This window comes from Lolium rigidum, chromosome 2 (genome assembly GCF_022539505.1).
Source record: "Lolium rigidum isolate FL_2022 chromosome 2, APGP_CSIRO_Lrig_0.1, whole genome shotgun sequence".
NCBI classification, from domain to species: domain Eukaryota; kingdom Viridiplantae; phylum Streptophyta; class Magnoliopsida; order Poales; family Poaceae; genus Lolium; species Lolium rigidum.
Genome location: NC_061509.1, coordinates 38,268,280 through 38,338,730, shown reverse-complemented (window position 1 = coordinate 38,338,730; position 70,451 = coordinate 38,268,280). Strand labels below are relative to the sequence as shown.

General features: G+C 44.1%; 2 protein-coding genes and 4 long non-coding RNA genes across 18 annotated transcripts; 3 read left to right on the top strand and 3 right to left on the bottom strand.

The window, feature by feature from the left end:
- Positions 1-12,879: 12,879 nt before the first annotated feature.
- LOC124691594 lies at positions 12,880-18,116 on the top strand. Of its 8 annotated transcripts, none has more exons than XR_006999012.1 (10): positions 12,882-13,202; positions 13,324-13,597; positions 13,708-14,168; positions 14,244-14,441; positions 16,367-16,508; positions 16,618-16,711; positions 16,806-16,933; positions 17,046-17,127; positions 17,211-17,519; positions 17,645-18,116. It is a non-coding gene; the product is annotated as an uncharacterized LOC124691594 (long non-coding RNA). The 8 variants fall into 8 exon arrangements; XR_006999008.1 differs by having other exon boundaries at positions 12,883-13,202; positions 13,324-13,458; positions 13,519-13,597; positions 13,708-14,441; XR_006999009.1 differs by having other exon boundaries at positions 12,883-13,202; positions 13,324-13,458; positions 13,519-13,597; positions 13,703-14,441.
- Positions 18,117-19,557: 1,441 nt separating this feature from the next.
- On the top strand, positions 19,558-22,005 carry LOC124686264. Of its 2 annotated transcripts, none has more exons than XR_006997770.1 (3): positions 19,558-19,691; positions 19,823-19,888; positions 21,864-22,005. It is a non-coding gene; the product is annotated as an uncharacterized LOC124686264 (long non-coding RNA). The 2 variants fall into 2 exon arrangements; XR_006997769.1 differs by having other exon boundaries at positions 21,807-22,005.
- Positions 22,006-27,016: 5,011 nt separating this feature from the next.
- On the top strand, positions 27,017-38,667 carry LOC124691593. 5 transcript variants are annotated; one of them, XR_006999002.1, is made up of 4 exons: positions 27,017-27,388; positions 27,682-28,213; positions 37,160-38,032; positions 38,126-38,667. It is a non-coding gene; the product is annotated as an uncharacterized LOC124691593 (long non-coding RNA). The 5 variants fall into 5 exon arrangements; XR_006999003.1 differs by lacking the exon at positions 27,682-28,213 and having other exon boundaries at positions 27,024-27,388; XR_006999005.1 differs by lacking the exons at positions 27,017-27,388; positions 27,682-28,213 and adding an exon at positions 27,491-27,636.
- Positions 38,668-47,274: 8,607 nt separating this feature from the next.
- On the bottom strand, positions 47,275-49,188 carry LOC124689536. Its single transcript, XM_047223053.1, has 2 exons — positions 48,006-49,188; positions 47,275-47,406 (listed from the first exon to the last, which is right to left on the bottom strand). Exons 1-2 carry the CDS (start codon positions 49,186-49,188, stop codon positions 47,393-47,395), a joined length of 1,197 nt encoding a protein of 398 aa, XP_047079009.1. The 3' UTR covers positions 47,275-47,392.
- A 225-nt stretch (positions 49,189-49,413) lies between these two features.
- On the bottom strand, positions 49,414-52,692 carry LOC124689535. Its single transcript, XM_047223052.1, has 2 exons — positions 51,414-52,692; positions 49,414-50,245 (listed from the first exon to the last, which is right to left on the bottom strand). The coding sequence occupies exons 1-2, from the start codon at positions 52,690-52,692 to the stop codon at positions 50,184-50,186; spliced, it is 1,341 nt and encodes a 446-aa protein (XP_047079008.1). The 3' UTR covers positions 49,414-50,183.
- A 5,378-nt stretch (positions 52,693-58,070) lies between these two features.
- On the bottom strand, positions 58,071-58,673 carry LOC124686263. Its single transcript, XR_006997768.1, has 2 exons — positions 58,431-58,673; positions 58,071-58,131 (listed from the first exon to the last, which is right to left on the bottom strand). It is a non-coding gene; the product is annotated as an uncharacterized LOC124686263 (long non-coding RNA).
- Positions 58,674-70,451: the final 11,778 nt, after the last annotated feature.

The following is a 70,451-nucleotide window of genomic DNA, read 5'->3' as shown; positions in this document are numbered from 1 at the left end:
CATGCGAGTCCCATTTAGCAGCAGCGGTATCACCGTTTGAGAGGCGGCAGGGGATCGAAAGAAAAAGGCAAGTGACCAAATATGAGGTGCCAAAAAAATCCAAGAAAAGAAAGTTTTATAGCACATAGAGGATGACATGCGGGTCCCAATTAGCAGCAGCGGTGTCAACGTTTCCAAGGCGGCAAGGGATCAAAAGAAAAAGGAAGTAGCCAGAAATCAGGGGTCAAAAAAAATCCAAGAATAGAAAGAATTTTGGTTCATAGAGGATGACATGCGGGACCCATGATCCTGCATCGTAAACGGGTCGATCGGAGAGCGTTGAACGAGATGGCGCGATCGAGAAAAAAAACAATGCCAGAGAGGCTGCCATTTGGGCCCTACATCCCTCGGCGGTGCGGATTTGCGTTGACTCGGCCGGCGAACCCGAGAATTCGAGATGCACCACGTCCCGGGCCACCATACGCAACGTTTTGGCCGGTTTCGTCGGGCTAGGTAGCCTAAAAAACGAGAAAAAAACGTTTCGACATGCACAACGGACAGACCCAAAATCGTCGGCCATGGTACACCAGCAACCACGGCGCGACTTCAACTTCGTCGGCCATGGCAACTTTTCTTGTAGTGTAAGGAGAAGACAACCATCTAGCTACTGCTATGGACCCATAGTCCAGGGGTGAACTACTCACTCATCACTCCGGAGGCGACCATGGCGGTGAAGAGTCCTCCGGGAGATGATTCCCCTCTCCGGCAGGGTGCCGGAGGCGATCTCTCGAATCCCCCAAGATGGGATTGGCGGCGGCGGCGTCTGCGGAAGGTTTTCCGTATCGTGGCTCTCGCATGCGGGGGTTTCGCGACAAAGACTATATGTAGGCGGAAGGGCAGGTCAGGGGGCCACACGGGGCCCCCACACGCTAGGGCCGCGCGGGCCCCCCTGGGCCACGCCGCCCTAGTGTGGCGGCGCCCTGTGGCCCCACTTCGTCTTCCCTTCGGTCTTCTGGAAGCTTCGTGTGAAAATAGGCCCCTGGGCGTTGATTTCGTCCAATTCCGAGAATATTTCCTTACTAGGATTTCTGAAACCAAAAACAGCAGAAAACATCAACTGGCTCTTCGGCATCACGTTAATAGGTTAGTGCCGGAAAATGCATAAATATGACATAAAGTATGCATAAAACATGTAGATATCATCAATAATGCGGCATGGAACATAAGAAATTATCGATACGTCGGAGACGTATCAATCATCACTGCTGACTTGAGGGGCAAGATGGAGCCTCCCACCTCGGAGAGGATCCTCTTCTCCTTCCGCGAGAGCAACTGGCTCGACGGACTCGCACGTGGCCTTCAGGAGGCACTTGCGCGCCTCTGTGGACAGAACGTGGTGCGCATCCTCGCTTCGCGCTTCACGCATCTCGTGAGGCGTGATGCCATGGGAGTGCCCATGGAGCTGCAGCCGCACCCGCAGTTGAGGCACCATGCTGAGCACCTGGACTTCATGCTCTACCAGACTCAGAAGGACCTCGACGCCACTCGCGCTTACGCGAACCAGACCCATGCTCACATCATCGAGCAGGGTGAGGCGATCAAGCTACTCAACAACGACCACAAGAGCCTTCGCCAGCAGCGTGCCAAGAAGGACACTACGATTGTGCGCCTTCGCGCCAAGATCGCGTCACTTGAGGCCAATGTCAAGGCCCAGGAGGATCAGATTAGAGAGCTGGAGGACAACGACGGAGGTATCGACATTCAGGGAGGAGGAGCCTTCCTGAGCGACGATGACGACTTTGAGGAGGACGAGTTCACCAAGGAGGAGGACTACGAGTTCCTGGAGGCAGGACCTGACGACTACATCCCTATCGACGTCGAGGATGAGGAGTAGTTGCACTAGTTTCACTTATGTAGGTGTGAGTTGTATCCCGTCCTTTGTATCGTAGCATGAGAATGGTTCTTAAAACCATGGAAGTATGTGTGTGTTAGTTTGTACTATGTGTTGAATGAATGAATGAATGTTATGTTTGTCATGAAAAGATTACAAGTTTCAAATGTTTTCAAACTTACTCAAAATAAACCATAGACATTTCCCTCTTATCTCATGATCTTCTCTATCTTCAGATGGCCCCTCCCAATCGCACCAACGATGCGATGATGCAGCTGCTGCAAACCCTGCTTGCCGACAGGGAGACAGAAAGAGCTGAACGCCAAGCCAACATCGCAGCCTTGCAGAACATTGCCAACCAAGGCCCTGGAAATCATGACCACCCCGGATCCAAGCTCAAGAACTTTCAGAACACCAATCCTCCGGTGTTTAGCAAGACTGAGGAACCCCTCGACGCCGACGACTGGCTCCAGACTATGGAGAACAACTTGGAAGTAGCCGGAGTGGAAGCCAACGAGAAGGTCTTGTTTGCAACCCACTATCTCGCCGGACCAGCCCGCGCTTGGTGGACAAGCACCCGTGCCATGAACGGAGGTCAGTTCATGACTTGGGAGGATTTCAAGCTCAAGTTCAGCAAGTACCATGTACCCCCGGGTCTTATCAAAAAGATGAGGGATGAGTTCCGTGAACTGAAGCAAGGTCGCATGACGGTGGTAAAATACCGCGACAAGTTCCTTACACTATCAAGGTACGCCCCTGATGAGACCGACACCGTCGAGAAGAGGAAGGAGAGGTTCCTGAACGGACTGCATGATGAGATGCAGACTGTCCTCGTCAACATCCCCTTCGCCGACCATAAAGCCCTTGTTGACTCTGCCATCCAGATAGAGGGCAAGCTGAACCAAGCCAATGAGAACCGCAAGCACCGTATGATGAACCAGAGTGGGTCTAGCAATGCCCAGAAGTATCGCCCCAGCTCAAGCGGAGGTTTCACTCCGAGAAACAACAACAAGCCCCCGATGCAGAACTCGCGCCCCGGTTATCAAAACCGGAGTGGAGGAAACTCCAAGCCAGGAGGCTACAACAACAACAACTACTACAACCGCGCTCCGCCCAGAGCTCCCAACAACAACAACAACACCAACACCGCTCCCAGAACCGGAAGCAACGCCATCCCCGTTGCGACCAAGGACAAGGCCACCATCACTTGTTATGAGTGTGGTGTAGTGGGACACTACTCCAACGAGTGTCCCAAGAGGCTCGCCAAGCTCGCCGGCAACACCGCTGCACCTGCTCAGCAGCAACGCCATGTCTCCACCGGCAAGAAGTTCGCCCCCAACAACCCCAATAACCGCAACGGCCGTCTCTACCACATGAACGCCGAAGAAGCCCAGGAAGCACCAGATGTTGTACTGGGTATGTTTTCTGTCAACCACATCCCTGCCGAGTGTTTGATTCGGAGCATCTCATTCTTTTGTCACCGAAGACTTTGCATCAACAAGTAAAATTCAACCCATCGGTTTGAAGCATGTTATGATAGTTCAAATTCCCGGATCAACCACCAAAGCCGAAAGTTTTGCAAAAATGTACCCATCAAAATCCATGATGTAGATTTCTATGCCAATCTAATCATTCTGGGAACCAAAGGTTTGGAAGTCGTACTAGGAATGGACTGGATGTCAAAACACAATGGATTGATACACTGTGCCAAGAAAGCCATCACCATGACTAGCAGCACCGGTGTCATAGTAGAACATGTCTCTGAAAGACTACCCAGAAAATTCACCTGCAATCAAAGTGTATCCAAGCCAACTCTGGATCAAATCAGGGTCGTTTGTCGCTACCCTGATGTGTTTCCGGATGATCTACCCGGTATGCTCCCGGACCGGGATATCGAGTTCATCATCGAGTTAATCCCCGGAACTGGACCTATAGCCCAGAGAGCCTACAGCATGAAGGAAACAGAGCTTGTGGAGCTGAAGAAACAGATAGATGATATGTTATCCAAGGGTCTGATTAGACCTAGTGCATCCCCCTGGAGATCCCCAGTTTTGTTTGTGGACAAGAAGGATGGTGCAAATCGTTTATGTACGAACTATCGTAAGCTTAACGATGTCACCATCAAAAACAAATACCCCCTACCCAAGATAGAAGACTTGTTTGATCAACTAACCGGAGCCAAAGTTTTCTCCAAGATAGATCTTAGAACTGGATATCATCAGCTGAAGATCCGAGCCACCGACATTCCAAAAACTGCCTTTGCCACCAGATATGGGTTGTATGAGTACAACGTCATGTCGTTTGGATTAACCAATGCCCCCGCTTATTTCATGAATCTCATGAATAAGATCTTCATGAACTTTTTGGACAAGTTTGTCGTTGTCTTCATCGATGACATCCTTGTATACTCTAAGTCCGAAGAGGAACATGAACAACATTTGGAGACTGTCCTAGAAACCCTTAGACACCACCAGTTGTATGCCAAGTTCAGCAAGTGTGAGTTTTGGTTGGAGGAAGTAGGATTCCTGGGACATATCTTGTCTGCAGGAGGAATTGCCGTAGATCCTGCCAAGATCAAAACTGTTATGGAATGGCAAGCCCCAACCACCCAAACCGAGGTCCGCGCTTTTCTTGGATTAGCCGGATATTACCGCAGATTTGTAGAAGGCTTTTCGAGCATCGCTCGACCAATGACCCAACTGTTGAAAAAGGACAAGAAGTTTGAGTGGACTGACAAATGTGAAGAGAGCTTTCAACAGCTCAAGAGTAGACTGACAACAGCCCCAATCCTGATCATGCCAGACATCGCTAAGCCGTTTGACGTATATTGCGACGCCTCCAAGACTGGTCTTGGATGTGTACTTATGCAAGAAGGCAAAGTTGTATCCTATCTTTCAAGACAACTGAAGCAACATGAACAGAACTACCCAACCCATGACCTCGAGCTTGCAGCCGTGGTCCTAGCCTTGAAAGTTTGGCGTCATTACCTCATGGGTAATCGATGCGAGATCTATTCCGATCATAAGAGCCTGAAATATATCTTCACCCAGAAGGAGCTGAACATGAGACAACGCCGATGGATCGAACTGATCAAGGATTACAACATGGAGATTCACTACCACCCCGGAAAGGCCAATGTGGTAGCAGATGCTTTGAGTCGACTGCCATGTCAGTTGAACTCCATGATCGCAACCGAGCAGCCCAGTTTGTATCAAGAGTTTGAACAGTTCAGACTTGAACTTGTTAGTGAAGGATTCCTAGCCAGCATAGAACTCCAACCCACCTTGGTTAGCCAGATCAAGGAAGCCCAGAAGGACAACGCTAGCATTGACGGAATCAAGAAACAGATAGCCGCAGGAAAAGCCCCCGGATTCACTGTTGATGAAGCCGGAGTTCTTTGGTACAAAGAACGCCTATGCGTACCATCGGACTCAGACTTGAAACAAGTTATCCTGCAAGAAGCCCATGACACCCTTTATTCAATCCACCCCGGAGGTACCAAGATGTATCAAGACCTGAAGGAGCAATTCTGGTGGCATGGAATGAAGAGAGAAATCGGCAGCTACATCGCCAAGTGTGACATCTGTCAGAGAGTCAAGGCAGAACATCAACGACCCGCGGGACTGCTACAACCACTGCAGATTCCAGAATGGAAGTGGGACTCCGTAGGAATGGACTTTATCACCGGACTGCCCAAGTCCAGCAAAGGCAATGATTCAATATGGGTAGTTGTCGATAGATTGACCAAAGTCGCCCATTTCATCGCCGTCAAGACCACATACCAAGGCCCAAAGTTAGCTGAACTGTACATTTCCAGAATAGTCGCCCTGCACGGAACCCCGAAGTCGATAGTGTCAGATAGAGGATCACAGTTCACCTCGAGATTCTGGCAGAAAGTGCATGAAGGACTAGGAACCCGTCTGAATTTCAGCACCGCCTATCAATCTCAGACCGACGGACAAACTGAGAGAGTCAACCAGATATTAGAGGACATGCTGAGAGCATGTGTACTGGAATATGGATCCAAGTGGGAAGAATGCTTACCTTACGCAGAATTCTCTTACAAAAACAGCTATCAAGCTAGCCTGCAGATGGCCCCCTTGGAAGCCTTGTACGGAAGGAAATGCCGTACCCCCCTGAACTGGTCGGAAGTTGGAGAAAGCCAAGTTTTTGGCCCAGATGTTCTTCGTGAAGCCGAAGAGAAAGTACACAAGATTCGCGAGTACCTCAAGATAGCGCAATCACGACAAAAGAGCTACGCCGACAAGAGACGTCGGGAGATGACCTTCGAGATCGGAGACTTCGTCTATCTCAAGGTATCCCCCTTGAAAGGAATGCAGAGGTTTCAACTGAAAGAAAAGCTCGCACCCCGATATGTCGGACCCTTCAAAGTTCTGAGTCGCCAAGGTGAAGTATCTTATCAACTGGAGTTGCCTGAAGAAATGTCGGCTGTGCACGACGTGTTTCGCATCTCACTCCTCCGGAAGTGCCTTGAAGTCCCTAAGAAGACCAAAGTGTTCAAGAACATCGATCACCGATCGGTGGATATCAACAAGGACCTGACTTACCGCGAAGTGCCGATTCGCATCCTGGAGGAATCTTACCGAACCACCCGCACCCGAAGCATCAAGTTTCTGAAGATACAATGGAGCAATCATACTGAAGATGAAGCCACCTGGGAACGTGAAGACTTCATGAAGAAGGAGTACCCAGATCTCTTTAGTACCTAACTTCCTTTTCGATCTCGGGACGGGATCTTTTGTAAGGGGGAAGGGTTTGTAACATCCCAAATTTCAATAAAAAGAAAGTTAGAAGAATTCCAGAGAGCAAAATTTCAAACCAACAAAAACTTTTTAATTTGCATATAGTGCCCTGCATAGGACTTGTGCATTTGATTGATATGCCATGATGATTGTTATTATGTGTATATGCTATACTCTAAAACCCTAATGTGATCATATGAAGATCACCAACCAAATAAATCCAAAAAGAGAAAGAAATCAAATAAAAGGAAAAACCCTAAAACCCTCACATATGGCTTATGCCATTTTTATAAATTTTGACCCTAGACCAATTTGGTCTTCACCATTAGTTGAACAATGCTACTAAACACTTTTTACAACTTTTGGAATCAAAGAAACACAAATCAAATAGATTTCAAATTCAAATTTGGCTCACATATGATAATGGTCAAATCTGCCAATTATAGTCTGATCACTACTTTGAGCCCCTGCAATTCAAATTTTTCAAACTAAACCTTGCTAACTCTTTGCACCTCATCCAAGACAACATCAAGGTGAACAGTTTTTGTAAAGATCACCATGCCAAATTCTTTCTAGATCAAATGCTATGCTCATCCAAAGTTGCAACATTTTATTAAGTGGAACAATCTCACACTTAGCCAAATTTGCAATTCTTTGAATTTAACAATTCCACCACCACCTCTCATCATCTCTGGTCAAATACAATTCAACTAAACACACACATTTCAACTGGGCAACCATTTGAATTAAATCAAATTTGGACAAATTTGCAAATTTCCAACTATGGAACTATTTGACACTATTTGAAATAGTGATCTACCTCAAACCCTACTGCCCTCTCTCACTCTAACCTGTCCCCTGGCTCCCTCTCTCACCAACACAAGCATAGTAACCCTAAGAAGAACCCTAGGGAGACCACCACATGGCCATTACACCACCATGCCGGCCATGTCGAGCTCCCCCTCTCCTCCTTCACTCACCACCCTGGCCCTGGTGTCAAACGTCGCCACCGTGCTCCTCTACCTCAACTAGCACTGACCACCTCGCCGTAGACGACGTAGCCTCGCCAGAGATCGCGCGCCACGATCGCCGCCAGATGCCACTCGCGTCGCGCGTGGACACGCACTGGACACGCGCCGTTCCACTCGCTCGCACTCGCCCTGGCCCCGCTTGCTAGACGTTGAGCACCGCCGTGACCCCACGACGCCGCCAGACACGCTCACGACCAGACCCTGGACCGCCGCCACCGGAGACGGAGAAGAAAAATCCCGTAGACGCCGCCCGACGACACGGAAGCAATGCGTTGCCCACAGACGCCGCCCGACCGTGCCGTTGCTACCTACAGCTTCGTCTAGACGAGGAGAACGCATCCGCACCGTTGCCTAGCCCAACACCTCGCCGGAATCACCGCGCCCATGTCGACCACCACACTGCCCAGCACCACCTGCTCGCCTCTATAAATAGAGCGTTCCCTGGAAGCAATGTAGCACACCATCTCGTTCCCCATCCTCCACTGCCTCTCCTCAACCCCTTAGCCACCTCGATCGTCGCCGGAGCAAGGCCAATCGCAAGCTCGGAGCCGCGGAAGCCCTGGAGCAATCACCGTTGATCCAGGCCACCTCGAGCTCCGCCACTGCTACCAGCTGCTTCGCCGTCGTCCACATCTACCTCGAGCACACTGCCAAACCTTGCTGGAGCCTCGGTGAGCCCTCCGACCCCCTAGGCTCGCCGCGCCAGTGGCTCGATCTCGTCGGAGAAGACGATGACCCTGAGCCGTTAGATCAGGATCTAATCCAACGCTCCACTTTAAAACATACCGATTCGGGTTTTAATAGCCGCTGACATGCGGGACCCACCCTGTCAGCAAGCCCAAGCGCACTGGATGTGTTACTGGGCCGATTTTCTTCATTTGAATTGGTTTCGGCCCAAACTAGTTTCCCGCCAGCTCATTTATTCAAATCCAATTTAATTCAAATCCATTTAAATTCAATACTGGCTCCAAATTTGAAATTCAATAGAATCTGTTTGGCTCGGCAAAATTTAACAAATTTTATATTTTTGGAAAGCTACTAAAAAGATCTACAATATGCCACTGGTCCCATCTCAAAATTAGTTGTCGAATTAATCTGATAAAAAGATGAAGGCAGGGACTTTTCCCTATTCAAATAATTCTCAAAAATCAACCAAAATAGATATTAAGTTAACTCCAACTCCAATAGCTCACATTTGACTTACACTAATTGTTTATGCAAGAAAATGGTGTGGTCACTTTGCATGATCATGCGCTAGATTAATTAATGGACAATATGGCTAGTTTATCTAAGTGATATTGTCCAAAACTATTATGCAAATCATATGAAGTATTGTACTTCATTTAAATCTTGTCCCAAATGAATTCATGTGATGTTTGGGGCCCTGGCCAAACTCTCTTATATGAATTACTTGGAGATTTAAATCATTTGTAGCATTATTAAATGGTATGAGGTGGTCTATCTCATTTAAATCATTTTCTCAAATGATGATGATGAATGTTTGACTTAGGTCAATATAAGTTCATGTATGATTGTTTGAGAAATTAAATCTTAAGAAGATTTCAATGAGAGGAAATTATTCATCAAGAACCCTATGGAAACTATCATTTACATATTAAATAAAAGGAAACTATTCCTCCTCAAGCAACACAACCAATGCACCCAAATTAGGTTAATTGTGTGCTTAGAATAGTTTGTGTGAATATATGTGATATATGGAATAGCCATTGAATTAGTTGAGTGATTATACTCGTATTTAAATTTAGACGCTAGCACCGGAGAATACCCGGAGGAAGAAGGTTGCTACCAAGAGGAGGAGGAGGAGAACTTTGAGAACTACCAAGGCAAGCTAATATTCTTGCAAAGTGCAAAGCCCTTTGGGGCAAGGCACCATAGTCTTACCTTTTCTTACCATAAGCCTATCTCAAGTTTCTACATTCCAAGTTTTACTTGTTGTTTTTCAAGAGTTACTTTTATAGTTAACTTTGGTCAAAGTGAAGGAAGTTACTAGAGTAGTAAAATTAGTCTCCATCAAGCAAAGCAAGATAGCACCCCTCATGATTTAGATCTCGTGCTAATAAATTAAAACTTGACTACTCTAGATGGGAACAATGTGAATTGAATTGAATTTTGAAACCTTGGAATGATGAAGCATTTCATTTAATGATTTTTGAAGGTGAATATGAACAAGAGAAGATGGTGATTTTTGATAAACATGATATTGGTTTGAATGCGATACCTTTCCAATATTGAGTACCCCCACAATACCTGATTATGAGTAGGGCTTAACTGGAAGTTTATGCATTTTAGTATGGGTTCCCTCTGAACACACATCATAGGGGTTACGCTTGAGGCTGCCTCCGTCGTTGAGAAAAGATGTGAATTGAGGTGAATTGTACGGCCAAGCCCTGTGCAGTTCCCAGGTTCACAGTTGGTCTTCACTGGGAGGCCAAGCACATGGGGAGAGGTGCTCATACTAGGATTTATAAGTGAAAGGTTATGGTTGATGATCCGCGTACTGTGTTACGATGATTCGGGGTAATCCCGATGGATGAAATCAAATGTTGTGGCACAAGTGTGCAACCTCTGCAGAGTGTCAATCTATTCGAATAGCCGCGTCCACGGTTACGGATGGTTGGAAATGCCATACAGTTTTCGATGTCAAATTCTTGAAAATGATGTTGAAATGAAATGGGTGATGTGAATGGTGAAGTGGTGAATTGAATTGAAATCACCACTTGAATGGTGGGAATGACACTAATGTTCCCACTTGAGTTAGTTAGCACATGAATAAGTTTTTCTCAAATATTTGTGAACTAAAATTGGCTTTATGCAAATAAACTAGAGCTTAGCAAACCTTACTAGAATTGTCTAGCACTTACACTAGTATTAGTTTGCGAGTACTTGAAGTACTCACGGCTTTGTCCCCTGGCTATTCAAATGGCCGAGTATGAAGATGAACAAGGAGATGACCAGCAGGACGCCTACGACAACTAGGAGTCTTCCGACGTCAAGCGTTGGCCTGTGGACTAGAGAGTCCTTGTATCTTACGCTTCCGCTATGAACTTGTGTTTGTTCGTTGATCAATAGATCAACTATTCGTGTAATATGGATCATGTGATTCCAATTTGTAAGACATTATGGTTTGTAATGAATGATGACTGTGATACTTAACTATTATGCCTCGCAACAACAATATTCCTGGGATTGCGATGTATGACATAATAGGCATTCGGACTTAAAAATCCGGGTGTTGACACCAACCCAGTTTGCCACTTTTCTCTAAATGCATGAAGAAAATTCAAGATGCAGGTGTTCATACTCAACTACAAATGTTCTTGAGCATTTTTGTGGGTGCAGAGAGAAAGTGCTCCATGATTCATGAACTTGTTGGATCGCAATTTATTTAATTCATGTGTACAATTTAATTTGTATTTTTAACTATTTGTCTGCAATAATTTGTACGTTTAAACGCTGTAAATTATTATTTAAACTATATAAATTGTTATATAATTTAGTTAAAAGAAAAAATAATTTTTTGGGGGGCCGTGTGCGATCCCCGTCCCTAAATTAATAAGCTCATGCTGGTGCGCCCCAGATGTGCCGGCGCACCTACCCGGCGCCCATTAGAAGCGCCCAGGTGAAGATGCTCTAAATAATATATGTCAAAACATCAAAAAAAAATCTGAATCTAGTTGTACATCGGAACATTCTATGTCTACACACAAAATTCGCAAAAGGTGACACTTTTTACGACTTGAGTAAAAAAGGCAAGTTTAGGTTCCTACATAGTTTCTTAAGAGATTTTTTTTTTGTTTTTTACACAGCCTACAAAACAAGTTATTTTTTCGCAAATTTTTGTGCCTACACAGTGCACATCACTATATCAGTATGTACATCTAGGATCTTGCTTCAGAATTTTGTAACGTTGAAAAATAGATACATTTGGACCTATGAGCTAAAACACCAAACGGAAGGAATATTACTGTCGCGCTGAATTGAACAATGTTGGCTGAGGGCTTGTTTGTTTGGGCTATGGCTGGCTGGCTATCCAAGGAAAACCGCTATGTAGAAAAACTGTGGTTCCAAGTTTCACTATTTAGAAAGTTGGCTGGTTGTGACCATATGAATTGTCTAAAATGCCCAAGAATTTCGAGAACATGTATTTGTGCTGACTTTTGCAAGCATGCAGACAAATAAGCATTACCTCCTTATTATTACTATTCTGTATAGAAATTGTCGAAATATTACCTATGCTTTTAGCAAACTAAATTAGTTCGCCAAAATGACCTCAAGAGGGTTAAATGTTTGAGGGCTCGAAAGGGTAAGAGGCCTCAAGACAAAATCAAAATACACAGAATGCTTGTAGTCTACGGGCACAAAATGACAGTGATATCTCCTCTGATGATTTCTAATTCTGGTTTGTAGAGTCGTGGCAGAAAACATTCACCGGCATGCTTTCTGATCTGGAAGGTAATAAGCCTCTATAAGAAAAGATTTGGAATCCCACTAAAATTAACCCTAACTATGAAGGATCGATGGAGTGGATCAACAATGATACCTCATATTTTGGACAAAGAAGACCAAAGATGTTATGTCCTCTCGTGATCATTGCCACTCTCACTACTTAAGTGCTAGCTGAGGCTGATGTTGTTCCTTGAAGTTCAGCTGCCTACCGATTTCAAAGATGATGGAGGAGCAGAAAGAAAAGCTATTGAAGATGGCCACAAGGTTGAGGTCGAGTCTCACAATGGAGCGATTCAGCAAGCTTGGAAGCAAGATTTACGATCCCCCATGCCCCAGATTTTATTATACCTTAGATGTATTGTGAGAATGATGGTTCCACAATAAATACAAGTACTACCCCCGTTAGCTTTCTAAAAACGACTTGTTTTTCGGAACGGAGGTAATTATATCTACTATATTAAACGGGAACCAACTCCTTTTTTCACAGAATTTTGGGACCTCTTTTGAATTATCACGGTGTAGATAGTTTCATTCCCGTAGGCTTTCTTTTAGGTGCAGTTTTGGTGCCCTGTGGTAATTTTGGGGGTTGCTTTGCGGTTCCTGGAGTGTTGCCGGCTTGCCGCGTATGCCGTTTGGTCAGTTCCCTGCTTTTCTGCTCTAACGTTGCGTTCTATTGGTAGATTTATGATGTGTCTTTTGCTATTCTGTGGTGGGCTGCTGATCAGATTCAGATTTTGTCTGGCAGTACTCGCCGCTTTGACCCTGACACCCCATATCATCAGTCTCGCCTGGCCGTGCTCAACCTTAATTCTTCCCGGAACGAGTCCTTCCGCGGCCGGTGGCGACCGCCGCTTCTATTGTCCTCTGCGACTCCGCCTAGATTCGATTTGGCTCCTCCTGTCCGTCTCCTTCCTCTCATGGATTAGTGGATCTTCCATTTTTCTGGACTGAAGCAGCTACCTCGACTTCAGTCCGCAGCCGCCTGGCGAGTTACGGTTCGAACCATCTACCTCAACCTCAGTCCGCAGCCTCCTCCGGAGGTCCTCCGGCTCGCTAGCACTACCTCCCCGCGTAAGCGCCGCGGCAGCACCATCGCCGTCCACCGCCACCGGCTGATTCCTGCCTGCCCGAGAGAGGATGGGGACGTTAGATCTCTTGATTCCATGCTCCATCTGATGTGTTGTTCCTGCAGCTGCAGGTGGCCTCACGAGGACGTTCGGATCCGTATGGATGTGGAAGGGGAAGAAGAGAGGGCGTGGGGGATCATCCGCGTGAGGAAGATGATATCCCTGCACTAGCTCGGCCTCGACACCGTTAAGGAATTGATGTATGCCCTTCTCGAGCGCCGATTCCTCTCTCTCCCTGCTTCACCTTTTCTCTCAAGCAGGAGAGGACGCCCCAAGGACGGAGACGGGCCGATTCCGCACGAGGACGACCATGCGCGCGTCACGCCGATGGCTTGACAGGTACGCCTGCCACATCCCTACATCCTATTCTTTTTCTCTTTGTTTCACTGTCTGATGGCAACGGCGTGGCTCTCGAACCGGCCGCGCGGTTGGCCGGGCGGGAAGACCAGAAGCGCTGGTTGTTGCTCGGGATCAGGGAGCACTGGCTTGCCACGGAGCCGCCCTGCTACCAACGACGAATCAGTGGGTAAGGTGGGGCGCACAGACGGATGAGGTCCCGGTGGCGGCGGCCCTCAGGCTTGGCGCTCGGTGAGCGGCTATTCCTCCCAATGGAGATCCAGTTGGAGCGGCCACCGCGGCCGTTGCTTCTCCATCGCAACTTCAACCAGGGGTCACCGCCATTTTATCCAGAAGAGAGAAGAGGAGAGGCGGGTGCCAGGAGCGCCGGTGGTGGCACCAGGTCGACCATGGCCGGTGTATCCATACTCCACACCAAGATTTTGGCTCCCACGGGTTACCAGCTCAGGTGCTCTCATAGCAGGTCAGCCACATAAGCTTCGGGGCGAATCCAGGGCGCGCGCACGTGAAGGCACGAGTCCGGTGATCACCTGTACGGAACTGCGGCTTCAAGGTGGACCATTCCTCTCCTGTCCTTTTTACTTCCCTTGATTAGATAATTTTGCCCGTATTTTTTTTCTTTTTTCAGTTCATTCAAGTCAAGCCATCACTGGTTCACCACATTGCACGGTGGGGGACTAGGCGTGTGGAAGAACTTGCAAGTTGCAGCCCATCATGGCGGTGATGTTCAAGGCCAAGTCAACATGCTTCTTGCTGTTGGAGTCTGTGGTGCAGGTCTCCTACGGTGCAGCTCCGCGCAGCGACAAATTCATTCAACATCCTCAAGGTTTTAATTTTCGACACTTGACTTCATTCAGTTACCTAGCCTACCAATTCGAATTGTTTGCAGCGTGTATACTCTTATGGGAAACACTGGTAGTTGAAGGCAACCAATTGTTTTAGTCCAGTTGTGCATATTCTGTATTCATCTACTACCTATTTATAATTTTGGCTTTCTCATCTTAAATCTCATCCAACAATTTTTCTGCAATTAAAGATGCGGTTTGGTGCAATGGATTGTAAGAGCTCATCGAACTCCTCGCATTTACAGATTGTTTTGAGCTACACTATTTTTGTCTTCTTATTCAAAGGTCAAAAATGTTTCTTATTTTAGCTTAGATTTGTCTTTTTCGATAATTTATCATGTAATATTTTGCAAGAGTTGCTCACTATGTATATGTTCTGGATCAGCCAAGGTAGTTATTCTGTAATGAATAAACTTTTGTTCGTCCAAGCCCTAATTTAAACGCAGCAATTAGTTCCATATTTAGTGGAAGAATATTTTTGAATGATCTGCACAACTGATGTTGATCAAGCAGTAGCAGAGTTAGCATCTTAAATTTTTTGTTTTGGAAATATGAAACACAAGCTCAGTATCTTTGGTTTTGTTCAACAAAATAGCTGAAGATTAATGTATGGCTATTTTCTAGCATATAAATCTAAGTGAGTTATTGCCATTTTGAGATAAGCATTTCCCAAAGGGTAAGATGCTAGGAGGTGCTACTTTACCTCATGCGTTGCTTCTCACAATAAATTTCTTGCGTTGCTCAATGGGTTTGCCACCTCATCAATAGAAATTTGCGTACCGTCCATTGTCTACTTTACAGAGAAATCATAGAGTGCTTGCCCTGCTTCGGTCAAAATTCACTTCCCGTCCATTACATAATTTTTTTTTGTAGAAACCAGAGTGCTTATTGTTGTCATACTTGCCTTTCTTCTGAACAGAATCTGTAGGCAAACAAAAATGTCATGGCTTTTCTTTTTACTCAGAATGGTGCATGCATGATAAATTATTTGTTACTCAAAATTTGTGGGCATTATATCCTGAACGCCAGGAAATAATGTGAATTCTGTATGAAATTCACATCGGCCATTTTTTTAATTGTATTTGCAACTTCATAAAATAATTAGTTATGCTATTTCATACATGTTAGAAAATGTCGATATGCCACACTCGACCTGTTCGTATTTAATTTGCTTGGCACTAATGTTTCCAATTCGATTGAAAAGATTTTTCCAGGGTGCAGCCCAATTTCGTTCTCACATATGCAAGTAATTGCTTAGATAAAAATTATCCTTCATGGCTCAAATAGAAATAACATATATTCATTGGTTCCTGATACTGTCCTTAGAAGCTAAGGACACAAATGTTTATTGTAACTTGAGAAGATGCATCTCTTGGCAATGTTATGCATTGCTTGAGATACAAACATCGCCACTTATTTGTCTCACGTTATCAACATTTAGTGAAAAATAAAGGCGAGAGAGATACTTCTACAATGGAGTTTTTTTTTTCCAATTGCTGAATCCGGTATATATTTTGTCAACTGTTCTCCAACTATTTAGTTTCATGTCAATCTGCAGTTGGATAGAACTGGTTCATAATAAGCTCGACAAGGTGCTTTCATAATAGATAGCTGCCCTTTCATTAGTTCAATGTATCTGCCACAAGGTGTACCCCATATATGAAGTTTCGTGAACTGTGTCAACTTCTAACAACACATCAATCTCAGCCTCTTAAGAAATTATCTAGGAGCCTTTTTTCGAGCGAGTATGATAGTCAACCTAAACCGAAAAATAATTAGAACTACTTTAGTCTGCCTTGAAAATACAATGTCTTCTTTTAAAAATATTCTTCCAAGTTTAGCCCTGAACTGGGCCAGTCGACTGTTTAGACTATGTTATTGATCGTTTTGATTTATATGATCCCAGAAAGAGCTACAGGTCAGTGGATCATCCTGGATTGTTCTGACGGAGGTGGTGCCACCGCCGGAGAACTTTCCTTTGTTTGCCTATACTGCTCTCCCATTTAGCATGTTGCCAGATCGAATCGATCAGAATATACTTCTATCTGGTGAGAATGTGTCCGCTTTGGTCCTTTGTTTATTTTATTGTGTCATCTGTATCCTTAACACCATGTGTTTTATGTTGTGATAATTTGATTGCTCTGTGTGGATTTGTAGACGTTGTTGGATTGGTGAACAAGGTCACTGATGTTTTGCCCCTTTCTGGTAATGCTAGGAGCTAGAAACGTCAAGTGTATATCACAGATGGCAGGTGCATGTCGCTGCTTCTTTTATATCTACTTTTCCGACAAGATACTTACCTCTTTTGATTGTTATCTGATTTACGTCTCTGTTTCTTCATGAAGCGAGCATGCTATTGCTACCCTTTGTGGGGACCAGGCTGATTTATTTGATGCTTATGGGTTGATTGAGGCATCGGATGAGGAGCCTATTATCGTTTTATTTGTTAGCATGACAGTTATTCACTGCTCAGGTAGTCAGGTGTTGCACTCTCTCTTTCTAACGCTATTTTTGGTTATCTTTTGCTTTTTTATCCTTTTCTTTTTTTGTGGTCTCTGCCAATGGTAGTATTTATTATTCTGCAGGTTTATTGGCCTTCAAGAATACACCTGTTACAAGATGGCATGTTAATGTGCCGATTCTAGAGATAGCTGATGTTCGGGAGAGGTTTGTTTATTAAGAAATCAGTTCCTGCTGCGTGTCAAGATTGTTGTTTGTTTGGTGACCTGTGTATTTTCCCTATATTACAGTTCGAAACATCTACCGTGGTGCATTGAGCTGCACAGTGCAAATTAAAGTCGCGCTGAGCAGACCATATCATCAATCTTGGAGATGGTGGAATTTGATCCGAATGAGTCCTACTGTGCATCTTTTTCTCCCCTACATTCTCTGGTTAAATCTGTTGTTAATTGTGTGTAGGGTGAGCGTTATAAGATATCCATTAGAATTACTGACCTTCTCACAACTAAGGGTTGTATTATATAAGCTGCAAATAATGTTGGAAGATGATTACTTTAGAGGATGGAGTATACGAACGCCCTTGGTGCCCCTCTGCCCAGGTATGTGCACCTGGTTGCCATGTCCTCTGTTTTTTGGTGATGTATATTGCTTACTTTATTTTACCTTTTTCCTGTTCTGTTTGTCAGAGACTAATTCTTCTTTTTGTTATGTCATTTTCTGCCAGGTATAGGCTTATTGTTGGAGTAGTTGACGCTGGTTCGACAGATCCCCACGCTGCCAAATTTACAGACCTTTATTTGTCTGGGCCACTTGGACAAACTCTCTTCCAAAAAGAGGCGTTGCTGCTTATGTCAAGTGTAAAAGGACTGGCTAATGTTGCGCCCAAGGATTTACTTGAGAAATCAGTGTTGTTGCAACCCTGGACGTGAATAACTAGATTCATTGCACAACCACCTCCAGGTAGAAATTGTTGAGCCGATTGTCTTTGCCAATGTTGTCTTGCGAGAGGGAGTGGATGGTTCAGCCGTAGGTTAGCACAATGTTGGCCTCCCTACTCCTGAAACCCCAAAGCAGGTTCCAGGTCCCATGCTGAGACACCAACTCCTCCACCGTCTATGGATCTCACGCTACAGACTGCAGGCAACAACTTCAGCTTCTGTTATTGATAATGAGAAAAAAATGCAATTTAAGTTTTTCCTCTGATTTTCACTGTATTTTCTGATGTTTGCACTATTACGACGATATTAATATATTGTTTTAGTTTAAAAAAATGTCTGAGAATGAAGAGAAAAATAATGTTCAAATTTTCTGACTAAAATGAAAATGATGTGACGTTTTTCTCTTTGGGAAATATTGATGTGAAAAGAGAATGAAAAAAAATAGGATCATGTATTTACTTTTCGCATCTACTAAATCCCCAGTTGATGATGAAAAACATGCAAGTACAATGTTACCGCAAAAAATTACCATCAACCAGCCGCGCGGCGTGCCGCCGCGCCTTTCATTGCTAGTACTACTATACTAAACCTGAACGATTTCGATTTTTCTCACTTTTTTGGGATTTTTTTGGGACTATTTCGTTGCCTGACACGTGTAATGGTGTGCATCCTCTCTGTTCTGTGTGTACTTGTGGGGGTACCTAGCTCTTCCTACCTATTTGAACTCCACTGGTTTCTCATGTGGTGGTTATTTCTGGGTGCGTCTAGCCCATTTTCTCGGTCAAAGCGGCAGAGAAGAATCGGGAACCTCCACCGCATGGACCTGCAAAACAAAACAAAAAAAAACAATTCCCCATCCCTGCCCCTGCGTCCTCCCGTGGCCGTCGCCGTTCTCTCCCCTCCCCGCAGCCATGGGTCACGCTTTCCTCCCCCTCCCCAACTTCGGTCTCCCTGTAGCCGTCCCACGCTGCGGCGACCTCCTCGCTGCCACCGAAGGCTCAATCCTCGCCGACCGCGTGCGCTGCCGCCAGGAGCCTCACGAACACGGTGGGCATGGCGGTGGTGGGGCGGTTGTTCATGGCCGACCCCGCATTGCGCTTTCACCGCGGGGCGTCCGTGTTCGCCCGTGTCGGCTCCCGCCGTGGCCTGGGTGTGCCGAAATTGCTGCCGCTGCCCCTCGGCCAACGGCCATAGGAGGCGCGGAGCCCTAGCGACTAGCGGTTGCCGGCGACAAACCAAGCAGCGGCCATCACCTTAGCGGAGGCGGAGCAGGCCGCAGGTGCTCCACCGTCCCATCCCGTCCTCTTCTTCCTCCTCCAGCACGGCGGTCCTCCGGCGAGGCACGACCGCGGCTCCATCTGCCGCATGTGCTCCGCCCGCCGCCCTCCACATCCAGCGTTGCCGCCTCCTCCTCTTCCACTTTCCCACAACAGCGATGCTTGGCCCGCCCGTACGCGCGTGCCCGTGAAGCCCTAGCCCCGCCCTGGGATTGGTTACCAGCGCTGCTCCGATGCGGCTGCTCCTCTATCTCTACTACTACCCCTCCCTGCCATGTTGTGCTCCTTCCTCTTTATCCCATGCAGATTCTTACTTTTTTGTGTCTACTTGTGTGAGCTCATGCCTCCTACCTGTTTGATGTTATGCTCATGAGAAGTAAAACGAATTTCTTCACTTTGTTAAATTCTGAGAGCTACGGCAATTGAAATTTGGCTGTCGAGTAGACTACGAGCACACCTGATTGTAGATTTTGTGTTGATTTTAATTTAGCGATTTCTGTCTTGCTAGGGAGCAGTGCATTGTTGGTTGCCGCATATGGTTGCTGCATTACCAAAGGTGAGCTGAAATCTGTGTAGACATGCCAAGTTTCTTGCTGAAACTTTTCATACTCTGCACCACTTTATAGTTTTTTTCTCGAAATATCATTAGCGGCTAATTGCTTTTATTTTGTTCAATTTGTACTGTAGAACGGTAAACATTCTGTGGAAAATGGAGGACGAATTTGACTTTCTCTTCATATCCCTTCGTATGGTGTGAGTCTCTTTTACATCGTTTGATTTATCGGGTGTTTGCTCTCTTCCTTTCAGATTATTAGGAATGGCTTTGCCAAAAACATGCAGACTTTCGTACCCCTGCCCCATTTCCTTGTTATGTTCAATTGGTGGTAATCATATCTGAAGAGTTACAGCGTATGTGCTTGGATAGGGCATCAATAAGTTCATACTCCAGTATTTATTTGATGTTTCAGTTTAGGTAGGGGTAACAATAAAAATTGATGATCATATGTCCTTCCAGCAAATACTATTAGTTAGTGGTGATTCCTTTTTTCTGGGATCAGTTAGAGTTTACTGTCTTGCTGCTATACTACTTGAGCGCAGACTTCTGCTTCTTCATAAGCGTGTGACGCTTCTCATGGTGATCAAATATTAAGGTGGAACCCATGTTTAAAAATATTGTGCAGGAAACATAGCATAAATTTATGTGATACATAAACCCAAATTTTCAGACAACGGCTGTTATGTTTTCTTGGGCTGTGTTTTGAAATCTTTAGGAGCATAGTACCTATTGATTGTTTTTTCCGAATGTTGTTAATCTGACAATAAATTAATTATGTTTAATGTTTATTCATAGCGTATTTTCAGACAATGCATGCTATATTTTATTTGGCCGCGTTTTGAAATCTTTGATAGCATGATACCTACTGACTTTTTTCTAGCTATACCTAATCGAACTGCAATTTAAGTATGTTTAATATTTTATTGCATCCCTTCCCAAAAAATCCTCATGTTGTATTTCAGTAAAGTACTTCTTTAACCCTCTCTTAAGAAATAGTCAATGGCGCTTCATTTTGAGGGGCAAATGGTCAACAGAAGCAAAACAGACAATTAGATGTGTTATACTTGGTGTTCAAAATTGCTTGGAAGTCAAGCAGTACTTTATCTCCTTTTCTCATTATCTTTTCAACTGCCCATGAATTACCTTCTAATTTCTATTAAAACGTGACATGAATGATTCAACAGAGACTTCAGATTCTTTGCTTGGTCATCAATCTCCTTTTCACATTATTTTTGCCACTGCACATGGTTATTTGTACATTCAGAACTTCTCAGCAGCTATTTTAATAGTTACCTACTACAGAGATTATTTTCTGGGTTACCTTATCTTTCAACCTGTAGACCATAAAAAAATTATGGTGATTCGTGTTATATATAGTTTGAAATACATCATCATGAATCTTCCAAGGTTGCCATTTCAATGCTCATTCAGTGATGCTATGTCGCTTTGTTCTTTAAGCTTAATGCCAAGATCTGCGAAAATATTGTTGCATTGTGTTTTTTGTTGTTGTGTGTGGTTACCCCGTGGGCCATTTCTGGAAATGATCAAGGGAGTGCATTAGTGCTGATTTGTCTAAATTTTTGGTATACTGATAGTGTTTGTTCATAAATTCTGTCTTGTGTGGTGACAACATAGTTATCTTTAGAGGATTTTAGTCGAACTTCATATTTTTTCACCTACAAGAAGACCAGACCTTGGGTGTTAAGAATGGAAATGTATGTCGCAACAAAAACTTCGTGTCTTTGTCAATTGAATTTTTATCTGTGTACTTGCCACATAGGCTCTTACTCTATAAAATATAATGAATTATAGTACAATGTTGTGGTTGTTCACGCCATGACGAGAAAGCTTTCATGGATGTGTGTCTTGGGGGATCACATGAGAGGATCTTTAATTGTGCATCATATGGAATTGCATTCAACAATTATTACAATATATGACCATGAACTGCCATCGTCTCAGTGCTTATCTATCAGTTATTAGTTAGTCAAACTGTAATGTCCCTAAACTATGGCAGCCTTGCTTTTAGAGTTACCAGAACATAAACTTACCTCTAATATTTATCTTTCTTTGATCCACTCTTTTTTTACACTATTACCTCCAAACTCTTTTCAGGTTTACTTGGCTTATTTTGTGTCTCCATATTATTAATGGTTTGTAAACACAGATCAGCCCATTACAAAGATGATCACTTCTACATTGGTTTTCAAGCCATGTCTGATGCTCTGCCTTCAAACATGAACAACCTTTTCACATAGATGGTCTTATCCTTGGAGAAGCCACATCTGAAGTTGTTGTCAATATTTTTGATGTCAAAAGCCAGGTAAGACAAAGCAAAAATACTATTCGGATTGGCATTCATGCCATGCTCCTATACTGCATCTGCTCATGTTTCATATTTATGTTTGTAGTCAAATGCTGCAAAGTATGGCGGGCATGCTGGAGCGGTGATTGCTATGTCCTCGGAAAATTGCCTTTTAAGCATACGCTCTACCCTGCCTTTTCTTCTAAGTTAATACCATATCTTCCTGAGCAGGCTCGGTGATATTTTCAGGAGGGTCAATCAGTATTCTGCACTTGCATAACACTGGGAGCAAAATCAAAGCACAACACCGAGGGCGTATTGTCAGTATATATACCTGAACACGGAAATAACTGATGTGTATTGTTTGAGCTTTCCATGGTGTCCACTGAAATCTGGATGAGAAAAGAACCTTAAGTAAGATTTATGTGGACTGTCCTGTCTGCACTGCAATAGAAGGTGAGTACTGAGTACATCATAATTAACTACATCTTAACTATTGGATATGTCAGTTTTCCAGTTAGTTTGGAAGATTTTTAGCCAAATGGGTTATGTAAGCAGGAGGTTAGCTAAGGGTGATTTTTTTTCATTCTAGGATTAACTGGTATACTTTGGGATCAAGTAGCACAAAGATAGCACAAAGCAGCAGAAGGTGTATATTTACAGACACTGCAGATGGGAGTTAACTGCATCATGCAGAAATTAACAGTTGCACTTCAATAACTTAGAGAACGACTTATAATTCTTGAGGCGGTGTTTTTCTTCTGTAAGCAAAAAAAGATGAAACAATAATTTTTTGGTTATGTATATTGATAGATTGCACAATCCATGCTACTGCCTAAGTTCTATATATGCAATGGTTCTGTGTTGTGATAAATCGCACAATCCATGCTACTGCCCAACTTCTATATATGTAATGGTTCTTCTTTATTGCCATGTGAAACTACAAACTGATCATCCATTACAGTATGATGATCAATATACAATACCAGTTATTCGGTTATTATTACCAGATTTAATTTATGTGTATTTCCGATGCCCCGTTATTTACTTAATCAATTCTTAGGATCAGCCTTTTATGCACATGGTCTGAATGTACGTTGTATCAGACTTTTGACTGTCAACCACCTATAATCTTATTCAGCAAAGTGTTCATTATAATTACCAAATTAAATGTGGTCTTAAAATTATCACCACCATGGTATTACACAGTTGGCCTTTATTTCTTACTTGGAAGAACCTATATATTAATGCCTTGCTTACTGGTAGCAGTTCAGTAGTGCTGCTCTTTTTCTTTCTGGTTCTATCTTGCGGCCACCATTGGATAAGTGATATCTCTGATGATGACTTTTTCAGTTCTTGGTGCATGTGCATTTGAATTCGCAGACTCGCAGTTACTGGCAGGAAATAAACATAGATTACATGCATTATGTTGTTTTACTCAAAAGATACTTTCATATCTTCTCTTCTTTCAGTTAACTGATATGAGTGTTTGGCCAGCTTAATGATACTGAGTGTTTCAGTATTTCATTCTCAATGGAATGTACGCATTACCTGGGCTGCCAGTCGAGGTATCCAGACTCCCCATCTTATCCTCTGGGTATACCCAGGCTCGGCGGATGGTCATTGCCACATCCCCTTTTATACATTGTGCGGAATATATCACCCATGTCTTCGAGTAAACTCGACCTCCCTGGTCATTTGTGCTGAAGAACTAGGTATGCTATCTCTTTCTAATTATGATTATCTTATATGTGAGTAGAAGGAAACTATGGTTATCTTAGTAATTAATGGATAAAGCTTCCCTGCAAAGCAGCGTTCAACCTACTTTCCACCAATTAGTCTGATATTCTTTGCAATTGTGTATGGCTTGATTACAATGGATGCAACTCACTTTTATCAATATTGACTGCTTCTCTTTATGCTATGGGTTAGAAGAATGTCTAAAGTTTCGTTGACCAAATTAGCGAACTTGTGCTTGAATTATATTCAACATGCTAATCCTTTCTTTATTTGTTACATAGAGTAATGTACATTCAATGTAGAAAAAAATACACATACCACTTTCATTTTATAAATTGACAGCTCATACTATTGTCAGATGTGAGAAGCACCATGGTGAGTTGTGGCTCGGGAGATGTATATGTCAGCAAGAGGTTGCCAAAGCTTGTGTGTGGCTGCAGCAAACTTATCTTCGGTCTTCTCCCATTTCATTCGCTTGCCTTTGTCTGCAATATTTATCTTATATGTTGATGTGTGATTTCCTCCTTGTGAGGTTGTTAGATGCTAAACGAGTATAACCTGAAACTAATATGTCATATGGTGAGAGTTTTGGTTTAGATTGATTTGCTTCACTTAGTGGAATCACATGCCTTCTTTTTTCATGTCATTTTTTGGTTTTATGTCAGTTTACATTGTTTGCATTCCATAATTTTCCATTAGTTCCTAATAAATTGGTAATTCATACATCTTGCCCCTCCCTCGCAGTACACCTACATGATTGTATTCCTCTATGAATACATAGTTCTACCACAAACATGGACGATTAGAAAAAGAAAGCAGATTGCCCTGCTTTTCATAAGTAATCATCAGAAAATGTTGTATGTAACTAGAAAAGGTGTAAGAAGTAAACCGAGTAGAAAATTTTACCGAAGGTCCATAATTCTTAGGTGTCACTGTTTAAATTAGATTTGTCTAATTTCCCTTTTTAAAACAAAGGTGCGGAGAAGCAAATGAAGGGAGTATGCAACTGACCATCTATGGGGCTAGCTACTCCTTAGTGGGGCTGGTTTCGGTTGTCTGCGGGAATCTGCGAGGTTTTCGTGAGAAGCTCTAGCAATTATATGAATGAATTTTTCCATACTGCATGGAAGAAAAAGGAAATATAGGCTTTTTATACGGGTGTAAAATTTGTTGTAGGAAGTGCAATCTTGACTACCTATTGAATTCATTGGACACCACACAGAAATTGAACCAGATTGAGAGGCCAGGCCCTATGTCAGTCAATTACATTCAGTGTATTGATCCAAGTAAACCAAGTACAACTATATCTTCTGGTTACTTAGTTTGTATGATTGGAATTTATGTGATTTTGCTTTTCCAACTTATGCTACACAGATCAGCAGTAGATGTTATAGCTAGAATCTGGCACGAGAGTACATTAATATTTTACCTGTATGTTTCTGAACATGACCATCTTAAAAGGAAATGTGCAATCGAATTTAGTATTTGAAAATATGGATAATACCTATGCTGTCTTCCTCTCCTTCATGATAATGATAATTTTCTTAATATCGTGCTCTACTTCCAGATTACTTTCTTTTCCTCATCGAAGTTATTTTGTTCAGTCATCTATAGCTGAATGATGTAGGTATATCAAATGGGTTAATCTGTCATTCTGCTACAGCCTAGATTAGATTAAGCATGAGTGTATAAGTCCCTGAAATTTTGTGTGTTGATTTACTGTTTGTTCCAAAGAACTTAAATCTTAAATGTTTTCGTGCCTTACGAAGGTAAATACAGCCTGTGGCTACATTTGAGTTATTTGTTCGAACCAAGCTGGAGGTAAAAAATTGTGGAAAGGAATACATTCACCATCAGATTTCTTTTTGCACCAGTAATTATTGGTAGCAATTTCAAGCAGGAGGCTAGCACTGACCATCATATCATATTCTTGGTGCTCTAGCTTTGAATTTTTTCCTGTAAAATTTGGTTGGTTTTTGCTCTCACTTAGACTCTCCATGAGCAGCAGGCTAAGTGGAATGTAAGCATGTACAGCTGCGTACAACCAAACTCCAGTTTTTTTTTCAGGTTTGCTTCACCAAGTCCCATTTTCTTTTCTTATTACATTCCCTGACATGTGGTGCTCTTTTCTTGTTGTTCATATTATTTATTGCTGCCAATTTATTCTGATTTGGTAGCATACTTTTTTTACTGTACACGAGTTATTTTTAATTACCTTTGCCGACTGTGACCGGCGGGCAGAAGCCAATATTTGTTCATCCTGGCGTCTCTTTAGTTTGGACTGTGGCGGTCTAGCCATGCTCAAGTGGCAAATATTTCTCATCCCTAACGTTGTGGAGTTTCGACTGCGGCGCTCTGGCCAAAACCAGGATCGATCTCGCAGTAGTCTCTTCCGAATTAGGTAAAGTGAATTTCCGTGCATCCACCCATGAAATAACCTTGGACGATAGATTTGCGCGCATACTAATTGCATATGAGCCTTTGCTTCTTCAGTTAGCTGAATGCAGCAGAATAAACAGGTCTTCTTCGAAGTACAGTGAAACAATATAGCACAACAGAAACAATTGATTATTCATCCAATCATTTTCGTGCACCCAATAAATAGAACCAAGCGCCTCCCAGCACCACACCAAGGGACCCACTCAACCCATCCACCACTAACTCACAGCACTAACCGCCTCCCCTAGATACAACGACAGCGTTGCATTAGCAACTCTGCCTCCATCCGACCACCAAGCCAAGCGGCATCACTGCGCATCAGTAGGCATTAAAAGGAGAAAATCATCACAAACACAATACTAAATCAACCACACCGCTCTTGCCATAAAAAAACCCTAACACCTGCAACACACAGCTTACATACACCATCCAGGCCACGATTGTACACCATCTTAACAACACGATCTGATCTATCACAGTGCCCTAAACAAGCACCTATAAACAACAGTAACAAATACCACTTAGCTCACTGTTACCAGACTCCGGCGCGGCGTGCCGCCGCGCCTTCGTTTGCTAGTACTATACTATTTGGCAACAAAGTTCATTTTTGACAGAATTTTGGAATTTTTTTTGAGTCCACAGCTTGCTGACACGTGTGTTTTTACTACCTAGCGTTTTTCCTGTGTAATGTTTGGGCGTTGTCTAGCACTTTTAGGAGGTTTGAAAGTACATATGCAATTCCTTTTGCCTTCCTTCAGATGTGGCTGTAGCATATGTATAGGAAGAATCCAAAGTCTGTCGCCTCCTAGAACCCTGCGTCGACGTGTCGTCCCGTTCCCATGGCTGGGTGGACGAGGGAGGTCTATTTGGAACCGACAGGCCGTTCAAAGCGGCGGGGATGGCCTACCACGGAGAAAATCAGGCCATCTTCCTCTCCATCCCCAATCATCGCTGCCGACTCCTCCCCAATCCCGTCGCTTAGGAAAAAAAATCCCCATCTTTGGCGTCTACTCGCTCCCTCCAGATCGGTATCCTCCTCTCCTTCCCTCGCCGCCGTGTTGTGCCCCGAGGCAATCCATCAGGGCGGCATGCCCCCAAGCCGAGCGCCTCGTATGTGGCGTGGCGTGGGTTGCTGGCTGGAGCTCCGGGCTCCGGCCGGTCCGTCGTGAGGCATCCATGATGAGGTTGAGGAGCTGCAGGAGGCCTCATTCAGGTGCCCTCATATATTCTTCTTTTCTGTATTTTTTCTTACCTTCTCCCTCTTGAATTGATTCCTTGATCTTTCATGTTGCTGATTTCCGCCGCAATTTTTTCTGGATTCCGCATCCCATGCGTCCCATGCCTTTCTATTTTAAAATTTATCCTATTAGTTCTCAGTATGGTGCTTTATCCTTTTTGATGCAGATTATCACGTTTTGCTGTTTTTCTGTGAGCGTACGCCGTGTTGTTTCCGTTGTCGAGGTGCTCCTCCCTCTGCCTTACCTTATTCGTTTTTGTGCTATTCAGATGTTGATCTAATCGCGGTAGTCGTGGGATCCGGGTCGGTGGATGCACCGGCAAGCATGACGACCTCTCCCTGGATTTTCCAGCCGGACGGCGATCTCCTCGAAAGGTGCCCATGCTCCCGAAGCAGAGCAACACCACGCTACCCTCCGGCTGCGCGTCCAGCCGCGCGAGGCACTCGTGCTGCTTCCTCTCGGCGCCGTCGCCGGAGGAGACCATCCGCGCAACACAGTGCACCGGCGGTGTGGCGTGGCTGCGGATGCTATTTTCGAGGGCGTGCAGCGGGGGAGGTGAGCTTGGAGGGGCGGTTCCCCAGGAAGCACAGCGGCGCATCGTGCCATCGCCGATCTTGCCGAAGTTGGTTACGTCGATCTGGGGCTGCGTATGCGGGAGGTGCAGGTTGATGGCGAGGCTGCTGGCGCTGCCGGTGTAGAAACATAGACCGGCCAGTTCAGCTCAGTGGCGACGTAGACGGCGTCAACAGAGAAGCAGAACATGTTGAGGGCGAGGGTGCACACGGGTGCACCGAGCCGAGGTAGTCACTCAAACGTGGGCTTGTTGGAGATATGCCCTAGAGGCAATAATAAAGTGGTTATTATTTATATCTTTATGTTTATGATAAATGTTTATATATCATGCTATAATTGTATTAACCGAAACATTAGTACATGTGTGATATGTAGACAAACAAAGAGTCCCTAGTATGCCTCTTAACTAGCTTGTTGATTAATGGATGATTAGTTTCATAATCATGAACATTGGATGTTATTAATAATAAGGTTATGTCATTGTATGAATGATGTAATGGACACACCCAATTAAGCGTAGCATAAGATCTTGTCATTAAGTTATTTGCTATAAGCTTTCGATACATAGTTACCTAGTCCTTATGACCATGAGATCATGTAAATCACTTATACCGGAAAGGTACTTTGATTACATCAAACGCCACTGCGTAAATGGGTGGTTATAAAGGTGGGATTAAGTATCCGGAAAGTATGAGTTGAGGCATATGGATCAACGGTGGGATTTGTCCATCCCGATGACGGATAGATATACTCTGGGCCCTCTCGGTGGAATGTCGTCTAATGTCTTGCAAGCATATGAATAAGTTCATAAAAGACCACATACCACGGTACGAGTAAAGAGTACTTGTCCGGAGACGAGGTTGAACAAGGTATAGAGTGATACCGATGATCAAACCTCGGACAAGTAAAATATCGCGTGACAAAGGGAATTGGTATCGTATGTGAATGGTTCATTCGATCACTAAAGTCATCGTTGAATATGTGGGAGCCATTATGGATCTCCAGATCCCGCTATTGGTTATTGGTCGGAGTGAGTACTCAACCATGTCCGCATAGTTCACGAACCGTAGGGTGACACACTTAAAGTTGGATGTTGAAATGGTAGAACTTGAATATGGAATGGAGTTCGAATATTTGTTCGGAGTCCCGGATGAGATCACGGACATCACGAGGAGTTCCGGAATGGTCCGGAGAATAAGATTCATATATAGGAAGTCATATTCCAAGTTTGGAAATGATCCGGTGCATTTATGGCAGGTTCTAGAAGGATCTAGAAAAGTCCGGAAAAATGGCACTATGGAAGGTGGAGTCCCGGAGGGACTCCACTAGCATGGCCGGCCAAACCCTAAAGGGGAGGAGTCCAAGGTGGACTCCACCTTGGTGGCCGGCCAGCCCCACCTCAAGGAAAGGTGGGAGTCCCACCTTGAGTAGGACTCCCCCCTTGAGTAGGTTTCCCACTTTTGGGAGGTTTTGTTGTTGGGGTCTTATTCGAAGACTTGGACTACAACTCTTGGGGCTTCCACCTATATAATGAGGGACAAGGGGAGGGTGGCCGGCCACTCTTGCCTCCAACCTTGGCTGCCCCCCTTTGTGGCCGGCGCCCAAGGCACCCCTCTCCCCAAACCCTAGCACCCCTCCTCCACTACTTCTCCCGCATATGCTTAGCGAAGCTCCGCCGGAGATCTCCATCGACACCGACACCACGCCATCGTGCTGCCGGATTCAAGAGGAGCTACTACTTCCGCTGCCCGCTGGAACGGGGAGGTGGACGTCGTCTTCATCAACAACCGAACGTGTGACCGAGTACGGAGGTGCTGCCCGTTCGTGGCGCCGGAAGCGATCGTGATCAAGATCTTCTACGCGCTTTTGCAAGCGGCAAGTGAACGTCTACCGCAGCAACAAGAGCCTCATCTTGTAGGCTTTGGAATCTCTTCAAGGGTGAGACTCGATACCCCCTCGTTGCTACCGTCTTTTAGATTGCATCTTGGCTTGGATTGCGTGTTCGCGGTAGGAAAATTTTTGTTTTCTATGCAACGTTATCCTTCAGTGGTATCGAGGCCGTGTCTATGCATAGATGGTTGCACGAGTAGAACACAATGGTTTGTGGGCGTTGATGCTCTTGTTATCTTTAGTTTGAGTACTTTGCATCTTTGTGGCATAGTGGGATGAAGCGGCTCGGACTAACTTTACATGACCGCGTTCATGAGACTTGTTCCTCGTTCGACATGCAACTTGTATTGCATAAGAGGCTTTGCGGGTGTCTGTCTCTCCTACTATAGTGAAGATTCAATTTACTCTTCTATCGAAAACATTAGTATCAACGTTGTGGTTCATGTTCGTAGGTAGATTAGATCAATCTCGAAAACCCTAAACCACGTAAAATATGCAAACCAAATTAGAGACGTCTAACTTGTTTTTGCAGGGTTTGGTGATATGATATGGCCATAATATGATGATGAATATGTATGAGATGATCATTATTGTATTGTGGCAACCGGCAGGAGCCTTATGGTTGTCTTTAATTTTCATGTTGAGTAGTATTTCAAAGTAGTTGTAATAGTTGCTACATGAGGTGAACAACCATGAAGACGGCACCATGAACCTTGACGCTACGCCGACGATGATGGAGATCATGCCCGAAGATGATGGAGATCATATCCGTGCTTTGGAGATGAAGATCAAAGGCGCAAAGACAAAAGGGCCATATCATATCACATATGAACTGCATGTGATGTTAATCCTTTTATGCATCTTATTTTGCTTAGATCGCGACGGTAGCATTATAAGATGATCCCTCACATTAATATCAAGATAATAAAGTGTTCTCCCCTCGTATGCACCGTTGTAACGGTTCGTCGTTTCAAAGCATCTCGTGATGATCGGATGTGATAGATTCAACGATTCACATACAACGGGTGTAAGCCATGTTGCACACGCGGAATACTTGGGTTTGCTTGACGAGCCTAGCATGTACAGTACATGGCCTCGGGACAACGGAAACCGAAAGGTTGAACACGAGTCATATGGATGATATGATCAACATGTTGATGTTCACCATTGAAGCTACATCATCTCACGTGATGATCGGTTTTGGTGTAGTGGATTTGGATCGTGTACCACTTAACAACTATGAGGGATGTTGTATTAAGTGGGAGTTCATTAGTAATTAGATTAAAACATGAACTAATTATCATAAACATAGTCTGAGTAGTATTTTGTATTAATTTTGTAGTATTGGCATCCGTTTACTACTATGCGCTAGTCTTATAATTGAGATAGAAATACTGTTAAAATCTGACAAGAAACTTTACGGATTGGTACCGTATTGTTAAAGAATCAAGAATTGATTAAGTCCTATTGCAAACTTTTAGTAAACCTCACATTGTTGATTCAAAGAGCTATGGTTTCAATTAGTACCTAAAGTTATCTTGTCTCCGTGAAACTTGAAGTTCAAATCTGTTTGAAAAGTAAGGAGCTGAAAATTTAGTTTTCAGAAATAATCAAGGTACGAGATATATGTGATATCTAAGACCTTATTGCAAGATGATAGAATATAAATTTGGTGAGACTACATAAACTCATAAGTTTTATGGGAATGTACGAAGGTTGAAGACGCAAGGCGTCCCAATCCTCCAACTATTGGGGCACTAACGATATTCGCATATCCATGAAGTGATTGTCCTTAGTATGCACCGTTGCTAGGACTCGTCGTTTCGAAGCATCACGTGATGATCGGGTGTTATAGATTCTACGTGTGCTTCCAACGGGTGCAAGCCAGATTTGCATATGCGAATACTAAGGTTTAAACTTTATGAGCCTAGCATGTACAGACATGGTCTCAGAAAGTTATCATGAATTGATGGATAAAATTATGAGTGAAATTGTTCATCGTATTACAAAGTTACTAATAGTGAAATCTGAAACACTTGTCATATGATGATCAACTTCAAAGTAAGAACCTCAAGGTTATTGGTATTTGACCAACAAACCTAGAAGTTATTGATGTTGAAATGTTTTTCTGAATAATGAGGAAAGCTAAAAGAGAAACTGCAAAAGATATTTTGGCAAAAGAAAAGAAAAGACTAGAAAGTCTAGCTCAGGTGTATATAAATGATATACATGTTATGGTTGTATTCCTAGTTAAGTCACACAATGAAATTCTTGGGTATTAGTACCATATTGGTTGGTATGAAGTGTCATACAAAACAACGCAATACAAGAATACAATGGCCTAAGTGACTGACAAGGAATATGATAGGAATGCACGTCTGGAACAAAATAAAGTGTTATTATGTTCGTCGTTGGCATTCTATCTAGCCCTTAGAATTTATAATAAAGAACTTAATAATTGTTATTTTGCTCTTGTCAAATAAAAACAATGAGTTGTTCAAATTATGACATTACTCCATGAACGATGGATAAGTTATTATAAATTTTAATGGTGAAACACACATACATAACACTGATGCTAAAAATGCTATAAGGCAAATGATTTGAATTCCACTTATTTGTGGAACCGCCATTTAGGTCATGTTAGAAAGGAACGCATGAAGGAACTCTATGCAAATGGATTTTTGGAGTCATTTGATTTTTGAATCATTTGGCGCTTGCAAATCTTTTTTAAAGAGAATGATTAAAATACCGTTCATAGGCCAAAAGTTGAACGGGCAACTAACTTAGTGGAAAAATACATGATGATGTATGTGGTTCACTGGGCATAGTTGTGTGCGGGAGATTCTTCTACTTCATGAAAACTTTTAACAATGAATTGAGTATATATATGTGGATATATTCAATAAGGAAGAAGTTTGAAACATTTGAATGGATTCAAATAAATTTCAGCATGAAGTGGAAATCATCGTAATAGAAAAGTCAAATATCTATGATTGGATCATGGTGGAAATATTTGAATTACGAGTTTTAGCAAACATCTAAGAGAGTTATGAAATTGTTCTACAACTCACATTTATTGGAGTATCATAGTGATGATGAAGTATCCAAGAGATGTATCCAAACCTTGTTGGATCAATGATGAGATAAAATATTATGACGCCATTATATTTTTGTGGATTATGCTTTAGTGACTACCGCTTTTACACTGAATAGAGCATCATCATAATCCGTTGAAATGACACCATAAGAGTTATGGCATGGGTATAAACCCTAATAGTCCTTTCTTTAAATTTTGGTCTAAGAGTTTACAACCAAAATCGGATGAATGTCTTTGTTGGTTATCCCAGAGATTTAATTGGGAATTCTTTCCACGAGACAAAGACAAAAGTGTTTGTTAATGTTTCTTATTTCCAAGAAATTGTTTCTAGTGAAGTATTTGAGTGGGAGGACAATATAATTTGATAAGGTTTATGAACCTGAGCATAATGATCAGAGTAGCGTAGCATCGGAATTGGTTTCGGAAGCGGCCACAACGATCATGGCTCCCATGACTACAAAGTATTTTAGTCATGGAGATCGAAGTACATATTGAACCTTGTAGGTATGGTTTACTTTGTGATCAAATAAATGATTTGTGGACAAAGGATTGATTTTGAACAATGATAAACCAACTACAAACAAAGAAGTTATGATGGGCCCTGACTCCGTTAAAATGGCCATGCGCCATGAAATCCATAATAGATGAATACTTTTTGAAAGTAAATGGATCTATAGACTTGGATGAAATATCCTTGAAGAAGCTCGACTTGTCGAAAAATTGTTTACGACAAAGTTCAAAGAGTTGACTACGATAAGATTAGATCTTCCGTAGAAATGCTTATAGTCTATATGGATTATTCTAGTAGGATGGCAAAATACATTACTTATCAGAAGTATGTACTAAAGGTGTATACAAGATACAACCAAGAGTTTTGCTGGTCTGTGGAATATTAGATAGGTATACAAACTTCAATTTGATGAAGTGAGTATCGCGGAGTTTTGAATCTTCACCAGATGAAATAGTCAAAGAGTTTTTTGATTTCATCAGAGACGATGAAGAGGCTTGCATTTGCAAGAAATTAAGTGGGAGCGCTAAGACATATTTATAATACTTTATGTAGGTGACATATAGTTGGTTATAAATAATGTAATTATATACTTGATTAAAAAAGGTTTCATTGAGAAATTAACTTCAATGAAAAAATATGGACTGAAACAAATTTAGTGTCAAGATCTATGAAGATAGATTGAAACACAAAAATAAGTTTAAGTCAAAGTACATAAAATGGATATTGAAATAGTTCAATATAGAAATATTAAGAAGATGTTCTTGTCATGTGAAGTTTTAACAAGACTTGAGTGTATCTGACACTCAATGAGTAAAAACACATGAGTGATTATAGATCACGAATAATATGTACACAATCAGATATCCTATGCTCTAAAGAGTGTTATGAGCATGATTCATGTGATGATCACTGAAAAACAGTAAGAATATTCTTGAGTACTTAAGAAGAACCAAGTATATATATATAGTTTTATATGGAGAAATGACAAAACAAATCGCTGTAAGGTGTTGCACCGATACTAATTTTGTCACATATGAAAATAAAATTTCAAATCTCAAATTAGACTAAGTGTTGTTTAAAAGGTAGCACAATGAGCTAGAAGTTTGTCTATGCTAGATTTAGAAGAGTTCTAAATATTGTGACGGATTCTACAAAAGAAGGCAGAGTATGTCATTGTTTTGACAATAACTAAGGATGTTAAGTCAAGAAGTTCTTTGAGAACTTGGTGTAGTTCCGATAGTGTCAGAACTTTGAAGCTATATTGTGTATGACAATATTAGTGACATATTTCAGACCGCGGAATTAAGGTTCCACCAGAAGACCAAACATATTTAATGCCGACTCATTTGGAAATGAGTGATGCGTTGAGACGCAAATGAATTACAAAATACATACGTTTCTGAGCATGTCAGATCCGTTGACTAAAAACCTCTCCCGTGAGCAATACATGATAAAGCACCATAAGGCCAAGGTGTTATATCTTTACAAATGTAAACTAGATTATTGACTCTAGTGCAAGTGGGAGACTGTTGGAGATATGCCCTAGAGGCAATAATAAAGTGGTTATTATTTATATCTTTATGTTTATGATAAATGTTTATATATCATGCTATAATTGTATTAACCGAAACATTAGTACATGTGTGATATGTAGACAAACAAAGAGTCCCTAGTATGCCTCTTAACTAGCTTGTTGATTAATGGATGATTAGTTTCATAATCATGAACATTGGATGTTATTAATAACAAGGTTATGTCATTGTATGAATGATGTAATGGACACACCCAATTAAGCGTAGCATAAGATCTTGTCATTAAGTTATTTGCTATAAGCTTTCGATACATAGTTACCTAGTCCTTATGACCATGAGATCATGTAAATCACTTATACCGGAAAGGTACTTTGATTACATCAAACGCCACTTCGCGTAAATGGGTGGTTATAAAGGTGGGATTAAGTATCCGGAAAGTATGAGTTGAGGCATATGGATCAACAGTGGGATTTGTCCATCCCGATGACGGATAGATATACTCCGGGCCCTCTCGGTGGAATGTCGTCTAATGTCTTGCAAGCATATGAATAAGTTCATAAGAGACCACATACCACGGTACGAGTAAAGAGTACTTGTCAGGAGACGAGGTTGAACAAGGTATAGAGTGATACCGATGATCAAACCTCGGACAAGTAAAAAATATCGCGTGACAAAGGGAATTGGTATCGTATGTGAATGGTTCATTCGATCACTAAAGTCATCGTTGAATATGTGGGAGCCATTATGGATCTCCAGATCCCGCTATTGGTTATTGGTCGGAGTGAGTACTCAACCATGTCCGCATAGTTCACGAACCGTAGGGTGACACACTTAAAGTTGGATGTTGAAATGGTAGAACTTGAATATGGAATGGAGTTCGAATATTTGTTCGGAGTCCCGGATGAGATCACGGACATCACGAGGAGTTTCGGAATGGTCCGGAGAATAAGATTCATATATAGGAAGTCATATTCCAAGTTTGGAAATGATCCGGTGCATTTATGGCAGGTTCTAGAAGGATCTAGAAAAGTCCGGAAAAATGGCACTATGGAAGGTGGAGTCCCGGAGGGACTCCACTAGCATGGCCGGCCAAACCCTAAAGGGGAGGAGTCCAAGGTGGACTCCACCTTGGTGGCCGGCCAGCCCCACCTCAAGGAAAGGTGGGAGTCCCACCTTGAGTAGGACTCCCCCCTTGAGTAGGTTTCCCACTTTTGGAAGGTTTTGTTGTTGGGGTCTTATTCGAAGACTTGGACTACAACTCTTGGGGCTTCCACCTATATAATGAGGGACAAGGGGAGGGTGGCCGGCCACTCTTGCCTCCAACCTTGGCTGCCCCCCTTTGTGGCCGGCGCCCAAGGCACCCCTCTCCCCAAACCCTAGCACCCCTCCTCCACTACTTCTCCCGCATATGCTTAGCGAAGCTCCGCCGGAGATCTCCATCGACACCGACACCACGCCGTCGTGCTGCCGGATTCAAGAGGAGCTACTACTTCCGCTGCCCGCTGGAACAGGGAGGTGGACGTCGTCTTCATCAACAACCGAACGTGTGACCGAGTACGGAGGTGCTGCCCGTTCGTGGCGCCGGAAGCGATCGTGATCAAGATCTTCTACGCGCTTTTGCAAGCGGCAAGTGAACGTCTACCGCAGCAACAAGAGCCTCATCTTGTAGGCTTTGGAATCTCTTCAAGGGTGAGACTCGATACCCCCTCGTTGCTACCGTCTTCTAGATTGCATCTTGGCTTGGATTGCGTGTTCGCGGTAGGAAATTTTTTGTTTTCTATGCAACGTTATCCTTCAGGGCTATGCCAGGATGTGTGCCCATCTACTTCGACCAGCTGAATGGCATGCTTATGCTTGGAATACGTGGGTATGATTCCCTCTGTCTTGCTTCCTCATCGACGTCGCATCCTTGGAGAAGTCGATCAGGAGGCAGATCAGTGGTCCATGCTGGTTGTTACTCCTGTTATGGGCTATTCTTTGCTCTGCTCATGTGGACGCTTGAATGCTTTTGATCTGTTTGCGCAAGCGGCTGGTCGAGTTTCTACTTTTTTTGCATCACATCGCATTCTTACTGCTTTTCTTATTTTTTTTAACTTTACCGCTGTTGTTCAGGTAGTCTTGATTTAGATATGCCTTGCAGATTCTTCAGATTATGCCGCTTCAGTTGATCCATCTTTTCACCAATGTGAAGAGGGAGGAAGAAGCATCGATTAAGCTTTTTGGTGTTATTACCACTGAGGAAGAAGAAGCAAGATAATTATATACTTATGAGTTATTAGGTTTGTTAGAAGGTATGTGCGTACATTCTTTTATGCCGACTCAAACTGTAATCGAAGAATGGAAATGAAAAATTGTAATACAAGATACAAGTTTCAGTAAGTCATTATTCTTTGCTCTTGGTAATTATTGCCATGATTCCATGTTGTTTACTTGATACTACTATCTTTGGTTCCAGTCCACAGATGTTTGTCAATTAGTATGAACCTATGATGTTTGTTACATTGTTATTTCAGTAGTGCTATTTTAAAGTTAGTATTGTCAATTAGTATGAACCTATGATGTTTGTTACATTGAGTTTCTGGCAACAAAAGATAAATAACATCACAATTATCTATATTTAACCTTTCTTCCAGCCAATGTTAATTGTTCGCTAGCGGGTCTAAGTGAGACATGGTCTTCTGGCACCAAACACATCAGCACCTCTGATTTAGGTGTAAACTTGCAAGAATAGGACTGTATGCAGTTTTTTTTAGTGTCCATGCTTCATAACCAGTATTCCTTCTGCCTAACAGGAAAACATCAATCTGTTCTCCTAGCATGAATTTTCCTGCTTATATAGCCACTACAAGTAACTCTTGCTCTATCTGGGTTTATGCTCACCTGCTTTACTTGGTTTGAAGCAGACAGTTGTTGCCAAACCTTACTGGAACTTAAGATTTTCTCAAACCTGGGAGAAGTTGGAGCATGGCATGACGACATGATCCGTTAAAAAAACCTCACCCATGTGCTGAAGGTAGCTCCTATTTGTTCCTTATTTTGATGTGCATGGTCAAAGGATAACTATTACTATCCATAATGTGAAGATATTTTTTATTTCGAATGCCAGGAATCTTGGTATCTTGGAGGAGCTGGAGCAACTTTGAAAGATGAGATTTGAGGAGCAATGATCTCAACTCAAGTGAACTTGAAGGTGCGGGTTTCCTTCCAGCAAACATCGACTTGTGAAATCTAGGAGAGATTCGAGCAGGCCGCCTCTGAAGCTAAGTGGAAGAACCTACCGACCATGCCGTGCTGCCAAGGACACTGACTGGACGATCAGCCAAGGACACTAACTGGACGATCACGATCAGGGGCCACCAGCAATTTCTGACACGTGTGTATTTTCTTGAAATAGACAACTGCTCTGCATATACAGCTGCTCTGCATATATGTATTGACGAGTTATGTGGTTGTATTTTCAACCTCTATAGCAGACCCTCTAGAGGAATATGATCTATTCCCTGGGTTTTTTTTTCCAGTGGGTTTAATTTGTCAGCTTGACTTCACCAGTTTTGATCTCGAATAATTGTGTCGAAACTAGCCCATATGTAACTGTGTGTTCTGCTGACTTTGTTGGTTTCACCATAAAGTAAAGATTTTGCTCAGCTAGATGAACAATTGAAGTATGCGCAGGACGAGCTTTAAGAACACCGATCAAAGAATAGTATAGACACATAAGCTTACCAAATTCTCACTTTGGATTCCCATGAAATGGGTAGTCACTGCAATTTTTTAAGGTTATAAGTCGGATGTTAATACTTACATTTCTAACGGATGATCACACAATGTGTGTTTCTCTTTCTAGGTGGTGAATTTAGATCAAGATCATTCAGATATTTGTTCTATGTTACAAATTTTACCTCTTCTAGGTGAATAGGGCAAATGTATTACTGTTGTCAAAATCTATGTATGCCAATTCATAGCTTCACTTGAGCTAAAATCATTGATAATGTTTTGTTTAAATCGCCTTATTGCAGTACTATGGTGGCAGTTGAATAGTTGACATCCACTAAATTGCATATCCAGATTTTTGTCCTGAAGTTGGCAATCAGATGTTGTATTTCGTAAGAAGAACAAAGTAGTACATATAAGATAGACCAGTTCTGCACGTATAAACAACTTTATGTCGGTACATGCATATCAGAGAAATCGATGGTTCTGCCCAAGTATTAGTTTCTTTGCTTGAAGATACTCCGTATCTGGCAACCCTTCTTGCCATAGCCAGTTGTTCTATATATCTTTGCATCCAATGTACTTCTAACCTCCGTTTCCCAATGTTCTCGATCACAAAAAATACAGTTTAATTGTTGCTTTTAGATAAAGGAGAACAATACAATGATCTGTGATAACCATCCAAAAGAAAGAGCCTTAAATAATGGTTGATGATAGCTTAGTATTGCTGCATAGTCATCTATCGGTTTCCTCAGCCCTCAGGTACAACCGAATCTCACAATGTATATGTTCGGTATGAATTAGAAACATAATATAGATACATGTTTATTTCAACTTTAGTCTGCTTACAATCAGACGAAAAGTTACCATGTTTCTGCAGATGTTGTGTCAAATGATTGAGATCAATCAGTGTTGAAATTATTGTAACACCAGTTGCAACTGCTACCAATCATTGTTCCATCACTTTCGTTTCTCCTGTTTTTCTTTGTTTCCATGTTAGCTCAATGGCATGTTGAAATTATATCGAAGTACTTTTTTAGTCCTATGTTATACAATTAAGAGCTCGGTTATTCTCCTCCAAAGCCATTTGGAAGAGTTGGGAGCTCATGCCCTCTCGGCCATGGACAACAAAGGTTAAAGTCCTATGCGCCTTATTGCCTCTAATTCTTTGTATGTGTGCTACAGCAGCCTACATTGAGAAGGTCAATGTGGACGACTCCTACATTGAGAAGACTAGGCCAACATGCATTGTCATAATTTCTCAGAAGGAATATGACTCTGTTGTGTTGTCTGCCTGTTACAACATAGATAACTGGTTTGATGTCGTAGAAACAGAAGCAACTGCCACACTGTTGGGCATCAAAAATATGCCCCAATGTTTCATGAACATATCATCTTGGAGACTGATTATAAAGATGCTGCTACTGCGTTCAGTTCTGACACAAATAACCAAGCCACTTGGTGTGCCGCAGGTCATGAAGTAACTATCAGCTTGGTGCACATCTTATCTTGATGCACATCTTTCCTAGGTGCAAAATTAACAAGATCGTGAGAGAGGAAGAGCAATAAGGTAGAAGATGCCAAGTTAGAAATCATGCGGACATGGTGATCGCGGGAACTGTCCTGTCAATCGTCATAGATATTGTCACAAACGATTGTAATCCTATGTCTTTTGATATATAAAGTTCGTTTTCACCTAAAAAAGCATATTTCAGTCCAGTCCACGTAGAAATTGGATATGATGTCCCCTGCGGTGTGTTATTTTCATATTACCAGATCACACACATACACGTCTAAAGTAACCGTTTGTTTATACTTTGATAAACATAAATTCATAACACATCCATGTAAGATAGAGGCAATAAGAAATGCTAATGAGAAGCTGGACAAAATATCAAGCGGTAGAACCATGGGTAGTGAGAGTGCTAAACCAGAGGTTTGTAGCTTTGATGTCATTTTCAGACCATAAGTTATCTGTTCTGAAGAAAAGGTTGAATCGGCGTTACCAACATAAGAATTTTTATGTTCATGTTTACTATTATTCGTTACTTGATTCTCTTCTTAAGGATGGCAATCTGTGTGCTTCTCAGGTGTCAAAGATCTGAGCTTTTCGTATAGAAAGTCAGGATATCTACTTTTTCTCATTGCCTTTCACAGTTGGCACGTACACTCCATGTATATTGGACGTAGATGAATCAATATTGAGAGGACAGGACGCCATACCCTATACTGTGATGTATGGATTAAAGTGAGCCAACTCATATTGTTCCGATGGTTAGTTTGTATACTTGGATTTGTTTTGTGTTTTTTTAGGACTGCAGTAGCCTCATCGGTTTTAGCTATGAAGTTTTTATTACCAGATTGAGTTTCTATGCCTCTCTAATGCCTTCTTATTTATTTGATCCTCAAGATCAGTTTCATATACATAATTTTAATGTATGCACAGTGAGATTTTGTTACGGAGTACCAACTATCTTAAAGCACACTGTCCGGGCAACAAAATACACAATACTTCTATCAATTCAAATATGTTTCTAAAATCATATCATACAGTCGGCGCGGCGTGCCGCCGTGCCCATCCATTGCTAGTATGATATAATGACATGCACACACATATGCTACTCCGACAAGCTCCGCTCAAATATTTAACCAACAAACTGAAACACAACAATTTGCTTCAGTGCGCACCATACCTCTAGGCCAAGGTGAGGTAGATTTTCTTTTAGAGCAACGGCCTCAACGGGCAGTTCCACTGCAAGAATGAAAACCATGAGGTTTCTCTTTCTCCAGGTTTAACCTTATCGGGGGAACTTCCAGCATGTTGACTCCCAAAGAAATATCGCAATGTGATGCTTACCATGTTGACTCCCAAAGAAATGTGGCAATGTGATGCTTGTGAAAGCATCAAGCATCACATTATCGTGGAAAACCTAGATGGAACCGTACCCTTGGACTTGGGTCGGGCTACGTGATATATGGCATCGGAAGAGCCCCGAGTGTGGCGTGTTACATATGGCATCGGAAGAGCCCCGAGTGTGGCGTGTTACAGAGGGTTTTAGAGTCCGTATAGAACTCAACAGAAAGGATATAACAGGAGCTGTTTTATAACTCTAACAGCCCCCCTTAATCTAAACTTGGTACAAGATTTAGATTACGCCTAAACTCATGAAGATTTCTAACAGGAAGAGTCTTAGTAAAACCATCTGCAACCTTGCTGGAAATAAACCTGATAGCCAACTTCTTTGCAGCAACTCTTTCTCGAACAAAATGAAAGTCTATCTCAATGTGTTTAGTGTGGACTGGCAGATAAGAATGTAGCACGCAAATTATCACACCAAAGACATGGCTTGTCTCGTAGCTTAACTCCAAATTCTCTAAGAACAGCTTCAACCCATATCATTTCAGCTGTAGCATTAGCCAGTGACTTGTATTCTGCTTCAGTACTTGACCTTGAAACAGTGGCTTGTTTTCTGGCACTCCAAGAAATCAAGTTTGGTCCTAGAAAAACCGCAAAACCTCCAGTGAAGCGCCTATCATCCAAACATCCAGCCCAGTCTGCATCTGAAAAAACACTAAGAAGTGTAGAAGTAGAGGGCTGAAAAGTTATACCAATGCTCATTGTATCCTTGACATAGCGCATTATTCTCTTTACTGCAGTCCAATGAGCAGTAGTTGGAGCATGAAGAAATTGACATACTTTGTTAACTGAGAAAGTCAAATCTGGTCTGGTAAGAGTAAGATATTGCAAACCTCCAACAATACTTCTGTATTTGGTACTGTCTTCTGAGCCAAGAGGATCCCCAATAACAAGAGAAAGAGGATCAGTAGTAGACAATGGCGTAGGAGCTGGCTTGCAATCTGTCATACCAAGCTTACTAAGCAGATCAGAAGCATACTTTTCTTGTGTTAATAGCAAGCCATTAGAAGACCTTTTTACTTCAATGCCTAGAAACTAATGTAGCTCACAAAGATCTTTAATAGCAAAATTCTCATTCAACTCTCTAAGCAAAGCAGAGATAGCACCATCAGAGGAACTGGTGACTATTATGTCATCAACATAAATCAGAATATAAATAGTAACACCTCCTTTATGAAAGAGAAACAAGTAAGTATATGCTTTGGAAGGAACAAAACCAAGATCATGTAGTTTTGAACTGAGACGAGAGTACCATGCTCGAGGGGTTTGCTTCAAACCATACAAGGCTTTGTCAAGTTTGCAAACATAATCAGGGGCGTTTGGATCTTCAAACCCAGGTGGTTGTTTCATATAGACTTCGTCCTCCAGAACACCATGTAGAAACGCGTTCTTGACATCTAGCTGTCACAAATTCCAACCCCTAGAGACTGAAACAACCAACACTGTTCTAATAGTAGTTGCTTTTACCACAGGACTACAAGTATGTTCATAGTCAATGCCATACCGATGTTTAAAACCTTTTGCAACAAGACGATCTTTGTACCTGTCAATAGTGCCATCTGCTCGTTTCTTGATACGATAAACCCATTTGCAATCTATCAGATTTCGACTAGAACTTGAAGGAACTAAGTGTCGTGTATTATTTTTCCTTAGAGCATCATGTTCTTCTTCCATTGCTTTACGCCAGTGAGGATCTCCAAAAGCCTCAGATAAAGAGCGTGGTTCATCTGTAGACACAAGTAAACCATATCGCACAGTACCATCCGTATAAATTTTGGGGTGTTTGATACCTTTTTGTAGCCTAGTTTGCATGCGGGACACATCAGGTGCAGCATGGGAAGAAGGCACAGAAGATCCGGCTAAGTTTCGCTAGAATCATGGGCAGCAGAAATGTCCTCGGGATCATCAGGAGGAAATGACTGCCCTGAAATTGTCGGCGACGTGGCAGCTGCAGATTTGGGGCTGTCGCTGTCGCTGCTTTCCCCACTAACGCTGTCGTGGCTGACGCGGCCAGGAGCTGCGCTGCTGCTGCCCACCTGGCCTGTCGGAGGCGTGCTGCTGCGGTCGTGGGCTGGTGGTGGGTCCCACGACAAAGACCGAGGCCGGCGTTTGTACACACGCAACACGCGGGAGCGCACCGGAGTGGGCAGCGGGGCATTGGGAGCCGCGAGAAGATCCTCCTTGGGATCAACCTGCACAACAAACGAGGTCCGAGGTAGATCCTCATGAGAGTGCGTTCCCAGTTCGTCTTTTTCTCCAGAATTTGAATCTTGCTCATTTGAAGCCAATTCTTCACTGTTTTCACTTGAATTTTTTATGTTTCTTCACATGCATGTAAGGCATCAGTAACAGGCAAATAGGAAACACATGATCATTAGTTTGTGGCACACCCTCAGATAAAACATATGAGTTAGAAGGAAGAGAAGAAGAATTTCCTTTCGTAGGAGTGCACCGGCATTAGGATGTAGGGAAGCAAAAGGAAACACATTTTCATCAAAGACAACATCGCGGGAGATGTAGACATGGCCTGTAGATATGTCAATACATTTTACACCTTTGTGAAGAGGACTATAACCAAGAAAGACAAATCGCTTTGAACGAAAAGAAAGTTTGTGTGTGTTGTATGGTCTAAGATTTGGCCAACATGCACAACCAAACATTCGAAGAGCATCATAGTTGGGAGTAACATGAAGAAGCCTTTCAACAGGAGTATCAGAATCAATGACTTTACTGGGAAGAAGATTAATAAGAAAGGTGGCTGTGAGAAAAGCTTCACCCCAATATTTTAGTGGCATGGATGCATTGGCAAGTAATGCAAGACCAACTTCAACTATGTGGCGGTGTTTTCTTTCAGCTGAGCCATTTTGTTGATGGGCATGAGGACATGAAACATGATGAGAGATACCAACTTGCTTAAAGAAGGTGTTAAGTTTTTCATATTCTCCTCCCCAATCAATTTGCATAGTAATGATTTTTCTATCAAATTTTCGCTCAACATATTTCTGAAACTGAAGAAAAGCTTGATGAACATCAGAACGCTTTTTAAGCAAATATATCCAAGTAAATTTGCTAAAATCATGATAAAGCTTACATAATAGGCATGTTTCCCAACAGAGAGAGGAGCAGGGCCCCATACATAAGAGAAAACTTGTTCTAATGGAACAGTAGATCTACTGGTGGAAATAGGATATGGCAATTGATGACTCTTAGCTAGCTGACAAGAATCACAAACATATGGGGTAATCTCTGGGGTGTAAGCTATTTTATTTCTCCTAAGAACTTGTTGAACAATAAACGAAGACAGATGTCCTAGACGACGATGCCATGTAGAGGATGACGGCTTTATTGTGATGAAAGCATGCTTGGAGGACTCACTGAAGATAAGCATCAAGGGATAAAGACCTCCATGGCAGGGACCTCTAAACAGAATTCTTCGTGTTGCTTGGTCCTTAATCAAAAAGAAGAAAGGATGAAATTCAATATAGACATGGTTATCAAGAGTAAACCTATGTGTTGATAAGAGATTTTTGGATGCACTTGGAACATGAAGAATGTCATTAAGATTGAAAGAATTATGAGGGGTGCACAAAACTGAATGACCAATATGACTAATGTGCATACCTGTGCCTTCAGCCGTACGAACACGATCGTGTCCATTGTAGGTGTCATGGGTGGTGAGCTTGTTTAACTCTCATGTGATGTGATCAGTAGCTCTTGTCTCATAGTACCAGTTTGTGTCAACTTTGTGAGAAGCAAAGTTAGCTCCCTTATTGCTACGATCACCATTGTCACCACGGTCATCACCATAGCGCCACCAACACTCTTTTGCAGGATGTCCATGAATGGTGCAGATTTGGCAGATAGTGTCGACAAAGGGGGTAGGCTGACGTCTAGGGCGCCCATTGCTGTCCCCATCATTGCGGCGGCGCGAGCGATCATCATCATACTTCCGGCCTTGGTAGCCTCCTCCATCACGGCGACCACGATCACGATCATCACGGCGATCCTGCTGTCGACGGTCTTGGCCACGGTCATCCCTCCAGCGGTCTTGGCCACGGTCATCCCTCCAGCGATCTTGGCCACGATCATCGCGCCAACAGTCTTGGCCACGATCACGATCAGTGTCACGCCAGCGGTCCTGCCCACGGTGAGGAGGCTCCTGGGAGCGAGGGGGAGGGGCACCACGGCGTGCCACATTGGCAGAGGATGAGAACCCGACGTCATCAGTCTTGTGCAGACGGTCATAAGCTTGAACTTGGTCAAAGAGGTCGGACAGAGAGGTGGCAGGGTTTGCTCGAACAGCGGTGATCAGATTGTTATAAGGGCTGCCAAGGCCATTAAGCACATACCATATGAGCTCATCATCATCCAGCGGTTTTCCCGCAACAGCAAATTCGGAGGCAAGGGTTTTCATCTTGGCGAAGTACTTCTCAGCAGAAAGATCAGTTTTCTTGGTGTCATTGAGGGCACCACGAAGCTGTTGCACTCGAGACTTGGACGCAGCAGATACATGTGAATTAAGGGCAGCCCAGACTTTGGCAGACGTATCCAGTCCAATGACATGAACAAGGACGTCCGGGGACAGGGCGTTGAGGAGCCAGCGGAGAACCTGATGATCACGAGCAATCCATGAGGAGTACTCAGGGTTTTCGACAGTGATTTTCTTGCCATTGGAGTCTTCTACCTCGATCTCTTCATCTTGTGCTTTGTCAACTCCTTCCACCAACTCCAGAACACGGGCACCGCGAAGAGCTGGGACAACCAGAGCTTTCCAAACCAGAGAATTTTCTCGGGTAAGTAGTTGAGTAGGGGGAGCACCGAGGGTGGCAGCCAGAGCTATCGTTGAAGAAGAAGAGGAGGCCATCGGTCTTGGTTGCGGCGACAGAAACTCTGCAGCGGCGAGGGTTTTGATGTTGTTTGCTCGATCTCACAGTGGCGGCGGTCAAGGTGACGGCGGCGGCAGGAGAGAGATGGGTTTTGGTTTTGGCTTTGGGTTTTGGTTTGGCTTGTGTATAGGTTTGTGGGTTTTGAGGGCGGCGGCGGCAGAAGGACTGCGGCGGCGGCTGGGCTTGATGTAGCAGCAGCGACTGCACTTTGGGAAGCAGTGGCGGCAAGGTTTTGTCGTGGCGGTGGCGGCTGAGGTCAGCGGCGGCGGCGGTGGTGTTTGCGACGCTAGATCAGGCGGAGGAGCCGCTCTGATACCACGTGGAAAACCTAGATGGAACCGTACCCTTGGACTTGGGTCGGGCTACGTGTTATATGGCATCGGAAGAGCCCTGGCGTGTTACAGAGGGTTTTAGAGTCCGTATAGAACTCAACAGAACTCAACAGAAAGGATATAACAGGAGCTGTTTTATAACTCTAACAATTATAACAGAACACCATAGCTGCGAGTCAAAAGCCTTACAGATACCCAACCAGCCCCCCATTCCAGGTTCAACAAGACCACACTTGTTTGATTTCTCACATAGTTAACCACACTGCCTTATCTGACAAACAAATGCAACAATCCGTGCCGGATCTAGGCAACTAAGATAACATTCCAGGTTCTGTCATATCCTGCTAGATGGCCATATTACAGAGAAAAACAAGGCCATAGCATACCAACTTATTGGTCAACTGTCGACAACATCTCGGATCATATAAACATCAGCCTGACGCTCAGAATTTGTATCAGCACTATCTTGACAGTGGTCAATAAGCGCTTGAGCTTGCAGCACAGCCCTGTTTCACCATCTCCTCAGCCTAGTTCTCAACACCTGCACAAGATCTCAAGTTACACATATGTTCAAATTGCATATATTCAAAGCTTGAGGAGTAAAAGATTGGCCTCATTGTCGGGCAGAGTACTTGGTAAATTGGTTACGGAAAAAGCAGAATAGATGAGATGGAATATTAGGATTTAAAAGAAACCACACACAATACATGGGAAAACTAGTTTTTGTACTCAAACAATGGATTTTACGTGTTGACCAACATAATTAATTGTAGAAGTTGAAATAAGTAGCTAGATAAAGGCATGTCAACACAAATAAACAGATCGTAAATAGCTTGAAGGTTTAAAGGCCATCAAGAAATGGTAGCTTCGTGTTGCATTACTTCATAAACTACCTAGTAGTCCCCGGTGCTAAATACTATAAGATTGAACTCCTAGAACATCTTATATTTTTGAAGATCGAGACTGATAGTTGCCAAGTTTCTAGCTGAAGTCAAAGAGAAAATATTGAGGGGTCTCAGCAGCCACTATCAACAATCAAGTCATGTAAAGAAGAATTACTAATCACAATATGAACTATCAGGCTTCAGACAAACTATGTGATCAAAAAAGGAGATGACTAGGATGTGACAGAAAATTTACCACGTGGTATTGTCGGTAATGACAACAATGATGGAGGGAAGTTGCTATATGCGTGCAGGTTAAGGAAGCTAGACGTTGAAGAGTCGCACACCTTCTCAAGATGGAATGTTTTGACGTCCAGTGTGTAAAAGCCTGGCCCGTCGGATGAGCTTCGCAACCTAAAGAGGAGCAAGTACCTCTCAGTTGAACCTATGAGGTAGTGCCCACGACCTAGTGAGATTGTTTTCTCCTCCTGCCAGTGGCTCAAACTCCCAGCATCGTTTTGCATAATGCAATAGCTAAGGGTAGATCCGCTATCTTTAAGCATAAAAAACCCAGGCCTGCTTTTCCCTGCCTCCACCATGGCTATAGCCAAACTGTAAGAAGATTTGGCTTCAGGTGGGAGTTCAGCAATCGAGAACTCCATCCTCCGAGTGTCGAGCACCAGCATACTTGTTTCTGCGTAACCTGTCCTCCAGTAAAAGGATCCATACACGTATTGGCGAAAGCGAAACACAGTGTTTCCTAACGATAGCAAGCCAGCAAACAAATTATTGCAACGCTGGGAAGGAATGGCTCTCCATTGTCCAGTGCTGGAAGAGAAGACAAAGGCGAACAACTTAGTTTTGCAGAGCACCAGACAGATCACTCTGAACGGCATCTCTTCCGCAGCTGGTGCATCCTCATCGTCGCCAAGAGGGACAAGGAAGGTCTGGCACCAGAACCGTGGTTTTATTGGGAGCGGGTTCTCCACGGAAGCGGCTAGGTCATCTGGGACTGGGGGAACCAAGAGGTATCGCCGATGCAAGGGGTCACACACCAGCATCTCTGAGAAGATGGCTTCATCAGTCTCGGCGCTCTTGAGGAGGATGCGGCCGCCGCAGCTGTCCTGGACGGCCCAGGTGCAAGTGCGGGCGGGGAGGAATGAGAAGGAAAAGTCGGCGGCCAGAGCGACGGCACTGGCTGCCGGCGTAGAGGGGTGTGGTGGGACGGCGGGGTGGAACACTCGGTCGTCAAAGAAGCCAAGTAGAGGCGGGGCGTGGAGCTTACGAAATCGCCGGACAAAGGAGCGATGTGCGGCGACACGGCGGAAGGAGACACAGGCGGCGGAGGCGCGGAGGATGTCGGCCGGGGTCGGCAGCCGGAGAAAGATCTCCGCCAGGAGATTGTCAGGGACCGGCAGAGAGATTATTTCCTCGCCCATCTCCGACATGGAAGAGGAGAACCGGGCATTAGCGGAGGCCCTGTTCTCTGCAAAACGTGTCAGGCTGATCGCTCTGTCTGTTGAGTTGGCATTGGTAGCTCGCCTTGTTGCGACTATAGCAGCCACTGTAATGTGTTAATTTGTACGCGCTGCCGAGTCTACTTGATGTTGCTCATCCATCCCTGCACGTTGCCTCTCCATAGCTTCTTCACCTCCGTAGACTTTTTTTGCGAAGACTTGATAAACAAGTGCCAGAGAACAGGCACTACTCTTACACCACCACATAGCCGAGTAGGATACCTTCCACCAGGCCTTTGCAGATTTATATTTTACTCCAAGTGCCACAGAGAGAATTATATATGAGCAATTGGCCAAGCAAATAGTCTTATCTTTTCTCGGCTCAAATGTTTACCCAACGGATTGCCACACCGCAAATTGCTGAAATAGCAAGTAACCACGGTGTGATTGGCTTCAGTGTGCAGACATACATGTCTCATCGCCCAAGAACAAAAACGAAGAGCCCCCCAAGAAAATGGCATTACGTTGCTTCCAAAAGCGCCAGTGTAACTAGACAACCAGCATTGCGAGTGAAAAAAATAGGATCATGTTGGCCTTTGTCCTTGATTTCAAATACCCAACCAGCTCCATTCTCTGCACCTGGGTTGTGGCAATAGCAGGTACAACAAGATCTCACTTTGATTTCTTACAGAGTCTTAGTTAACCTGATGATTCCAAAGAAACTTAATATCATCCAGGCTCTTGCTACCTTATCCGACAAAACAAACGCGCCAATCACAGTCAGGTTGAGGCATACAAGACGAATGCTCCAGGTTTCTACCCTTCTGGGTGACCATAATACATACAACAGAGGCAAAAGCAGACCAACTTAGTGGTCAATTGTCTTGAGTTATGTGGCAGCCTTGGCACCATCTCAAATCATCCACGCATCAGACTGACCTTCAGCATTCGTGTCAGCGCTATTCTGACCATGGTGATTATGCGCTTGAACTTGGAGCGCAGCCCTGTTCCAGGGTCTCCTCAGCCTCGTTCTCAACACCTGCCCAATATCTCAAAGTTAGGCAAATGCTCAAACTGCTGATATTTAAGAGCTTGTGAGCAAAGTGGAACACAAGTTTGGCCTTATTATCATGCATTACTAGGTAAATTGCCTATGGGGAAAGCATGTGATGAGGCAGAATAGATGAGATGGAATATTAGGACTCAAAAAACCCACACACAATACATGGGAAATAACACTTTGAGACAACTAGTTTTACCGACCTCAAGTCCCCACTTGCTTTTATGCGATCACAGGTGTAAATTGCAGTACAAGTTGAAACACAAAACCAGACAAAGGCATGTCAACATAAAGAAATGAATACTAGAATAACGTAAAGACATAAAGAAATGCTAGCTTCATGTTGCAAGGTTCATAAATTAATTAACTATACCAAAATTCGAACGCCGACAATAAAAAAAACTATTTGTGTCCTCTATCTTCCTAGAAAAACCGATTGCATGAATGTGACATGTGCCTTGATTGAAGGACTGAAACAGCGGCAGGTGAGAAATTCAAACTGTCTAAACAAACATGTGTGTGCAGTTAATTTAAAATCAGACAGTTTCTTGCCATTTGAATGGCAAATCCATTGAGAAAAAAAAAACTCGCCACTTCTGCTCTGCTCATATCATTATACATGGGGAGCATTGGTGGCAATGGCTCAGCCTGTTATTTGCAACCATACTAATTATGCAGATTTATGTCAAATCAACATCACGAGATAAATTTATAGGTGCAAAGATGATTTGAAAAAAGACATCTCCACCTTCTTATATATATGAAAAGAAATGAAGGCAGGATAATGGAAAAAAAACTTGTATTCCTTATACGGTAACTTGGCCACAAAATTCATTTCTCGAAATCAGCTGTTGCCATCTAGTGTTCTTTTAAGATTCCATGAAACCTCCAGAATGCTGTTTATAGTGTGCAAGATCCTTTGTTGTACTTATCTAATTACAGTAAAATGGCAAAACGAAACAGACAAACAAAGTACATCACAATTATGGTCCTCAGCTTGATTAGCCTTACCACACACACATAAAGAGTAACAGCTACGAAATCAAGTAGACAAGAATTACAAATCACAAAAAATTAACCATGAAGCATCAGACAGGCTGTGTGATAAAAAAAATAAGAGATAACAATGGCACAGCAAAAGGTTTACCACTTGATATTGTCGGTAGCGACAACACTGATGGTGGGAAGTTGATATATGCATCCAGCTTGCAAAGCTTTGGAACATGGCACACTTGTTGAAGCTGGAATGTTTTGATATCCACTGCGAAAACACGAAAATCGGAAACTGAGCTTTGCCACCGATACAGAAACAAGTACCTCTCCGCTGTGCCTATGATGCTGAACAAGTACCCAGAACCCAGTGATACTGTTTGCTCCATCTGCCACTGGGTAGAACTCCCACCACCATCATTTTGCCTAGTGCTATAACTGAGGTTACACATGGCATCTGCAAGCACAAACATCCCAAGCCTGCCTTTCCCTGCCTCCACCGTGGCTACATCCAAGCTGTATCTGAATTCATGCAGGGGTTCAACAATGGAGAACTCCATCATCCCAGTGTCGAGGACCAGCATTTTCATTTCCATACTGCGACCTGTCCTCCAGTAAAAGCAGCCATACAAGCATTCGCGATGGTAGAAGATAGCGCTGCCTATCGGTAATAAGCCTGCAAGCAAATCGTTCCAGCTCCGAGAAGGAACAGCTCGCCACTGTCCAGTGTTGGAAGAGAAGACAAAGGCGAACAACTTGGTCTGGCACTGCGACATCCAGATCGCTCTGAACGACGTCTCTTCTTCGTCGTCTTCGCAGCGAGGGATGAGGAAAGCCTCGGACGAACTTGTGTCCGTCAGAATTGGGTCCTCCACTGTAGCGGCAAGATCGTCGGGGATTGGGGGAAGCAGGAGGAACCGCCTGTGCAAGGGGTCGCACACCACCATCTCCCGAAAGGGGATTTTGAGCAGCGGGCAGGTTCTGTCGAGGAGGACGCGGCCGTCGCGGCTGTCCCGGACGACCCAGTCGCGAGCGGGGGCGGGGAGGAAGGAGAAGGAGAAGTCTGCCGCGATGTCTGCCGGCGCGGAGGGGTACGGCGGGAGGGCAGGGAGGAACACCCCGCGTTCATCGAGGAAGCCGAGGAGAGGCGGGTGGTGGAGCTTGCGGAAGCGCCGGACGAAGGAGCGGCCGGCGGCGACGCGGCGGAAGGAGGCGCACGCGCCAGAGGCGCGGATGAGGTCCGTTGGGGTGGACAGCCGGAGGAATATCTCCGCCAGGATCTCGTCGGGGATCGGCAGCGAGGACGATTCCGGCCGCAGGCCGTGTCGAGGTAGCAACACGCGAGGAGGATGGGAATGGTGCCGCTGCTCGAGGACGGCCGGCTCCGAGGGAGGGTCTGCGCAGGACTGGCCCTGGTCCGCCGCGCCGCCGCCCATCCCGCCGACGGTGGTGAGAAGGCCACCTCGCGCAGCCTGGAAACCCTAAGAGCACTAGATGACCCGCTGCGCGGTCCGAATCTATATATATACCTAATAATAAAGAGAGAAGTGTTTCCGTGGTTTGGTCTGTTATTTACGTCGTCCCTCGGTTCGTTTCGTCCGTCGCGTTAGAATCCATGTAACATATGATGGAGCGCTGTCCTAAACGCACACGTCTAAAAGCTGTCTATGGATCCAGGCCTTGCCTGCTATATATATATGTCCGGCGTCCAATTCCGTCCCTAATCAACAGGTCACGCGTCGTATAAGAAAAAAGATCGATCGATTAATTGGGTCTCTAGCCAAAATAGCTCTAGGCGGAATCGATTAATTATTCACGTCGGGAGCTCGGGATCACGTCCATGGCAGCCCAAAACGAACCAGCTCTACCTCGGGGACGGGGCCACGGTGCGCGGGCTTGAGGAGAAGCTGAACTCCGCGGATGTGATCCTCTCGGTGCACGGCGCCAGGTTGAAGAACCAGATCTTCCTCCCTACGGGGGCAATGCTGGTGTAGAGATCGTCATTGTTTCGTCCGTCGTTCCGTTCACCTTTGAAAAAAAGTCTGCGAATCCCACGGAAAAAAAAGAGTTCGCGAATCGATCGGTTCCGAATACCCGTAGGAGCCCCAGCCGCTCACGTACGCGACCACGACCCCAATCGAATCCCTATACAGCAGCCCTCTAGAAAGTCAGCCAAGCGATCGAGAAGTCTCGCCACCGGTGTACTATCGAATCAAGTCGCACCTCGCCGCGATCTTCCTGAAACCGTGGCCGTTCCCGGACGCCCGGAAACCGTCGGAGAACCGACCGCTCACGTTCGATTCCCAGCCACCGAGCCACGGACGGCAAGCCAGCTCCTCTGCGCGGTGGCTCAGCTTCTCCTACAGGGCAACCCCGGTGCTCGGAGACCACCGCGACATACACTCTGGACATGGGCGTGGACATGCACTGGACGGATGAAGGGGTCGACGAGACGACGGAGTGGGATTGGCGCATACTTCGCGAGGTCATCGGAATATCCTACAATGGCTCATCCTCCGCTTGATATACTTTGTACTTCCCGCCTTCGCGTCGTCGGCTAGGACGGGTACGGGACAACGATGATCCAGATGGCCTTTGTGTCGTTCAGCCTCCGGGAGCGCGATGTCAGCAGCTTCGCCCAGACGGGCTCCAATGCGTTCGTGCTCCCCATGCTGTTCTATGTGGCCTGCATGCATATGTGTACTCGTCATGACGCCGATCGGCGAGTTGGCAGATCGAGTGGGCAACAGCTAAGTTTGCGGCCTAACCGGCCATCAGGGTGGCAGGCCCAGCAGAACGGATCTCTAATACCTGATGGCTAATGCCCCGGAAGTAGACAGCGGAGACTGCTTTTGGTGAGTTAAGCACCTTGCCTAGAACTGTGCACACTGCACCGGCAGATCTCTAGGCATATTACCTGATGAAATCTTCTGAGACGAAGACACTGGCGGTGCTGTTGGGTTTGGATCGATCTGCCTTTTGGTATGCTTAGTATTTGGTATATTTTTCACTATCTCATGTTTTCGTTTCTTCGAAACAAGAATCTGTCCTTTTCCAGGTATCAGGCTACAATAGCCGGAAACTGGTGCCATCGGGCCTTCGTTTACAACTTTCTCTTCGTGCCTTGGGTGTGTTCTTCTATCCGTTTTACTTACAAGAAAAGATAAGGTGTGAGCTAATCGCTTACTAGCTCCGTACTAGCTGAATCATCTTGGAAGGTTTTCAGTTCACCATAATTTATAACGAGATAATAAAAGCAAAAGCTCACACCACCATATATGTTTTGGAGACTTTTCTTTTCCTAGGGTGCTGTCAGCGGGGGTGCGACATTGGCACATTGTTAACAACGTTCTATATATTTGCATCATAGAGAAAAATATTGTGCTTCAAACATTCCTTAGTGAGTGGCGCAGCTTGGGCGGCGGAGCTGCAAAAGGAAGGGCTATGCTTCTACAAATATCACACGTGTGCTGCTTTGACAGTCTACTTATGTGGCAGAGTTGCAAACGGCCATCGTCGATGATGCAATGATGGTACAATAATATAAATCGCTTGCTTCAATTGTTTTGCGGTTCTGCTATTTTAGTATAACTTTTTGCTACGAGGTCTCCGGCGATGTCTCCAACGAGGACAACTTTTGCTACATAGCACAAAATAGTTTTTTTTGTTACAATAGTTTTTTGGTACGATTGTTCTACTCTATATACCTAATAATAAAGGAGCTAAGGTTTTTGCCAAAATTTTCGTCCAACTTTTATTTGGACCATTTTGCCTTCCCACCAAACCACATAATACACAGAAATACCACCGTACCGGTTCGGTTATATTTTCGGCCGCTGTAGTCCCTGCACTGCCGACGGCGCCTCGTTCCCCTCCGCGGAAACTTCCGGAGACCCCACCCCACCCAACCCCGTGTGTCGTGATTCTCCTGGACTCCAGTCCGACCCAGATTCCTCCTCTCTGACGCACGCCACCCATCCTCTACTATTAAACTCCCATCGATCTATCCCTCCGTTCCACTTCCTCCTTCCTTCATCTTCAAGATCTAGGCGTTCAAGCTCGGCTGGCACCGTGTGCACGTTCCAGGGCCGCTCCGTTTGGCCGTTCTCGGCGGGAATCCGGCGGGTCTTCGCAGGGCCCGGTGTTTCTCTCCTTGGCAAGCTACGGAATTTGGGGATCAATTTGGATTTGCGACACTTTTTTTCGGAAGAATATTGATTGGTTCTCTGGCCTGCTCTCCTTCGCAAGCTACAGGATTTGGGAATCAATTGGTATTTGTGACACTATCCTTCTCCGGGTGAGTTGATTGATTCGTTCTCTGGTCTATTCGTTGTGTGCGCCGGTGGATCAGAACGTCCCCGGAAGAAGCGCCCTGTCTCCCCCAACAATTTCTACGAGCGTTGACCAGAACTAGCCTCACGTGGCCTGATCCGGGAGAACACCATGAGCTGCGGTGAGGCAACAGCGTCAGATTCAACCTCCACCGCGATCGGCGCCATTGAGGGAGACGATGCTGGGAGGGCCAGAGGGAGCCGCGCCGTTAGCTCGGGGAACAAAAGAGAACACCATAGATGTGGAGCTCCTGACCCTGTACGCACCTGGCCCCTGTACTGATTCTTTGTGGGTTGACAAAGTTAAGTGTGCTCCTCGCCCTTCCTAATCAAACTAATTAGCCCTTGCACACCTGGCCGCCATGGAGAATAACCACGCGAGCTTCCTGGACAGTATGATTCTTCTTGACGTGCAAAGCTAGCACTGGAAGCAGCTTTGATGTCCAGCCACTTCGTGTGACCAAACGCGGTCGACGACGCCGGCGTGGAGATTGGAGAAGAACCACACGAGCTTTCCTGGACAGTATTCATCTTGCCGTGCAAAGCTAGCACCAAAAGCAGCTGCATTTTTTTTAAAAGCTGCTTGATTGATTCTGATGCAGAAGTGCAAGTTGGGCCTTTAGTTGTTATTCTTTGGTTTTGTGTGCAAAGGGAGATTCCCACACAATTGTAACATTTGCAACGACGGGAAGTACATATGCATTTGGGTGTGAAGTGTTACTGTCCATTGTTATGTCAGCCCTCAAATCCTGAAGTACCAAGGTGGCCGAATAGGTGGACGCCAGGCATTTAGATTGAATTTTTGTTTCGCCCAATGGTACTATGATTAACTTTCATTTATTCTGTTTTGTTCATATAAATTGATTCCGTGCATTTGTCTCTTTATTTTTCTATATAGATATTCAACCGCAAACATTTACATTCAGTTACAATAGGTGAATCAGTGAATTTAAGATTATCATATGTGGATTTGGAAACAAATTTTAAAAATTAAATAATAGTAGCTGAAATATAAAAAAAATCAAAAAGTCCAAAAAAGGTACTACGTCCTGTTCAAAATAATTGTCCTAAAGTAGATGTGTATAGACATATTTTCCTGTGTAGATACATCTATTGTTAAGCAATTATTTTAAACTGAAAGAAGTAGGTCAAATAAAAAGATAATAAAAATGGCCGTGGGGATAGATACTACAAAATTTTGAAACCGTTGGCAGAATATTATTTGTAAAAAAATCATTTGAATTTATGTCTTAACAAAATTTAAGAATAATGTCCACTATCATCAAATGATTGTGGTATTAAAAGTTGGTATAGTGAGATATTTTGCAATCTACTATTATTATAAATAGGAGAAAATAAGACCATCGTCGACAATGGTGATAAAGAGGAGAATTATCAACACAAATGGTTTGTTTAGGTACTTTCTTACCCGGACCCGGTGCAACGCACGGGCACTTCTGCTAGTTTAAACCATAAGGATCAGCTTATTGTAGTCTTAACAAAATTTAAGAATAATGTCCACTATCATCAAATGATTGTGGTATTAAAAGTTGGTATAGTGAGATATTTTGCAATCTACTATTATTATAAATAGGAGAAAATAAGACCATTGTCGACAATGGTGATAAAGAGGAGAATTATCAACACAAATGGTTTGTTTAGGTACTTTCTTACCCGGACCCGGTGCAACGCACGGGCACTTCTGCTAGTTTAAACCATAAGGATCAGCTTATTGTAGGATCCGAGCGAAGCTCTGCCCCTATCGCCGCCTCTATGGTGAAGGGAGGGCCGCTGGGTTGGCTGGCCATCCAGGCTGAGCTCCATAAGAATCCAACGGCATGCAGAAATGTCCTCGACAACACCTTTGTCCTTCTTTGGCTACTCCCTCTACCCCTATTCGACAGTTCCTTCCGCCTCTCGTACGTCCTCCTCTTCCTCTTCTGACCCCTTAGACCCACCCAATATCCTTACTGTTAGGGGTGTGGACCAAACATATATTAAGGAAACTAAAGAACATTTATTTGATACAAGCGAAAGAAATATTAAATAGAATAGCAAACATTTATCAAGCAAAGTAACAAAACAGCTGTCGATTTTATACATATACATTCAACCATTTTTCTTACTCAGTGAATAGTCGTGGCAGCAAGTACGAACTAATTTATACATAAATAAAGTAGACCAGCAATATCATGGGTACAAAACATTACTTAAGGATACTACTACCATAGGTACATTATAGAACTCAAATGATGGTACTTATGTGTGCATTCTCTGAAAATGTTCTCAAATTTATAATGGAACATTGAAACCCTTCTGGAACGATTCTGCAGGAATTCGCTAATCATCCACTTCCAGATTAACACCTGTGTTGTAGCGTTCCATCACTGTGAATGGCCCAAACTCTTCTGCCTCTGGATCCATCACCGGTTAACAAAAGTCTGGAGCTACATACAATAATAGTTGAAGGAACAGATCTTTACTGGTGAGTCCAAATAACACTTCTATACTCGACGTCTGCCGACGATCCTGGATGGTAACCATCTGTATCAAACATGCCGAAAGGGGTAAGCAAATCTTCAAGCAGGCAAACAAACAACTATATCCATCAACTTACGAAGATGGTTTGAGAAGGTGTCCCTTTAGCCCAGCATAAACTGACAGTAACATGTGTATCTAAACACATAAGTCATGTTCTAACCACTATAATATGTAATTCTATAGACAAAGAAATATGAAATACAAAACTAAGATATTTCATCTCAAATAGATGCTAAAACAATTCAAATGCAAATGCTAAAACAATATATGGAGAAACAAAGGGTGAACAGAACACCCAGTACCTGTGTTTCATCAAATGGCAGTGGGCATTAGAAATGTCCCTCTGCTACTGGTCACTTTTCATCGAATAAAAAAATCCGTTGCGAAATTTTGCACCAAGGTAAATAACTTTCAATGTAAAACTAACTCAAATAGTCACAAAACCTGTCGTAATAACATACTTTATTTTATAGGGATAAATCTTCTTCCGGTAATTGTTTCACAAAAATAGAATGCAGAAAAAACTTGAATAGAACAGAACCATCTCTCTTTCTTTGGTTATTTAGTAGTAACCTCACCCTGAATACTGAAGTAATGCATCTAGAATGCACGAATAACAGTGAGAAGGACTGGAAACATGCATAGCTCAATTTTGAATCATCGTGGGGAAAATAATTCGTTACGCATATTATATATATAAGAAGGTTCCCTTTTTTCTCTAGCCGAAATTGTGTCACTTATACACTAACCACAATTTATTCATCTCCTGTGAAAGTCTACATTTATTTAGTTCCCTAGATCTATCTCAAAGTCTCACATTAACATGACACTACCTACTGCTACGGTCTGATGACACTATAACTGAAACCGTGTGAGCTCATATGACCATAATCCGAGAAGAGCGTGAACAATTGTCCATGAACACCTGATGAAAAATGATACTTGGACTAATAACTCCATTTCCTCATTCCCATGGCTGCATATGGCTGCCATGGATGTTGGATTAACAGTAGTATAACTTCATAAACATTTTTTTCTAGGATTAGCGGAATTATCTACCAAGCTCGTTTCTCAATATAAACATTTTTCTAGGATTAGCGGAATTATCTACCATGGCTGCATATGGCTTCCATGGATGTTGGCTGCAATTGACTATTTCGATTTAGGTAGCTTTGTATACATCATGAATTCAGATTACAACACGGATTCAAGTTAAATGGAACAAGAATGTGTGCCTCATTCTTTTTCTATCTTTGCTCGCATCTCTCACATTTTCTGAACAAGAAATGGTACATCATCTCTTGGTTGCTTTGGCCTCTAATTTTCTAGCGTTAAGAACACAATCAGGCAAGTAATAGTTCTTCATGAATGCTCATGCTGAATCAGCCTAGAAAAATTAAAGCATTCAACACTGATTTTCCTCAGAGAAAAAAAATACATTTTGCAAATAGACATAAAGAGGTGCTGCATGCAAGATTTGTTCCTTAGGGGAGGGATCAACATACATAAGGCAATTAGTTCATCACTAAATTATGGAGGGAAGAAATACGTCAAAAGACTGCAGTTTGGTATACTGATTAGAAGTGCAACACAAATGCAGGAGTGGGCTCGTGACAAACTAAATATCGCATGTGATGTAGAAAGAGAGCTTCCACAGAGTGACTTACCAACGCATAAGAGAGTAGCCACACATGCAATCTTTGTTTCACAATAACAAACAGCAAACAAGTAACAGAAAAGAAAAGAATGTTCAGTAATTAGTCTTCTGAATATTTAGGATCTCCAATATTCAGCTGAACGTAACTCAATAAGCATTGAACATCTCCACACTAATATAACCTTCCTTGCTGCAACCGCAAACATAAATTGTGCGAAAAAATATTTGGCACAAATGATGCTGCAGCATTTAAAGAAAAGGGAACTGCCATTTGAGTAGAATCCATTAATTACATGCGCTGAATCTAATTCAGCTAGTGAAATGAAATAGAAGCCTTGACATCCACATATATATAATCTGGTGTTTTTCTTATATAAACCACTTTGACTACCACTATGTTCCATTCTTTATTGGCACACACGCACATGTATGATATGTGGTAAAGACACAACAACAGAACACCAGATTCCCAAAATATCATCATGGTCACACGTTATGCCCAACTGAAATAGTATGAATTTCCTATTATTTAAATTTTCAAAAGCATATAATATTTTCAGTTGAGAGAGCTCAAAAGAGCAAGCCATGCTTTTGCCGCCTTTACTAATTTGTTTTATAATACTATAGCCAGTCAATTATACGCTCAAGACAGACACATCGCAAATATAATTGACAAAAACACAGTATATAAGGTGAGATCAAACCAGCAAGATTTTAGCAACACAGATAAATAACAAATTTCTATAGCAACTGGTAAGTACCATAACAAGAAAAAGAAAGTGACCTCACTGGTAACCACACTAACGAGCTGCTTTTCGATTTCAATTTGCTCTTCTGTGGCATCAATATACAGTGTTCTTCTAGTTGCAGGATCACCCGGGGCAAGGAATGGCCTGAAAATGAAGATGAAGATGATGCCTATGATGATAAAAAAAATACATACTAAAATACACAGGCTTAAGGAGTCCAAAATGTAACAATCATACATAAGAGATGTTTGGATGGTATCAGCGAATGGTATATCTCTGATGTCACACAACACAAATGGAACGATAAAACAAGAATAGGAAAACAGAGAAACTTACAAAAGCAGGAATTTGGTTTATGCTTCCGATTTAGCACAATCAAAATGGGACTTGATTTTACTTGCCCTGGGCATACATAAGAGTACAAACCTGTAGACGAGCTCCAGAATTGGCATAAGTTGAGAGGAATGGAGAAGCCACCCGTGTGCAGACTGGGCACCACACCGTCGCTGCCGGGGAAGTCGTGGGTGAAGGTGAAGAAGATGAGCAGAGACGTGGGGTGCGCTCGGATCCTCCACTCACCTCTGCCTCATCCGGCCACCAGATCCTAGATGGAAAAGGGAGAGATGGGAAGGTCAAGCTAGGTTTTGCTGGCAGCATCGCCAAATTCTAGCAGCAAAAGCAAAACAAATAAAATCAAACATCTGCCGCTACTTCGTGGAACTACTCCGGCCATGCTGCGCGTTACCCCATATCTCGATTGGAGGAGGGATGTGATGGTGCAGATACCAGGAAGTGGGAGAGGAAGGCAAGGAAAAAAACGTACCGACCTAGAACTTGATCATGGTCGCTGAACCTTGCCGTAATGTGCTCCTCCTGCTGCTCTCCACCGCCGCGTGCTTCCTCTCGCCGCTCGCGCCGCGGGCTCCTCCGGGATGCTCCTGCAGCGCCTCCTCTCAACACTCCGATAGCTCGCCGCTAGGAACCTACCGCGCCACCGGCGCTCGCCGCTAGGAGCCTTCCGCATCGCCGGTCTCTTCCGGGACGAGCTCATCAACGCCTACTGTCGCCCACCACCGTGGTCGTCCGTACCGGCTCCGTCTTCTCGCTGGAAAAAAAAGAAGAAACACAGATTATGCAAAGAACTGGAAAATCATCGCCAATAATATTTGCTCACTAACGAACTTACCAATTATTAAAGCTCACTTGCACCGTCTCTTCCTGAAACTCATGTTGATGGCTTGCCCTCTCGGTGAAGTATGCCACAGGGCATCAGAACACCTCCTCCGAGCCAGAGGATGCAACACTACAACTGAAAGAACATAATATGAAGTAGTACATGTGCTGACATATTTCAATAAGATAGATGTACAGAAAAGGCCAAGATCAGAAATAATATATGCTCAATAACTCCCTTCTATCTATATCCAGAGAAAGAAAGTATTGTATAGGAGATACCATCATAATGAAGAATGTTCAGGCAAAACGTAATTAGCAATGCATCACCTATGTCGTTCCTACATGCTCAATGAAAGCAATGTCTGTTTTTCACATTTACAAAATGCAACCCACACAAAAGTATACCACTAAGAACAATTCACCCAAATGGAACACCATACCTGCAAAATCTGAAGGTCTTTCTTCAACTCGGGTGTGATGGTAGGCGCCCAACCAATTTATGAGTTCCCTACAGACATTCAAACATACTCCCCTTTATATTCAACTTTCTATGAACTATAAAAGGAAAGTCACAAACTGGGAACCAAGTTACTGCAGGGTGATGCAACTCCATTGCAACATGAACCAACATCACAAATTTAACACTGCTTTTACCACTCACTTTCCAACGAATGCGGTTCACCGTATGTGACATGTTTAGGCATGTTTTAACTTAATGGTCCAAAAATCTTTTAAGCTCACCATTGTTCAACATTATGGTAGCCAATTGTCTGAATTTTACTTAGATCGCCACCAATCTTAGGCATCCAAGCAAACCAATTTTCCATGAAAACTCAAACTGTTAGCCAGCTTTAGTTGTCTAAATAACATCAGCAAGCGCGACACCATTCTCAGCATCAGCAATTAAGCCCCTTTGACATTGTTCTAGTTTTACCTATAGCACCCAAACTCCAAAATATTACAAATTTATGGATGTCGGCTGTAGTACACAGTACATACAGCAAATAGCAAATCCTATGCCTTGATAGCCTCTTACATGAACCAAACTGAACTTAACATTTTGGAAATAGGTGTCCATTATAATAGATGATTCTGCACTCCCTCCAACATCAGTGGTAGTTCGCCATTAATTACAAAATTCTTGATGACGCATATATAAGTAGATGATATGTCGAGGGTGCTCCTCGGCAATGCCCTCCGATAGGGGCTTAGGGTTGATGGAATCCTGCAAGCTGACACGAGACATCGGTACACAGACAAGCGGGGAGAGCGATTTACCCAGGTTCGGGGCCCTCGATGAGGTAAAACCCTTACGTCCAGCCTATGTCCGTTCTTGATTATGATGAAAATAGGTTACAATGGGGTGCCGAATAGTTCGGCTGTAATCTCGTCGAGATGCTAGTTGCTAGGGTTACCTAGTTCTAAGCTTCTGATGGCTAACATTGCTAAGGTTGATTCTGTCCCTTGATAGCCCCTCTCCTGGCCTTTATATAGGTGGCCAGGTCCCGAGAGGTCTAATCGAGTACGAGTAGGTTTACAGTAGATCTATCTCCAACCTTTCCTTGCTCGGCTTCTTCCGTACCTTGTATTCCAAGTAATCTTCCGTCGCACCGTCCTAGTGGCCCATCTTGCCATCGGGTACCTTCATGGGCCTCCAGTTGGACCGTGTAGGGTAGAGCAACATTGGTTACCCGAAGGGTAATGCCCACGTCAGTAGCCCCCGAGTGTCTAGCCGAACATAGTTCGGGTAGAGACTAAAGCACGTCTTCTTCGAAGTTCTTCTCCTCGATTATTCTTGCCTTTCTTCTATCTTCTATCGGGTGCGCGTCAGCGCTCCCGATGGGAGTAGCCCCCGAGTCTAGGTACGGATGCTTGCAATCCGTGCGTAGACTCAAGTTGTACCACTCGAACATCTTCTTCTGCCGAAGTTTTTTTTCCTGCAAGTCTTCGTAGACCATCCGATACATTTTCTTTATGCAAGGGATAATGAATAACGTGCCCAACTTTTGTTGGTTAACTGCCGATGGCAAAACAACGTTACCCTACACAGAATCAAGTCCCCGGGCATGATCCTGGAGTGCGAAAAAAGTTTTATCGGGTGCGCGTTCCGCGCTCCCGATGGGAGTAGCCCCCGAGTCTGAGCATGGGCGCTTACGTTCGGGTGCAGACTCGGGTCACGTTTTTCCTTTGAATCTTTATTCTATCGGGTGCGCGCGGCGCTCCCGATGGGAGTAGCCCCCGAGCCTAGGTGCGGATGCTTGCAATCCGTGTGTAGGCTCAAGTTGACCACCCGATACTTTCTTATCTCTTCGTATGCAATCATTCCTCATGACGTCATTGATGACGTTTTTATGTCCCCTTAATTTTGACTGATAAGACGCGACCTGCCAGCCCTGTTTTCGAGCAATTCCTGCTCCTCTTACATGGTTAGCGAGGCATCTCCTCGATTTCCGCAACCATTAACTGGAAAAAAGGCCCACTGACAATGCGAGGCCTTCCTTAAGTTTCCCAATGAGATGGAAAATCCCTAATCTTTTCCTTCATTCATCCCTTCGCTGTTCTTCCTCTTCTCCCGTTCACAACCGCTCGCGCCGCCACCACTGCTTCCTAGCTTTTCCCGGATCTTGCGATGGTGAAGAAGAAGAACCCTAGCGCCGCCGCCAGCTCTACGAGCGGAGGCACCGCCGCCAAATCTTCCTTGATTCCTCCGAAGGAGGGCGCTCCAAGCGCTCCTCCCCCAACTCCGGCGCCACCGGCGCCGCCAGGCTCAGTAGCCAGGCCCGGAGATTGGATAGCTTCGACCGTCACCAGGCGTGACGAGAAGAGATCCCGAAGCCTGGGATTGATCTCCTCCGATGAGGGGAATGTGATCTTTCCAGGTGCGATTTCCCGACGTAATCCCCCTGCTGGTTTTACCGTGATGTTCTTGTCGTTCTTATATCGAGGTCTTTCGCTTCCCGTTCACAAATTCCTCCTTCATCTCTTGCAAACTTACGAAATCCAACTATGGCAACTCACTCCCAACTCAATCCTCCACGTTGCTGTGTTTATCACCCTCTGCGAAGCATATTTGGGCGTTGAGCCTCATTTCGGGTTGTGGAAAAAGATTTTCTATGTGAAGAGATACAGCAGTAGTAACGGGTCTTTTGTCACCGGAGGAGTGGGATTTGTAGCCCGTTCGGATGTCAACTACTTCAACTTCCCAATGAGAGAGTCTGTGCAAGGGTGGAGATTGAAGTGGTTTTACGCCAAGGATTCCTTATCACCCGAATCTCAACTTCCTCGCTTTGTCGACGTCCTCGAAGCCAAACCTAAGAGTTCTTGGAAAAATATTCTTTCTCCCGACGAAAAAGTAGCAGCCGACGAATTGTTTGCCAGATTTCTTCGGATTAAAGAAGCTGATGGCCAAACCATGGTTGGTACTGAGGTAGCGGCAGTGTTTCTAAAACGTCGAGTCCAACCAGTTATGGCTAGAATTCGCCCAATGTGGTTGTATTCGGGTCCAAAGGATGAAACCAGAATTAACGCTGCCGAACTGTCGGAAAAAGAACTGCTCGATGAAGTCCGTCGCCTCACTTTCTTCAGCCAAGAAGACTCGATCCCTTTAATGTCTCCGTACACTCCTTTTGATGCCGATCATCCACCTCCAGAGGTAACTTCCCTCCTCAAATTCTTGTTATGCTGCTATTTACTTAGTCGACATAATTACTGTTGTTCTCATTTGTTTTTTCTTCGACAGACCCTCGCAGCCTCCGGGGACTTACATAACTTGCCAAATGATATTTCCGAAGGAAGAGGCTCTTCAGAACCTGTTGACTTTCATACTGTTGAGCGTACAAACCCAACAAGCGATCACGATGACCCCATAGATTCTGAAACTGCTCATACCAATCTCCCTCCATCAGCCGATGACACTTGCGACACAGAGGGATCAGTGCGCGATGATGACGCTGATCACGATGCCTTTGTTAATGCAGCTGCGGAGGAGACCAGGGCTCCACCTATGAAGAGATCAATCGGTGGCTTTGCCGATGAAGATGATCTTCTTGATATGTAAGTGTTTTCCTTCTTTTTATTATTTTCAGCTTTTTGGACTTCTCGCATTTTTCTCATAACTTGGTCGATCAAATCCTTCTTGTAGTGACGATGCTTTCATTGAGCCTCCACCTAAGAGGGTCGGATTCGATGCTTGTTTCGCCGGCCGCGCAGCTTCCGAAGCTTCGGCTCCTAAAGCGGCTCCCACGGCGCAAGCATCGACTGCCTCCTCCCTTTCCAAAGGGAAAGATGCTCCTGCTGCTGCCACAGCTCCTCCTTCTGTAAGTCTTTTTTGAGTCTAACAGGAATCTTTTGGAATGTGTCTCGCCTAATGATCTTTGTAAAACATTCCCTTTTTTCAAGGATCTACGAGGTGTAATATCCTCTTTAGAAGCCTTCGCCTCTCAATTTACCTCCCTGGAGGCGGACAAGGTTCGACTGCAGGAGGAAGCTAAGTCTTCCTCTTCAAAGTTAGATGGCGCCATCAAAAAGGCTGCCATAGCTCGCCAGGAGGTCGACTCCCTAAAAGATGAGCTGAGCAGGCTGAAAGAGAGGCTGAAGGAGGAGGAAGCTCGAGCAGTAGAGAAGGATGAGCTCCTTCGTCAATCTGCCCTGGCTCTACTTGGTAAGCTTCTTCATACATCTCTTGTAAATTATTACTTTTTATGGATCTGTTTCTTCGTCGATGATTTCCTCCAATTGAATTTCTTGCAGAAGCCGCCAGCGTCCCTGCTACTGCTTTGGACAAAGTTCCGAGCAACTCCCCGGCAAACGGTGTGTCGATGGTTCTTGCCACCCACCAGCTTACCCGAGAGCTTCTTGACAAGGGAAAGGGTGCTCTGGCGCGGATGCATTCAATGATATTCCCCAAGATCAAGCAGGAGAAGACTCTGGGGCAGCTGATTGATGCCTTTGCCGTCGACACCAAGGAAGTTATTGAGGTATTCAAGCGTACCTCGCGTACCTATGGTGCCCTCCTTGCCTTCCAACTTATGATGGGTTACGGCTTTAAGGCTGACATCGAAGAAATGACTAAGGAGCTGCCGAAAGAAAAAGATGGGCGATTTGTTGACTTGAGCGCCTTTACGGCGTCTGCCCGTACTTGTGCTCGCCGGCTCCTTGAACTAGTTTCGTCAGGAAAGACATCGGCTGGCCCCAGCCTGTCGACTCAAACTCAGGCTCCTTGACTGTTGTAACGATTTTATCCTTGGGCTTAGTACAAAACATTATTCTGTTGCGAGAACTTAAGTTTGTAATGAACATTGTGCTGGCAATGTTGCCAGCACACTTTTGTCGTAATATCTTCATTTGTACTTCTCCTGATAGGATTTTCTTGTACTTCTCCCGATGGGAGTTTCGTTGGACGCTTAATTTGTCCATATCCATCATCCTTTTAACGCTGTTGCCTGCAGGTTTTCCCGGCGCCCTCGTTTGTTGATGACTCTTCGGGCGTTCTTCCCGAAGGTGACCGAATCCAACGGATGAAGGATCGGATCACCCAGATGGAAAAGGACCTGCGCAGCAATTATGCCTTAGCTGCGATTGTCAACAAGAAGAGCGAGATTGCAGTCGACGTGGAGCGGTACACTCTTACTGAGCTACATAAAGCTACCGAGAGCTTGAACTGTGAGTTCCTTGATCTCTGCGCCTTTTTGTCGATAGTGTCTTGTCTGATCCTTTGTTTATTTCCGTGCCAGTCATAGCTTTGAACCGCGCAGAAGAGAACAAACGGATTCACGAGCGTGTGAATGCATTAACTCAGCTATCCTCAGCCGAAGAGATTTTCTAGCGGGAGCACTCGAAAGCTTCGGTCGTCGCATAATTTCGGGATCGGGTTCAGTAGGTCCACCACTTTTTGACAAGTGCTACAAGGCTATGAGGGTGGTTTGGAAGACAATGTTCCCTTTGAACGCAGCTTCCCAGACGCTCCTTGCATTGATGTCTGAATTTGGTAATGCCAAGAAGATTCGAGACTTGGTACGTGCGCAGGTTTTTGTAGGGGCCAGGTTTACACTTGCCCTTGTACTTGCCCGTTATCCTTCGGCAAGTTTGCTGTCGATTACCAATGCGACCGGAGACTTGGAGGCACTGTATCCGAGGGTATTGTTGCCTGCCAACATAATTGTCGACAGACTCGAGGAGGACTCAAGGGTACCTGAAGGAAGAGGAACTCCGCAAGGGTGATTTCAGGGTTTTAATGTCCGTTTTGTAAATAGATAATTTGGCTACTTTATCCAAGTGTTTGGATTATGTAATGATGCCTTCTCATTCGGTAGCTACATGCATATGTACTTTTACCATGTTATTGCCGTTGGCAAGTTTTGAGCGAATCTTAGTTGCTCGTTTAGATGTATGTATATTGGTTGGTTAGCAAATCATTTGAGTGATCAGCTCGTGTTGCAGGTTTTGCTAAACCTGTTGTATGCGCAACTTTGCTTTCAACCGTTTTGAATTTCCACAGGCACTCCCGAATATTTCGGGTGTAGTGGTTCTGCCGATGAGCCCGTTGTTCCTTGATATTTCCATAAGTAAAATATCGAACGTGGGTTGTTGTTTATGTGTATTTCCAAACTCTTGCTATTTACGGCACTCGTAGAGGCATCTATAGCGGAGGGAAAGGTGAACGTCTTTTAGCACTCGTAGAGGCTTTTTGGAAGCGCGATCTTCTGCCTTGTACTATGTTTGCATAGTGATGGGGCTTAGAAGTTTGTAGTTACTGCAATGCTTAACAAAGAATCGAAGCTTAAGTTCTTATTAATAAGGTAAGCATGATGCTAGAGGGCGAAAAAGGGAAGGCCCTATTTATAATAAAGGAAAAAGAAAATAAAGACTAGTAAACTGCTCAGGCAAGGAAGGGGTTCTTCTCTTCTTCGGCTTCTTCACCGCGTTAGTGATTGCCGCAGCGTTGCTGGTTTCATCAGGGGTTTGAGCGGTGGTTGCCATCTTCTTGTCTGTCTCCTAAGCCTTCGTGCCATCAAGCTGCTGAACCCTTTGTCTGCCGAGAAGCCTGCTGCCGAAGCTTCTGCTGCCGAAGCTTTAAGGGTGAGAGCGGCTTGCTTCTTCTTGGTTTCCCTGCCATCTTTTTCTTCCTTGATCTCGTAAAGACAGCTTGGGCGGAGGGTCGATGATTTCTTGCTGTGACCCGAACTTTGCAGCAATCCTCTGAAACTCGCGATCACAATTGTCCGAGCGTGAAAAACTTCCATAGACTGTGATGTTTGTCCCATTGTTCCCAGGCATTTTCAGCTTGAGGTATGCATAATGCGGCACAACCATGAACTTGGCATACGCTGGTCTCCCGAGTATAGCGTGATACTGTGACTCCCAGTTCACCACTTCAAACTCGATCTTTTCCTTCCTGAAATTGCCGGCCCTGCCGAAGATAACGTTCAGGTAGACTTTGCCAAGAGAGTGGCCCGGTGCGGTTGGAAGGATCCCATGGAAGCAGGTGTCTGTTTCTTCCAGCATGCTCATGGTGATCCCCATACTTCTAATTGTGTCGACAAATATCAGGTTTAGCCCGCTTCCACCATCCATGAAGACTTTGCTCATCTTAAACCCCCCAATTTGTGCTTCGACTACCAAGGCAGCGTGTCCTGGTTTTGGTATGGTCATCGGGTGATCAACTCGACTGAACATAATGTTCTGAGAAGACCATTCGACGTACTCGGGGATGTTTGCCATGATGCTTTCTGCCAAGTTGATCTCTCGGGTGAGCTTCTTCATCTCCCTTTTCGAAACACCTGTCCTATGGATCATGCTCATCTGCGCCACGTGGTGGAGGGAACGCCTCGTTGGGTTGATGGGGTTGAGCTTCGTTGGACTTGATGCTTGCGGTGGAGGTGGGGGTGGTGGTGGTAGCTGTTGCTGGCCTGATTGCTGGATGAGTTTGTGCATGTCAAGGAACTGCCGACAGTCCCTGAGCAGGTGACTTGACTTCGTTTTGCCGTCCTTGGAATCGACATACGAATGCAAGTAACAGGGGGCGTTGATCTGCTCAGCGTAGGGTAATTCGGGAGTCCTCTGCTGTCGTGGTTTATAGTTACCACGGTTCCCAGAGTTGTTCCGGTTACCGTCGTGCCTATCGTCTCGATCGTCCTGTCGATCGGAATATCCTCGCGGCTACCGAGGTTGTTATCATCGTAGTTGCGGTTCTTCCTTCTCTTGTGACGATCCTTCGGCTACCCGAGTCGTGCTTCGGCTGGTCATCGTCTTCGTCATCACTGCGCTGTCGTGGCCTTCGTACGTTGTCCTCACCATCAGCCCAACTGTTGGCGATTTACATTAATTTGGTTATGGTTTTTGGCTTTTTGCGCCCAAGTTCTTCTATGTAGCTTTCCCGCTGAATGCCGTCGCCGAAAGCGTCGATTGCTCTGTCGACGGATACGTCTTCGGCAGCGTTCGAGAGCTTCGTGAATCTCCCGATGTATGAACGCATCGACTCCTTCGCTCTCGCCGGCAATTCCGCAGTTCTTCGATCCCGACGGGCCTCTTGTATGTTGCTTGGAAGTTGGCAACGAAGGCATCTACTAGGTCGTCCCATGATTTAACGAACCTTTCGGCAGCCCCCTTAGCCGTGCCCGTGCTGAATCCTTCAAGTAAAGGCTGTAAGCATTGCATTGCTGCTATCCGGTTTCCTTTGTGCAGGATCACAGTCGCAGGTAGTCGTCTATCCAGGATCTTGGTTCTTGCTGCCCATCGTACTT

Coding starts and splice junctions, on each gene's coding strand:
- LOC124689536 (XM_047223053.1), bottom strand. CDS start 49,188: ATGGGCGAGGAAATAATCTCTCTGCCGGTCCCTGACAATCTCCTGGCG.
- LOC124689535 (XM_047223052.1), bottom strand. CDS start 52,692: ATGGGCGGCGGCGCGGCGGACCAGGGCCAGTCCTGCGCAGACCCTCCC. Junction 50,246..51,413: donor GCTACCGACAATATCAAGTG/GTAAACCTTTTG, acceptor GATATTGGGCAG/GTGTTGAGAACGAGGCTGAG.